The sequence below is a fragment of the Crocuta crocuta genome, unplaced genomic scaffold (assembly GCF_008692635.1).
Source record: "Crocuta crocuta isolate KB4526 unplaced genomic scaffold, BGI_CrCroc_1.0 scaffold698, whole genome shotgun sequence".
NCBI lineage: Eukaryota > Metazoa > Chordata > Mammalia > Carnivora > Hyaenidae > Crocuta > Crocuta crocuta.
The window spans coordinates 2,046,512-2,111,686 of NW_027530855.1; the positions used below are offsets into that span (position 1 = coordinate 2,046,512).

General features: G+C 43.1%; 2 long non-coding RNA genes across 2 annotated transcripts in view; both read left to right on the forward strand.

The window, feature by feature from the left end:
* LOC144235918 (uncharacterized) overlaps positions 1 to 8,474 on the forward strand; it is a 48,789-nt gene extending 40,315 nt beyond the window's left edge. The window contains exons 3-4 of the long non-coding RNA XR_013336352.1: positions 7,408 to 7,547; positions 7,950 to 8,474. This is a non-coding gene — a long non-coding RNA (uncharacterized LOC144235918). The remainder of the gene's footprint in view (positions 1 to 7,407; positions 7,548 to 7,949) is intronic.
* Positions 8,475 to 29,873: 21,399 nt separating this feature from the next.
* On the forward strand, positions 29,874 to 37,270 carry LOC144235930 (uncharacterized). Its single transcript, XR_013336363.1, has 3 exons — positions 29,874 to 30,039; positions 31,072 to 31,209; positions 36,711 to 37,270. It is a non-coding gene; the product is annotated as an uncharacterized LOC144235930 (long non-coding RNA).
* Positions 37,271 to 65,175: the final 27,905 nt, after the last annotated feature.

Consider the following 65,175-nt stretch of genomic DNA (forward strand, 5'->3'; position numbering starts at 1 on the left):
AGACGGGCCAGAATGGCACAAATGCTTTTCTTCTTTCTGGACTCACAGCAGGACCACAGTACCCAGCCTTCCCCCAAGGCAGGGAGAGTCCACATGACTGGGTTCTGGCCGGCAGAATGTGCCTGAGAATGTACACCTTTCCCTCCACTTCTGGCCCTCCTCCTTTATTTCACCAGTTATTGGCTGGCTGAATACAGAGGTCCCCTGGAGAACTTTGGGGCGCTTCTACAAGGTGGTGGAAACACAAATTGGAAGGCCCTCGATCCCCAAATAGCCACATTGAAAGCTTCCCACTGAACTCCTAATTGGACTGTAATGCAAACGAAAAATAAATTTAAATACTAAATTTAAGCCACTGAGATTTGCGAGTGGCTCTGATATCAGCAACTGTAGTTACTCTGAGTACACAAGAAGTATAGTGCAAGATGACCTATCTGCACGACGGTTGTAAAGTTCTAGCACAGAGTGTGGTAAAAAGCAGGTACTCAATGAACGTTAGCTCCTCCAATATAAGACTTAAGTCAGTGACAAAAATTGGACAAGAACTAGACACCAAAAGTTGGGGGGTATGTTTCAGGTATCTAATTAAACACCTTCAGTTGAAATTAGGGAGCTCAGGTCAGACAAGAAGACAAAGTAAACACCCATGCATGCCTTCTTCAGGCACATTATCTCACATTAATTGTACCCACAGCTTGATGAGGTCAGCAGAGAATTTCATCAATTGTCCACCATTATACAATCGGCAGTGATGAAACAGATCCAAACCTTGGCACGTTCATTCCAAAGCCGGCGAATTTCGTTACCATATATATATATATTTTTTAATGTTTTATTTATTTCTAGTAGAGAGAGAGAGAGACAGCGTGAGCAGGGAAGGGTCGGAGAGAGAGGGAGTCACAGACTGAAACAGGCTCCAGGCTCTGAGCTGGCAGTCAGCACAGAGCCTGACGCGGGGCTCGAACCCACGAACCGCGAGATCATGACCTAAGCGAAAGTCGGACCCAGGCGCCCCTTTCGTTACCATATTTTGTGTCACTAAGGATTCTAGCCTGGTTTGGCTTCTCGCGATATTTTTTTAGTCCCTGAAGACCAGATACATGCTCTTTCTCTGAGGGTTCCTCAATGACTAGTATAGTACTTGGTAGAGGCCTCAAAAATATTGACTTGCTGATTGCTTTATGGGAATTCTCTCCGATATGAATCCAAGAAAACTTGGAGAGGGGTGTCTTTTTACCACAAATGGGCAAATCACAAAAGAAGTGCATATGAGGTTGTCTCATAGTGAATAGGCAGTCATCCTTGTCCCTGAAGTACGTAGACCATCATTTGTAAGTGACCAACATGGGCATGGTGCCTCAGAGCCCTGAGAGCTGAACATTTTTGTGAAATGTCTTCCTAAAGAATGACTTGAAAAGCTGGTTCACTTTTACTAGAACCTGCTAAAGCCATGGTTTGAATTTCAAGTTTATGGTTCTAGATTTTTTTTTTTTATCAAAACCAAACTTCCTTAACCATTTGTTTTTTGGTATTAAAAAGCAATGTGGGGGGAGTTTTGAAAATAAAATACATTTCGTTGTAGAAAAGAGAAGGAAAAATATTGTCATAACTTCATCATATAGGATAATAATTATTAACCTTTTATGTTAATTCCTTGTAGCTATCCTGATATATGTATATATAATATGGTTATTCTTTTTTATTGTTATTTTTAGAGAGAGAGCACGAGCAGGAGAGTAGGGGCAGAGGGAGAGAGAGAGAGAATCTTAAGCAGGCTTCATGCTCAGTAAAGAGCCTGTCCTGGAGCTCAATATCACGACCTTGGGATCATGACCTGAGCTGAAATCACGTCAGATGCTCAACTGACTGAGTCACCCAGGCACCCAATGTGGTTATTCTTATATTGTGTATATTCAGATAAACAACATTCTCTTTTTCAAGCTACAATCTTTTTATTATTCCATGTCATTAAATATTCTTTTTTTTAGGTTTATTTATTTATTTTGAGAGAGCCAGAAAGGACAAATGGGGGAGGGGCAGACAGAGAGAGAGAGAGAGAGACAGACAGACAGACAGACAGAATATCCGGAGCAGGCTCTGTGCTGACAGCAGAGAGCCTGATGTAGGACTCAAACCCACAAACTGCGAGATCATGACCTGAACTGAAGTCAGACTCTTAACTGACTGAGTCTCCTGGGTGCTCTAAAGCTTTTTTAAAAATTTTTTTAAATGTTTATTTATTTTTGAGAGAGAGAGAGAAAAAAAAGAGAGAAAGAGTAGGGGAGGGGTAGAGAGATTCACATAGAATCTGAAACAGGCTCAAGGCTCTGAGCTGTCAGCACAGAGCCCAATGTGGGGCTTGAACTCATGAACCACAAGATCATGACCTGAGCCGAAGTTGGATGCTTAAATGACTGAGCCACCCGGTGTCCCACTTTTTTTTTTTTAATGTTTATTTATTTTGAGAGAGAGACAGAGAGAGCGAGCACACAAGCAGAGGAGGGGCAGAGAGAGAGGGAAAGAGAGAATCCCAAGCAGGCTCTGTGCTGTCATCATGGAGCTCAGTGCAGATCTGAATCTCATAACTCTGAGGTCATGACCTGAGCCGAAATAAAAAATTAGATGCTTAACCGACTGAGCCACCCAGGCACCCCTCATTAAATATTCTTGAAAAACATTATAACGGTGGAGTCATAATCCATCTCAAGAATATAACATAATTTGTTTAAACAGTTCCTCATTTGGAGAATTTAAGTAGCTAAATGTCAATAATGCTATGCTAATATAAGTAATGCCATGATGAACATCTTTGCATAGATATTATTGGCCTCTTACCTGAGTCCCTTAAGAGAGTTTCTTTTCTTTTAATGTTTATTTATTTATTTATTTTGAGAGAGAGAGAGAGAGGGAACAGGGGAGTGGCAAAGAGAGAAGGACAGAGAGAATCTCAAGCAGGCTCTGTGCTGTCATCACAAAGACCAATGTGGGGTTGAATCTCATGACCGTAAGATCATGACATGAACTGAAATCAAGAGTCAAACACTTACCTAACTAATTAATCCAAGGGCTCCTTAAAAGACTTTCTTAAAAATATTTACACCAAGAATAAGTTACAAACATTTTGACCTCTTTAATGTGTATCTTTAATACATATTACCAAATACTTTTGAAAATGTATAAACATATGAACACAAGCAGTGTGTAAAAANAGACAGAATATCCGGAGCAGGCTCTGTGCTGACAGCAGAGAGCCTGATGTAGGACTCAAACCCACAAACTGCGAGATCATGACCTGAACTGAAGTCAGACTCTTAACTGACTGAGTCTCCTGGGTGCTCTAAAGCTTTTTAAAAAATTTTTTTAAATGTTTATTTATTTTTGAGAGAGAGAGAGAAAAAAAAGAGAGAAAGAGTAGGGGAGGGGTAGAGAGATTCACATAGAATCTGAAACAGGCTCAAGGCTCTGAGCTGTCAGCACAGAGCCCAATGTGGGGCTTGAACTCATGAACCACAAGATCATGACCTGAGCCGAAGTTGGATGCTTAAATGACTGAGCCACCCGGTGTCCCACTTTTTTTTTTTTAATGTTTATTTATTTTGAGAGAGAGACAGAGAGAGCGAGCACACAAGCAGAGGAGGGGCAGAGAGAGAGGGAAAGAGAGAATCCCAAGCAGGCTCTGTGCTGTCATCATGGAGCTCAGTGCAGATCTGAATCTCATAACTCTGAGGTCATGACCTGAGCCGAAATAAAAAATTAGATGCTTAACCGACTGAGCCACCCAGGCACCCCTCATTAAATATTCTTGAAAAACATTATAACGGTGGAGTCATAATCCATCTCAAGAATATAACATAATTTGTTTAAACAGTTCCTCATTTGGAGAATTTAAGTAGCTAAATGTCAATAATGCTATGCTAATATAAGTAATGCCATGATGAACATCTTTGCATAGATATTATTGGCCTCTTACCTGAGTCCCTTAAGAGAGTTTCTTACCTTTTAATGTTTATTTATTTATTTATTTTGAGAGAGAGAGAGAGAGGGAACAGGGGAGTGGCAAAGAGAGAAGGACAGAGAGAATCTCAAGCAGGCTCTGTGCTGTCATCACAAAGACCAATGTGGGGTTGAATCTCATGACCGTAAGATCATGACATGAACTGAAATCAAGAGTCAAACACTTACCTAACTAATTAATCCAGGGGCTCCTTAAAAGACTTTCTTAAAAATATTTACACCAAGAATAAGTTACAAACATTTTGACCTCTTTAATGTGTATCTTTAATACATATTACCAAATACTTTTGAAAATGTATAAACATATGAACACAAGCAGTGTGTAAAATATCCATCCTACTGTACCCTTATTATTCATTCATTATCATGAAGTTATAGAACTTCTAAATCTAGGTTCTTATGGATCTTTGCATGGCATCCAGATGTCTGAGAAAATCCTAAAATTTTATGCTAAATTTGGTGTGTATGTACATTTTTATAAGGAGAGTGGTCCTGAGGACAGAATGTTTAAGAGTTGAATTATTCTTGTGTGTTTACTAAATTTTTAATGTCTTGGGTAATCAATGAGGGGGAGCACTTATTCATATATGTACTGGCCATGTGTCTTTCTGTTCTTGCTCCTGTTCCACTGGAGTATTTGTTTTCCTCTTTCTGATTTCTAAGAGGCTTTTCCATAGGAAGGATGTTAATGCTTTTTATACCCTATTTGTGTGATAATTTTCCAAGCTAGGTGGGTGTTCAGAGAGACATCTGAAATTATTAAGGAATCATCACTATTGAATGTTTCCTCGGCTACCTCAACCATCATGCCTACATTTAGGAAGGCCTTTCCCAACCAGAGATCGGTACAGCATAAGTCAACCGTTTCTTGTAGTGTATGAAGGTTTGTCAAGTATTTAGTCCATCTAGAACTTAATATATTATTCATTTACCTATTCCTTTCTTCTTCTAACAAATATTTATCGTGTCCTAATTATGTATCAGACACTTAATGTGAAATGGGAATTTAATTTTCTATTTTCCGTGGCCGACTTAATCATTTTTCTCCATTACCATTTGTTGTATTCTCTATTACTTCCTTTATTACCTTTTATTAATTTATATTAAACTGATTAAATATTAAAATGCAACTGCTAGTATTTTATACCATGAATATGTATACTTATATATTGTACATTTCAGTAAATATTAAATCAGTCTGTTAATTATCACACTAAATGGACATGTTTATGACATTTAATACTAAATAAATTTAGTAATTAAATAAATATGGTATTTTGGGTGCCATTTCTTTTATTTCACAAACCTTTCTTCGATTTTTTCTATTGATTCCACACTCTTTTGATGATTATAGCTCTGGGATTTATTTTAATATTTATAGTGCTTGCTTCTTCTCATCAGTCTTCTCCAAAGTTCTTAGCTATTTTAGGGGGTTTGTGTTTTCAGATGAACTTTAGAACCATTTTTTCAAGAAAATTGATATGATGACTAGCAATTTTACTTATGAAAAATCCTTTTTGTCCTTATTTATGTTGTAACCTCTTTTTCCACTGTAGGATAATATACATATGTGTGCAGCTCACATCAGCATTGGATTTCTAATAATCTCTGCTGGTATTTCTAGTGGATTTGTTTGTTGTGGCTGTTGCTTTAATTTGCATGGTTTGATGCTTTTTCATTTGAGAGACACAAATTCCTGACTGCTTACTAATTCATTATGCATAGTAAATTGTGTCTCTTGATCTCGCAGCTTCTGGACTGTTTTTTCCCCTGAAATCTGGAAACTCTCAGATCCAGAGTAACTGTTGTAGAGCAGGCAACTTCCCATCCCTTCAAGTTGCTGTGTGTATTTGGAACAGACCCTTTAGATCTGAAGGCGAGAGTCTTCTTTATGATCTCAAAGAACACACTGAGAGATGTAAAATTAAGTAGATTTTGTCACTCAAATAAACTCGAGACTCTTTTTCCTCCAACCGAGTAACTTTTCATTTATGTAATCGGAGCATTTCCTCATTCTGTTATCTAGTATGATACTCTTTGGGTTTGTGCTGTTTTTCTTTCATTTCTCTATGATAGTATCTCATTCTATTATCTAGTTTTGTGCTTTTGGGTCTGTGCTGCTTTGCAAATTTCATCGTTTGTGTTCTTTTGCTATATAAACATGTTTTTGTTACTTGAGTAATTTGGAAGCCTCTCACTGTGGAAGACAAAATCACTGACTGATACTGACTAGATTTGCTGTGGAGCTTGATTTCAGAAATGGAAAATGGAAGGTGTGCTTAAGAGAAACCAGATCATGGTGTTTACTTCCACTTCTCCCAAATTCCCTGGAACTCTCAATGGTACCTAGAATCAGAGGAAGGAGTCAATAACAAGATGTCTTAGCTGTAATCTGCTTTACAAGGGTCCTCACCTGCATAGCTGCTTGCACTTGATGGGGGAACTCATTCTGCAGAAAGCAGAACAGGAGGGATGGGTCATTCCTAACTCGCCCACCCCGAGAGCACTGGGGATGGGGCAAATCTGTTCAGTGAGAACCAAACAGTCCAGTTGAATGGGGGAACAGAGCATACACATGTAGTGTAATTCTTCAGAAGTTAATTTGGGGGGGTTTTCATAGGATACCCTTTAAAAGTTTTTTAAAAATGTTTTTTAATTATTTTGAGAGAGAAAGAAAGAGTATGAGCAGAGGAAGGGAAGAGACAGAGGGAGAGAAGAATCCAAGGTGGGCTCTGAGCTGTCAACAGAGCCCGACACGGGGCTCAAAGCCACAAACCATGAGATCATGACCTGAGCCGAAATCAAGAGTTGAACACTCAGTTGACTGAGCCACCCAGGCACCCCAGTAGGATAATCTTTAAGATAGATTACTGTAGAGAAGATTCTACTTTTGACTAAAAATTCTCTGCGCAAATAATACTACAAAATTGCCTACTTTCTCTTTATATAGCTCTCTGTGATTCTGTGGTTATGCAAGATTTCTGTGTGTAGGTTGCTTTTCTACATTCTGTACACTGATTGTTATTTTGTTAACAGTCTTGGATATTGGTTTTGTTTAGTGTCATCAAGTACACATTTAAACTTGTCAAGTACACAAATAAACTCATCAAAGTTAAAAATATCTTCTGACTTCTTCTAGGAAAATAGAAATGTAGGGCTCTATCTCCCTTGCCCCTTCCCACTGTCCTATGTTTGTTAATTTATTGTCAGTCAAATAAATCCACATCAATAACACTGTGTGTATATTTGACTAACATTTGAAACCAAATTCACAACAGCTATGTTTATACTATGTAATTAGTTTGAAGAATGACCTCCAAGTCTTTCTAGTCTATGACTTTTTCATCCTCTAATAGTTTTATTTATTTATTTATTTTTCATGTTTACCTGTAGATGTGGTTGATGGAATATACTTGGCTTTATGGAAGCTTTCATTTTCAGAGACAGATATACCCAGTGCTTAAGAGGAGAGACTCTGGAGATGCACAGTTTGGCTTTGAATCTTGAATCTACTGCTGACTATGTGATCTTGGGTAAGTTATTAAAAAAGAAAAATCTCTGTGCCTCAGTCTCCCAATTTATAAAATAGGGATAATAAAGAAACGGGGTCGACCTCAAAAGGTTTTATGCAGATTAACTGTACTATCATGTGTTAACCTCATAGAAGAAGTTGCAGCATGTGACAAATGCTACATGAACATTCATTATTGTTTTACCATATAAGCTGAAGATCCAGGCTCTAGTTGAGCTGTCACTTCATGATGTCTCCCAGGGTGGGGCAGTTTCCCAGAAAGTTATTTTTTCTCCTCTACCAGCTTCTCTGGCTGAACTGGAGGTTCAGATGCTATTTCTGGCTCTTTTTTAGTAAAGTGTCCAGAACAAATGTGACCCAGTGTCCATCTTCACCACAACTCTTTCCTTTCTGCTCCTTTTAGACTGCCCCTCAGGCAAGCAAAGCATTTTCTCCTGTTGCGTTGGGAACTGGAAGTTGTAGTCCAGGAAGGAAGAAGAACAAGAAGAGCTGTTAGGAAAGAAGAAGAGAGCATGGGCCTGCAGATGCAGTCCATGCAACTGGAGATGCTCCTTGCCATTCTCATTCGTGCAGTGCCTGCATTCTGAAACTGGCACACAGAGGTCAAGTCCATTTAAGCCCACATCTACCTTTTTAGGGAATGTGTTTCTTTCTTTTATGTTTATTTATTTGAGAGAGAGAGAGGAGAGAATGTGAGTGGGGAAGGGGCAGAGGGAGAAGGGGGGGTAGAGGATCTGAAGTGGGCAGGCTCTGCACTGACAGCAGAGAACATGATATGGGGCTTGAACTCCTGAACCGTGAGATCATGACTTGAGCCAAAGTCAAAAGTTGGACGCTTAAGCAGCTGAGCCACCTAGGCTTATCCCCTGGAATTGTGTTTCTAGCACTGGTTTAGAGTATGGGAAATAAACTTCTGTGACCAACCGTGTATTTCTCTGCCAGTCCATGTTTACACTGTAGCTGGTGGCACTTTTGCATGACCTTTGATGGATGGTCTTCTTTTACATTTAATTCATTGGGCTGATTGCAACTTTTTTCTTTTGTGTATCTTTCATCAGGGAAAGGCGGGGATATCTTATTCACTTTATATTCATTTATTGTACTTGCCTTGGTGTTAATCCTAAAGTCTCTCTCATAGCAATAGATATTATGCTATCTTCGTGTTCCTACTTTGTACCAGAAGCAAACTCATGCTGACTGGAAAGAACAGTGAGGCTTTTAAGTGCCATTTAAAAATGTCAGCCTAAAATTTGTGGTACACTCCTAAAAATGGGGTGCACCGCTGTCTGGGACAAACTTGTATACTCTGCTATGGCTTTGGGGCATTTTAGTGGTAAAATTTGGTCTCAAACTTCACTGGTCTCATGGTGATGATGGCAAGCCCCTCGAGGACTTTTAAGCAGAAGAGGAAGGAGACATACCCTAAAGCAGGGAGCCCGGGAGACCCTGCAATAGCCCAGGATAGGAGCTGGTCAACACCTGACGTACACTGATGGTACTGGAAGAAGAGAAGGGAGGGTGTTTCAGAAAGACTTCAGAAACAAAACTGGGAAAGGAATGAAGGAAGAAGACAGACACACAATGACCTCCAGACTTATAGCATGTGCAGTTGAGGAATGTTGGTGCCACTGGTCGTGGCCAAGGGTTTGGGAGGAGGAGAGGCTGTATATAGCAAGAGAGAGGCCACGAAGTCGGGACCTGATTCAGATTACTTGTTCAGTCATCCTTCTGTTAATATTTAATAAAGAAGATATAAGGAAGCATATTGCTCTTATTATAGTGATTGTCATGAGGATTACTGATTGCATGAAAACTTTGTCTCTGCGTAAACTTCCAACAACATTTCCTTGTTCTGAAAGCACAGAGTCCTTATCATATTTGCAAAAAGTGTCTCTTGCGTCATCAAGTAACCTTCCTATCCATACACAGAACTATAGTCTTTTGGATATGATATCTTATGATTCTTATCAGTCTCCTTGACCTTTATTTATTTATTTTTTAAAGTGTATTCATTTATTTTGAGGTGGGGGGAGAGAATTCCAAACAGGCTCTATGCTGTCAGTACATAGCCTGACATGGGGCTCAATCTCACCAACCATAAGGTCATGACCTCAGCCCAAATCAAGAGTCAGACGCTTAACCGACTGAGCCACCCAGGTGCCTCTCCATGTCTTTCACATAATGCATTGAGAAAGCAATGGGACAAAATGGGGACAATATGGTAGAAGCGTTTTTGACATTAGCAGAGTCAGGATTGCTGAAAAACAGGACATTAGGGAGTAGGGAGGAATCGGAAGAGGAGGACCATTCACTCCATAAAGGGGAAGCACTCTTCACCCCCTATCGCCTCTGGCATGGGGAGGTGAGTGGAAACAGGATTCCGAATACTCCTGTTTCATGAATTTGTTTCTAGTGAGACTCTTCAGCTCAGCCCATCGGTGGAAGGAACACTGGACTGGGAGTCAGAGACATGGACTCTTTCCACCCTATTTTAGTCATTTCCCTATTTTGGGTTTCAGTTTTCTCATCTGTCAAATGAGTGGGCTCTCCCAGTTCTACAGCTCAGAGGGGCCCTCGTTCTTCCACACGCCCTATGGTGAACCTAATGCAAACAATGAAGACAATACTGGTGACAAATAACAGCATTATTGTTATTCAAATGAGCCACAGGTAACTGATATCTTCGGAGCCCGAGCCAGCAAGAAGAGTTATTGGACTCAGTCTCAGCACAAACGTGCTGTGGTGTCCACTTGTCCAGCATCTGATCAGCTTGTTAGCACCCAGTGCTATCTGAGCACCGTGACGATCTCCATGTTTCCTGCCACAGAGAGGCCTTCCCTTGCCTGCTCCCCGGAAGACACATGGGCAGTCAGCCTCCTTCCTTGTTGGCACCCTGTCACTTTAACTCAAAGGGTCACCATCGCCAAAGATGTTCCTTCACCACCACCTGGGGATTGAAACGAGTTGAGGGGTCTCAGTTCAGCCTTGAGAGAATGGTGTCACCCACAGTCAGCCAAAGGTGGCTCCTGGAAAAATAATTTAGATTGAATGTCCCCTTCCGGGATTTTAGCTATAGCCCAACAGGAGAGCGGTGAGGGTAGCCTGATGACTGGAGACCCAGTAAACCATATTCTTCAGCCTGGCAAGGGAACAACTGTTCCTATTACTAAGACCAGAAAAGGAATTATACCCAGACCATCACACAGAAGATGCTATAACATTCTCAGCAACAGCCCTGTGATAGGCATGATGATGAAGGTAGTAGGGAATTTCCTCCTAAGACCCATCAAGGTGAGCTCATGGTGTCATCCCCAAGAACCATTCAGGTCAAGAGTTTTATTGATGTCGTCACAAAACGGACCAGAGAGGATGAGTTTGGCTGCTTTGTCTTGATCCAGGGGTAAATGAACTGTCTGCTTCCCTTACAGGCAGTAACTGGCATTAGATTCCCTATGAAAAGAATGAATTCCTTTTTTTTTTTTAATTTTTTTTTTTTAATTGAGGTGAACTCTCCCTGGCATCAGTTACCAATTCTGTGCTCTAGTGTATTAGTTAGGAATACTTTTGGCTTCTAGTAACCGGAATCCCATTTAACAGTGGCTTTATGACACAAACACATTTATTGTTTACTTAACAGGGAGTTCCAAAGACAGCTGCTTCATAGTTAATTCAGCAGTGTAAGTTTGTCATTAAAAAAAAGAGTCTAGGCTCTTTCCGTCTACTCTGCCATGCTGAGAATATGGCTTTTTGTTTCTGTGTTTGGTGCCTTATGGTTGCAAGATGGCTGCCGCCATCCAAGCATCCCAACCATATTCAAGATCAGGCAACAACAGGCTTTCTCCTGATAAGCTTCTATTTGTTTAAGAAAGCTCTGCTTTTCCTATAATGGCCCAGCAGACATCACCTTTCACAGCACTGGTCAGAACTGAGACATGAAGCTACCCCTGCTACAGGGGAGGCTGGATAAGGGCAAAGGAGCAAATTCTTGAGAATGTCTTCTGGGTAGCCAGATAATACTATCTTCCACACCCGGTGAAGTGCCTGAGACAGAAGAAGCCTTCACCTTGCTTGAAAGATTGTTTTCTAAGGCTACAAAGACCTTTACAGGAGGAGCAACAAACTATAGCTGCCTTGGACAAAAATCTATTCAAGCTTAAAATGCAAGAGCATTAGCTGCTCAGAGCCGTCACCGAGGAGAGATAAAATACGTCTGCTCTCTCAAGACCTGGGAGATGCTTGCAGTGTGATTATTTTTTTGGCTGGGAAAGCTGCTTAGCCGACAGAAAAAGGAACGTACCTGAACATTTATGAGTCGGCTTTTCAAAGACAGCGACTCATCTGCCTTTTCACCCCTCCCCCTCTTTCTTTCCCTGTAAGGGAACACTTAGCAAAACTAAATAAATTATCAGCCCGGCCCTGAAGAAGTGCTCTCTCTGGGTTATGCAGGGAAGGCTTGAAGCTGTAAAGGCAAACTCTGGAGCTCAGGTCCCCCACAGGGAGGAGGTGGGGGGGAGGGTGCTCTACAGGGTCCAGCTGAGAGACAGGGGAGCACTGAGCTGCCCTGTCACCTTGCTCTCCTAGACCTTGTCATCCTGGGGCTGGAACGGGGGTAAACTGGGACTGCTTTGCCTTGACCCAAAGGACAAGGTGGCCACATTTTTATCACTGGAGACCACTCAGGATCATGCGATTGTTGAGCTAAAACAAAGCACTGCGGTGCAGAGAGCCTCAAACATGGGCCCTGCTTTACCAGCTTCTTGCTGGCTGATCTCTGGCGAGTCAGTTCACCACTCTGAACTTTGCCTTATCTGGAAAATAGGGATAAAGGTAGGAGCTTAATCTCTGCTCTACACTGAATTGTGTCTCCCCGCTCCCCGCCCAATTCCTATGTTAGAGTGTGAGCCTCCAGTGTGACCGAATTTAGAAATAGAGCTTTTACGAGGTAATTAAGTTTAGGTGAGGTCATGAAGGTGGCAAAGGGGGGACCCTAATGTGATAAAGCTGGTGGATCTACAAGAAGAAGAAAAAGAGACCTTGTGCTTTCTCTGTGCATGCTCATTGGAAAGGCCGCGTGAGGACACAGAGAAAGGTGGTCGTCTACAAGCCAGGAAGGGAGCCCTCACCAGGAACTGGACTGGCCGGCACCTTGATCTTGGGCTTCTGGCTTCCAGAACTGGAGAAAGTGCACTTCTGTTGTTGAAGTTGGCTGGTTTGTGGTGTTTTGTGATGGCAGCCTAGCTGACTAATATTATCTCCCGGGGTGCTTGAAAGTAGCAAAGAGAGGGAAGGGGGGAGGCGGTGGGGGTGGGGGAGACACTTTGCAAGTTCCTGTGCTCTGTACAGATGTCAAATATCACATGTCTGAGGCCAACGGGTGTTCAGGGACTCTCCCAAAGTCAGCCAGCTCTGGGATCAGTTTTGGACCGTGTGCTGTTTCGGCCTGTGGTCACCCTGAGGAGCATGGACAGGCCTCCCCTGCCTCCCACCTCTGCTGTGCTAGAAACCAGGTTCGGCTTCCTTCCTTCTCTTCAAAAGCAGCAGGACTGGACACTCAGTGCTACTTTGCCAACGGTCTCCTCCTGAGATTTTTATGTCCAGACGTTTTAGGGAATTAAATCAAAACATGACTTGCTTATCACATGCATGATCTCAAATCTGATCTATGTGCTTAAAAAAGAAAAGGTTTCTGTAAGGGTAGAGTCTTTGGGAAAAGTTATTTCTATTTAATTGAAAAATTATGTTTAGGAGCGCCTGGGTGGCTCAGTCAGTTAAGTGTCTGACTCTAGATCTTAGCTCAGGTCTTGAGCTCAGGGTTGTGAGTTCAAGCCCAACATTGAGAGCTGGGATCCATGCTGGGCATGAAGCCTACTTTAAAAAAATTAGGGGCTCCTGGGTGGCTCAGTTGGTTGAGCATCTGACTCCTGGTTTCAGCTCAGGTCATGAGCTCACGGGTTTGAGCTCCACATTAGGCTTTGCGCTGACAGTGCAGAGCCTGCTTGGGATTCTCTCTCTCTCTCTCTCTCTCTCTCTCTCTTTCTCTCTGCCCCTCCCCAGCTTGGCTCTCTGTCTCTCTCTCAAAACAAATAAATAAACTGCTAAAAAAATGATGTTTATACTTTAGATATGCATATTCTGCCCCCTCTTTGGATTGGAAAACGAACTAACTAAAAATATTTTCTAACTCTCCAGTACCTACTTCCAAAAAGAACCGGGCCAGATGCTGACCTCTCAGGTTGCTTCCTGGTCCGGGCCAACCCAAGGGGACTGAAGTGTGATGGCCAGGACACCTGCTGTGGCTCTGGTGACCCTGTTCTGGTCAGTGGAAAAATGGGACCTTGGAAAGCACTCCTTCATGAATGGGAATGTGCTGGCAAATGGGAGTGGATGGGGGAGGGGCAAGTATCCTCAGGCTAGAGCCTATATTTGTTGAGGGTACGGCTTTGCCCTGGCTTGGGTGGGGTGAGTGGAATAGCTGTCGGCACAGGATATTTATACCAGGTTCTCCTTGTTACTTTTGATGTGGTATTTATTTTAACCTCAACATTTTCATTTCTTTTTGACTATCAGAAACGCCCACACCCACACGCAGACACACACAGGCACACACACACTCTAAATCTCCTTGTAAGGAGAAAACCTAGGTAGGTTATAGTTTCCCTCTGTAAAAAAAAGAAAAGAAAAAAAAAAAGAACGAACGAAAGAAAGAAAAAGCACCAGCAGCCCCTCACAGTATGATTTCATAGGCCATGCTAATTATTTTTTAGGGCGAGCATAATAAAACCCAGGTGATTTGCCTTCAGCAGTTTCTCCTTATCTTCACACAGCATTGGATCATTTACCCACATGGCAAGCAATTACCATGAGCCCCGCAGTTTTTACCAGACGTTCTTTGTGGGAACCCTGCTAGAGTACACAAAGGTTAATACGCTTTTGCACTACAAAATCTGGGCATTATCTTGTGTATTGTAAGACATGCCTGTGACACGTTGAATTCAGACGATTTACAAGATCAGCAAAACAGAAGAGGTTCCCGTTGGGAGTTTTTTCCGCTAACGATTTCCTCATCAGAACGTGGCTCAGCGAAGTGTGCTGTTTTGCCCAGGCTTTCTGCCTGTTGGGGGACAGGGCTTGGCTCTCCCCACCTCCTCACTGCTTCTCCAGGACAGCTGAGGGGTGCTCATGCGGGCAAGTGCAGATGCCCAGTGAGGTGCTTCCCCTGGGGAAAAAAACGTAGTTTTTGTTTCTTGTAATTATAACATCATGTATTTAAAGTAAGAGCCGAATGTGAAATGTGCTATTCATATACAGAGTCGACAGCACTGACCACGGAACTAAAGCAAGTATTTGGAATGACTTCCTAGAAAGGGAAATGGGGACCTAAATATCAACTAGATTGTTGGGTGTGTTCTCTGCTCACCACTGAGATCTCAGCTTGGATGTGGCTTCCTTCCCCAGGGCTCTTCCCTGATAGCCTGTGCTGCACTGTCCCACCTTCCCCCACCACCCTGTCACCACCACCCCCCTCCCTGGGCTTGTCCCCCAGCCATCTTCATTATCCTCTGTGATGCTTATATATGAATGTATTAAACTGATGCAGGAGCGATGGCTCCCGCTTTGATGTAACCCCACCATTACTGTCACCCTTTTGTCCCCAAAGCCAATTCAGTGCCTGGCCCAGAGTCGGCCCCAATAAGTATGTGTCGGAGTTTTCACATACGTTGTCTCACATATGTGTGAGACATTCAGTCCCTAGATGAGGGCCTAGGGTCAGGAGAGGTGAAATCATTTGCTCAAAGTCACATAATCAATCAGTGTCAAGGTCAAAGTCAAACCCCGGGTCTTTGGGTTCCCAGGCCAGTGCTTCCAGGCACAAGACTCTCCATGATCTAACTGGGGTGTCGCTGCACAGCCTCCAAGGGGTACCGGCTGTGGAGCACCCCCTGGAAGGCAGCGTCGCCCCCTCTGTTCACCTCCTTGCCCTGCAGCCTCCCAGCACTGCATTCCCTCTCAGCTTGTCCTACATAAGCCGTTGCCATTCACCCCTACCCTCCTGCTGGGGCCAGATGCCACTCCTGAAGCTTCAGCAAATGGTGCCATGGTCAGCGGCAAGGCTGTGCCCAGAAGCTCACACAGTCATCTTGGTTGTTTATGCTGTAGGAAGCCCCATACATTTAGGCTACAGGACCTGCCCCAGGCACACCCCCAACCCTCTCCACCATCTTGGCCCCGTTCCTTCCCCTGGCTGTGTCTCACACCGTCCCATGGTCATGCACAGGCTTCCTCCTTTGCCCAGACCACCCTTCCCTCGAAGAGCGCGACAGTCCATCCTTTGAGCACAGAATCAGTGTCACCTACCAGTACTTCTGCTCCCTCCGGTCTCATTTGCCTAATTTCTTACCACCGTGATGACTTAGGATCCCCATTCCTCACCTCGAATGTAGCCTTTCCAGCTGTTCTCCGTTATCTAACGTGTAACTCTCTTGTCCCCCAGCCAGATTACGAGCCCAGATCGTGGGGGTATCATCCTGGTCCCTAATAAGTGCCTATCAATTAACTGGCTGAAGCAGAACTTTTCCTCTGTTAATTTTTTAAGTAACAGATTACACCATATTAACATGCCCTCTGGCAGCCCAGGTGAGATAATTAGTTGTAGGTTAGCTTCTTGTTCTGTCATCCTCTGGCTTCTAATACTTCTTACTGTTAGATTTGGGAATGTAAATTCAGGCTTCTTCTCTGCACACCCCCTCCTCTAGTCTGTGTGAATTTCCATGAATGATTCATCAGCCACACCCACTTCTGGCCTGGACGTATGATGCCTTCTTTTAGCCTCTGCTCTTCCTGACAGGAAGTTGCTTCTAAATCCCCCCGCACCATGTTGATTACTATAGCAATGGTCCTTGATGTCACAAGCCCCGGATTATAATCTTGTCGCTGGACCTGGTCATTGGGAGAAACCACTCGGGCTGGTTGGACAGCAGCCTTAATGGTTTCTTCCAAACAAAACCAAACCTGCTCTGACATCAAAAGGGGTGCTGGGGAATATCAGTCTGAGAGGTTTCTGTTTTTATCAACAAGCTCTCCAAACTTCCTCTGCTTTCATGAGTCTGACAAGTCCTTTTAAAACACAGATCTGACCCTGTAGGGGCCCCGGGAAGACTGTTGAACATGAATGCCATAAAAGCAGGGGTTTTAACTTCACAAGAAGAACAGCTGTGAGACTTGAATGGAAAAGGCCTTGGAAATCCAGGAAAAGAACATGTTCATGACCCCGCACATACACCCTGCAAAATCTGTTTGGACCATGTCTGTCTCCATTTAATTAAAAATATACAAACCTGAAAAATTAAAAAAAGAAAAAGAAAGAAAGAAAAGTTTAAGCCTCTCGTGACCGAAAGAGAGAGAAGAGCCAGGGCTCTCTCTGTGTTCCTCAGGGCAGAGTATGTCTTCCTTCTTACCTGCACCCCAACTGCGCCCCTTATTCCTCCTTATTCCCACTTTGCCCCTGAACAAGTCATTTACAAGAGATGGCTGTCATGGAGCATAAAGAAATAATTAAAAAAATCTTCAAAAGGCTGGCAGCATAAAACTCCCTGGCTCTGTCGTTTCTCTGTTTCTGCAAGCAGCAAAAGATCCATAATTCTCACACTTAATGTAATTCCAAGGCATCTAAAGTGATTTACAGTCGGTTTACTCAATACTTTCAGCTTTATTTAATGTAACAGTTATGGCACATAAAAAGTTTATTGAAAATCCTTTGGGAGTGCGATTGAGTAAGAAAGAGTCGTTGCTAATACCATTACAGGAACAGGAGGAAAGGATCCCAGCCTGTTTTCTCTGTGACCTTTATGGTTCCACGAACAAGGGTTCGGGAGGGAAGGACTTCTCTCCCACCCTGGGCCATCACGCAGACTTCTCACCACCGGCTACGGGGCTGCCATCTTGCTATTTCTGGACAGCTCTTTTTCAAGCTTGGCTAGTAAGGTGAGTTGGATGATCGCCCTTGGTTTAGATTACCCTGGAGTCTCTGTTATTATGCAAAGTCCAGGTTCAGAAAGGCCTGCCGAAGGGGAAAAGAAAACATTATCATTTTTTCCCCTCTAATGCTGCCCTGTTCTCCAGTTTTTAATAAGGTCCACTTTCCAGTTGGCCCGCCTCCGCTGGAGTTCAGTCCAGCCTCCTGGAGTCCCCACAGCTGTGGAGGTGACGCGGGGCAAAGTGGGCGAACATCCCCCAGAACGTTTTACGGCAGTCAGCTTTGCTTATTGCCATGGAGGTGGAAGCTCTCATGTTCCAGGTGGTCCCCACGCTGTCCACATTAGAAAGGAGATAATCCATTAAGATAGTGCCTTTCACCATTTGCCTCCAGATACTTGACACGTGCCCACATAACTTCCCATTGGCTGTGAAAGAAAATTGCAATGTAGACGACGTCTAGGAAGGCAAACCCTAGGAGTCTGACTCCATGATCTGTGAAATCAACAAAAATGGCTTCTTATCTCTCAATGAATAATGTCATTTCCTGTGTCTGCTCTTCCTCTGTGACTGCTTACTATACTGGGGAATTCTAAGAAGAACCTCAAGGGCCATAGTGTGGACTTTGGTGCAGATGGATATCAGCATTTAGTCTTTCATTCACTTCTGTATGAAATGTGCACCTAAGTTCTAGCTGTAAGACATTTCTTCATTTCTTCAGTAAAAGTAGTACTCTGGGGTCTCTCTCTCTCTCTCTCTCTCTCTCTTTCTCACACTCACACACAAATTTTTTTGTTTCTTATTTTTCTTGGTGCTTTTCACTTTATTCTCCCTCCAACTTTCTAATATCTAGACCGAGTAAGACACCATGTAATCCCATTAAAAGCTTGATTTTGCAATACGTATTTTAGTTTTACAGAGGTATCTTTCTACCTGCTTCCCAATTCTTGTCTGTGCTCCTAATATGTGTTGTTATTGGTTAAGTACTCAGCATATATGTGATATATGTGAGGTAGCGTATATGTAGGTGTGGACATAGAAGCTTACACATGCATGAGAAAACTCAAGAGGTAGTTTAAAACTTAGTTTACAAAATTTCTCACAAAGATGGCGTATGAGGGTTACAATATCTCCTTAGTGTATTGACTCTGTCAGAGAGAGAGAATGCCGCTGTGACTTTGGTTTTTCCTCAGGAAGTCTCAGTAACAACTCTACCTCCAGACACCCAGTCCTTAGCACCTAATTTGATCACTGGCTTCACTTGTTTGAAATCTGTTATTGATTGAAAACATTCTCTCAATATGTCTCAATAATCTGATGATTCAGTTGTGTTCTAGAAATCTCTCCTGCAGTAAAAAGAGAAAAAGTGCAGTTGGTCTTCCATTTAGGGAATCACACGCTGAGGAAAGCGAGCCTCTCCGACATGAGCGCACCGGTCTCAGCCTCAGCTGACATACTTGCCGGAAGACTGTAGAACACCATACCAGTCCCCAAATTGCTCCCTTTTGCCTCCACACCATGAAGTAACTTTGTGAATAAACAAAGATATAGTAAGGCTAATTGTAAAGTTTGTATCTTTCTACTCATTTATCTTCATAACTGTCTGTTCTTCAGGTATTTTAGTCACTGCTGTAAAAAATCATTTTTTGGGGTGCCTGGGTGGCTCAGTCAGTTAAGCGTCTGACTTTGGCTCAGATCATGATCTCTCAGTTCGTGAGTTCAAGCCCCACATCAGGCTCTGTGCTGACAGTTCAGAGCCTGGGGCCTGCTTCAGATTCTGTGTCTCCTTCTCTCTCTGCCTTTCCCCTGCTCTGCTCATGCTCTGTCTCTCTGTCTCTTAAAATAAATAAACATTTAAAAAAATTTTTTTAAAGATAAATAAAATTAAAAAATCACTTTTTTTCCCCTCAGGGTGCCTGGGTTGCTCAGTCTGTTAAGCATCTGACTTTGGCTCAGTCATGATCTCACAGGCTTGTGAGTTCAAGCCCGTGTCTGGCTCTGTGCTGACAGCTCAGAGCCTGGAGGCTGCTTTGGATTCTGTGTCTCCCTCTCTCTCTGCCCCTCCCTCCACTTATGCTCTGTCTCTCTCTCAAAAATAAATAAACATTTTTTAAAAATCTTTTTTTTTCCTTACCGGAGGACCTCTCGTGAATCCAAGAGCCATTGGAATGACCGTTTGGGATCTGTAGTATTCAGTGAACCTGGAACCTTGTGGGGTGCATCAGAAAATGTCCTAAAATTGGTCTCTGGAAGAAACTAGCAATGCCACAATGCTTTGTGAAGTCCTTTGACATGTGTACCTAATTTAATCTCTTGCAAACAACTTGTTGGGTCAGCGTTAGCATATTCTGCAGATGCAGAAACGGATCTTAGATAAGTGATTCAGTCAATACTACATAGTCAGTGAACGGCAGGGTCTGGACTTGGGAGGCAAGATCCAGTGACTTCAAATGTCACACTCGTTCCATCCTGAAGAACTATGTTCCCATACCTTGCAAAGCAAGGAATGTCATCCAGTCTCCTTGGGCAGCTCTTGGCAATACTGAGATGGTGAATGTCTATATTTGATCCTTCCCTTGTATCTCACATTCTATTCCCTGAAAGACCTTGCTTTCAATGGCTACTACCGAAGGGTTATTTAATAATGGAAGATGTTGCCAAGAGTCCTAAGGGTATTTTATTTTACTCAGGAGCTTCTTAAAGACCACAAAGCCCTCCAGACTGAAGGAAGTGAAGACCTAGTGGCAGGCGGAGTAGAAGGAAAAAAAGTGTAAAATGACACTTTTTACTCAGTGCCAGTGACATTGCAGTGTCTTGCTAGTGCCAAGTTTCTTGTGAGAAGAGCTTGGCGCTCATCAACTTGCGAGACACGCAGGTCAACGGGGACCTGCGCTGGGCCATGTGGGTCGGGGTAGTTGAATCTGTGGCCACTAGAGGGCAGCAGAGGGCTGGACCCATTGGTTATCGTAGAAAGGAGGTGAATTTCTCAGGAAAGCGTGAAAGTATAGTCCGGAGAGACCCACAGAGCACCACGTGGAGTGAATACTGAGAAGCTTCTTGCGGGAAGTGCCCTCCCTCAGACCCAGTGCATCCGTTTGTCAGCTGCTGGAGCACCGGCTGCTGACAGCTCACAGCTGTGAGTGGATGGTCCCAGAGAATTACCCTGGGCAGTGGAGAACTGCTGTGCCCAAAGTCACACCTTCTCCAGGGGGGTAACTAGTGACTCACTAGTGCAGCAACAGAAAGGCCTGGTTTCTTTGCCTCAGTTTGGCACAGTCCTCAAGTGTCGTCCAAGATCCAGAGCTCCAGGACTGGTTGAGACCTCAACTCCATTTTTTCCTCTATCCAATCATGCCTCCTGGCTTCCTTGTCTCTAGAGATAGCCAGAGACCACAGCCTAATAAATACGTGCATCCCACAGTCACTTTCCACAGAGCCTGATCTAAAAAAACGCAACCACTCAGGATGGATAAGGCCAATAGTCAAACCAGAGAAGGAAGGGAGAGCAGTATTTAGCCGGGAGGAGTCATGACAAACAGACCAGGAGTCCAGGGTCAGGGATGGAGGCGAATATATAAAAAAGAACTGTCAGGCTAGGATTAGGTGGGAGCTGGGATGAAACTGGAGTCAAGTCCAATGTCCAGTAGGACTGGGGCCATGAATGCCAGAACTAAGAAAACCAGAGTAGGCTAAGGATGGAGGTAAAAATCGCTTCAGGAGTACTTAAGCAGAACTTGTTTGTGTGTGTGTGTGTATCTGTTTGTTTGCTGGAGCACACGCAAGTGTGGTGGGGTTTCAAAGTCTCTGCCACCCTCCTTCCCCCCACCCTCCTCACACTGGGCAACGGCATCACCCACTGCCCCAAGGCCCCACCTAAGCACCGTGTGTACGTGCAGTAACTGTGATTGCATTTACCTGTCCTGGGGCTCTCCCCTAGCTAGGAGCACGGCATGTTCAGACCTGCCCAGAAACCATTTCCCCGGGAAGACTTGGCCAGAGGCGATTGACAGAAAAATAGAGTTCCTTTTCCTTAAGGCTTACCCTCCAATTGCCCTGAAATTCTTTTTAACCCCAGGGCATGGAGGCCACTGCTGGTTTTTAAGTCCAAGGTAGGATTACTCCACGTAAATAAAGGAAGGGCCGTGCCTTTCCAGCTTCAGCAGAGGCCCCTCCACGAAGCCTCCCCTTGTTTGAGAAACGGACTCTTAACAATCACGGGCAGCAAATCCCGCGTTGTGCAGCGCATGTAGCAGCGTCTGGGACCTCCTCAGGGAGATGACTGAACGGCCTATGGATTAATGTACTATTATTACATTACTCTTTAAGCTTCAAAGGTCTGCCAGGAGGGCTAAGCTCGCTATCTATTCCATGACATTTTAAGAACAAATAATACATTAATATATTTAATTTGAGAATAAACACATATATTACAGGCAGGGGATTTTGTCTATGCTGATAAGGCGCCAAATGACCTTTCCAGAGCAATCCGAGCACGCAGAGCTGAAGAGGGACTTGTTCCAAAAAACCTTTTGTATCTATCGGCTGTAATATGTGGGCTTTAATGCAGGTTTGGCCTGCGTGGAGTTGGTGCTGCCACGCTCTTCAGAGATGGGAGCTTTCGCTATAATTACCCCTTCGACACTAATCTGCAGGAACACTAAATCTTGTTGCCTCAAATTAGTTAATCAATTAAGTGTCAAACCACAAAATGTTGGAGATTTGGGTTTGTATTTATTAACTTGGCAGGCACTTCCTCCCTCGGCCCCTTGGCTTCGCCTCCCTTCCCCTTTGCAGGGGAGCTGGCTTTTAAAAATGACCAGTCACTCACTGTTTATTTCTGGCCTATTAGCAAAACAGTTGAAGTTACATAAGCCTGGTGCCTGGGCCCTGGAGCGCCTGGAGATTGACAGCTTGGAGAGCATTCAGGCAAAGTTGTGTATTTGTAGAGTGCCTTTCCTGGGCTTAACTTAGAACAGCACAGAGCTGATGAGCCAGCATCTTCTGCCGCGTTCGCTAAGGTCAGCCATTTTGGAGCCTGCATTAATTGTTTGAAAGCCTTGTTTATTGTTACGTCACCCTCACGAGGTGAGCGAGGGACAGGCGGTGGTGTTTCTAGAAGTCTCTGGTCAGAGCCTCTGTTTCCTCCAGGGCCCTCAGCCTCACCACCCCCCCACCCCCCCAAGCTGTGTCTAGACGTTCTGCAGCTGTGGGCTCCGGGGTGACTAGGAAGTGGCTGAGCAAGCTTCCAGGGGGGGTGCCCAGAGCTCTGGATCTGGCTCCCCGAACGTCCCATTGGGTTCCACTGACGTGACCCCAAGAGCCCATCACTTACTTCCACCTCAGCTCACTCTTACCATCTGTCTCAGCTCAGCCATGGGATTGAGCTCACCCTCAGATCTCAGATAGGCACAGCCCAAGTAACAAGACTAATTCTACTTGGGGGAGGGAAAACCCAAGGTATGACAGGACCCGCTACTTACTGAATCCATAGTCTTATCGAAGGGACAGAAATTTACGCACAAGACAACAAAAAAAGGAACACAGGGTAATGCACACATAGACAATGACTGAGCTGTCTACTGCATAGACGGGGCTCATCGGTGGGTAGTGTGATCGCTACCACTCCCCTCTCTCCTCAGAGACAATATGTCTTTTTGAGTCTGGTAGGTGGATAGGCTGTTTCGGTTGTTCCACAGAGTGATCTGTGGTATTGGAGTCTGGGGGGTTAAAATGTCCTTTCCTTGTGACATCATGGTGAAAGCCTATGGTCATTTTTTTTTTTTTTTTTTTTTTTTTGGTTTTGATTTTATTATTGTTTTGTGTATGTGTCCTGACTTAGTTTTTGAAGGCAAAGCGTATCTCTTAACTATTTTTCTATTCCTCTNGAAAGTGAGGTGCAGAGGATTTTATCTGTTGCAGATTTTTATTTAAAATTTTTACTTCTCCAAAAAAACCCAAAAAAACCAAAAATGAATTCACAAATCTAAAGCCCCCAAATCAGTGTCTTCACCAACCTTATTACTCCTCTATTATAGCTGAGGAGACTGAAGAGGGAAGTCAGCACTCATTTGTCAAATGCCTGTTACAAACTCTGATCAGAAGTCCCCTTGGGTCCCGCGGAGCTGAGGACAGTTAGGACTTGGCTTCTAGCAGTGCCACCCTCTGGTCGGCACTGTGTATTGCAGGCTGCTGGCTGGCATGGAGAATCCAGGGAAAGCACTGAAAGAGTTACAGAAATTTCTCATCTAGAGGAGGCATTGTCAAGTCCAACTCCTCAGTTTTGGAGGTGGGGAAACTGAGGCTCAGAAAGGGGAGGGATTTCCCCAAGAATAATGGATGCCCCACCTCAGCTTGGGGTTCGACGTCTGGCATCCAATGCATTGCTCTCTCTGGTAGCCCTGCTGGGACCTAGATGCTGGGACCCTGGGGCTGCTCGCCTCAGGGACCCTGAAATTCCTGTGACCCAATCCTTTGATCACATGGAGGTGGTCCCCAATGAGCCCCTTTGAGGTCCTCCCTGGAGAGAGTCAGATGACCCCTGGAAACTCGGCTAGTATTAGGTACTGCAATACCTAATAGTGTGTGGAAAACACTGATGCAGAGCAGACATGAGGAGCGGAAATTCCCTTCCCTGACTTCCTTTAGCCCGTGCTATTCTTCATTAGGCTGAGGAACCAGGTGCAGGAGGAAGGGCCCAGTGAACACGGTGCCGGTCACAGTGATTACCTTGCAAGCTCCCTGACAGGGCTCACCAGCCACATTCCCCAGAAGCCCCAGAGCAGCCTGATAGTTGAAACGGTAGTGGGAGAACCGAGGCACTGCACACCTTGCTTGAATCTTCATTGACGATTGGGTCGTGTAATCCTTCTTATCTTACCTGTGTTTTACATTTTTTAAAGTTCATTTATTTATTTTGAGACAGACAGAGACAGCGCGAGTGGGAAAAGGGCAGAGAGAGAGGGAAAGAGAGAGAGTCCCAGGCAGGTTCCACACAGTCAGCATAGAGCCCTGCGGAAGGCTTGAACCCATGAACTACGAGATCACAACTTGAGCCGGAATCAAGAGTCCGACGCTTAACCGACTGAACGACCCAGGCACCCCCTCACCTGTGTTTTAATTAAGATTTGAGGAAGTCCTTTTTAGAGTGGAGTCAAAAACAGCCTCTGACTTCCTAAGCAGCTCCCCTGCCCCATGGGGCCCTCAAATTTGAGGATCACTCTTTCCATGCAGGCATGAACAGAATGGGCTGGCGCCCTGGGTGCTTAGGGTATGTCTACGAACCTAGAGGAAATTCAGTGGACCAGTCAAGTCAAGGCTCCTTGGTCAGCTGGGTCTGATACATCTGCCCATTTTAAACTCAGCTCTCTACCCTTTCCTTACCCCTTTAGATCCTTCCCTTTTAATTGTCCATTGACGCGTATAAAATAAGGCTAAGAAATTCCTGGAAACCAGTGTGCCTCTCCTCCAGTGAGGCTTGGGCGGTGACTCCCTCCACCTAGTCCCCTGCTTGCCTGGCTGCAAGATACACGGCTCAGGCAGGGCTTTTGTTTCCCCAGGTTATGATTTACGCGGGTGGACCCCGGGCAGGGAAGAGTCGAGTATCAATTTCGCTGGGTTACCGTGTTAAATGACCGATGCATGGATGGTTATTGCTGCCTCGGGAGCAAATGAAAGCCCTTCGCCTCCCTGACACCACCGTCCCCCCTCTGCTGATGATCAGTTAAAAATGTAAATAAAAAGACTGCACTTTGGAGAGAGTCAGGACAGGAAGGGGGGGGGGGGGGAAGGAATTTGCAAAAGCGAAGTTTATTGATCCCCTGGTCAAGATTGATGGCACAATAAGGGCAGGAGGCGAAGAGTGATTTTGCTTTTGAAAACGTTGATGAATAAGCACTCAGGGGCAACAAATAGCCAGGCTCCCCGAGTGATGGACGGTGGTGGGGGAACAAGATGCATTTTTATAAATGGGTGAAAGGAGAGGAGGACTTATTAAAAAAATGAATGACCACATGTGGCAGGGAGATGCCAGTAGGGAGAAGAAAGCCATTGATTTATGTGTACTACTGGCATTTGAAAATTCAATAATAACATTGACAAATGAGAGGCAAACCTGGCCACAGGACAGCGCCGAGCCGGGAACGGAGAAAGAAAATGCCAAGGTCAGAGAGAAGGAACAGAAAAACATGCTCATGTTGGAAAGCCTTTACATTAACTCATCTATAGAAAGGCATTAAGAAAAATCCCTCTGCTATCCCTGCCCCGCTCTCTCTGAGTTGGCAGGGTGAGCAGGTGGGTGAAGGGAGCCCAGGGAGAGGCGGACAGACGAAGGGGGGTGGGGAAGGGGGGAAGCCCGGGTTGCAGCACCCCTCCTGCAGCTTGAGGGGGAGAAGGCTTCTCTCCGGGGCCACTGGGGCGGCTGGGCTTCCTTGCACCTCCTTAGCCCTCATAACTGGGGGAGGTTTCCTGCTGACGCCTACATTCTGTCCCCAGCTGTTCCTTTACTGAGGTCCCCTTGCTAGTGTTTTATCTGTGCTGTGACCGCTGTTTTTGTTCGCCATGATTTGTATGCATGTTGTGCCTCTGCTGTGGGTCTGACGCTCCCTGAAGACAGGCCTGTGTTAGGTCTTGCAAGTCCCCCAGGGTCTTGCTAATCAGTAAGTGACTGTCATGTGCCATTTCAGCTCAGCTGACCCAGCTCCTCTGGCCCCTCCTACCTCCTCTTTTCTCCACTCCCTATTCAGCTGCCATCCTTTTTCTTTATTTACATTTTTTAAATATTTATTTTTTAAAATTTTGTTTATTTTTAAAAATTTTTTATGAGCCTAATTCCATTTATTTATTATTTATTTATTTTACAAATAGTTTATTGTCAAGTTGATTTCCATAATATTTATTTATTTTCGAGAGAGAGAGAGACAGAGTGTGAGCAAGGGGAGAGCAGAGAAAGAAGGAGACAGAGAATCCGAAGCAGGCTCCAGGCCCTGAACCATCAGCACAGAGCCCGTCACAGGGCTCAAACCCATGAACCCGGAGATCATGACCTGAGCCGAAGTCGGACGCTTAACCAACTGAGCCACCCAAGTACTCCTGCCCTCATACTTTTTACCAGAACATCTTTCATTCTGATCTCATGCATCCACCCACTCATTCATTCATTCATTCATTCATGCATTCATTCAAGTCCCTGCGTAGCACTAGCTCTGCACTGGGCGTTGTGCTGGGTGAGAAGTACAGATGTCATCCTTGACTCGAAGGATTTGGCAAGAGTCTTCTGCCGAGCAGCGCTTACCCTTAGAAGGTATGGGTACAGAGCTCTTTGCGCCCACTCCTCTGCGCACTCAGATGGCTCTCCAATGTCACCCTCGATGGCTGCTCTTCTGAGACATCTTTCTTGGGCAAAGGTGAGCTGCTCTGGGGGTTCTGTGTTTGCTCAGCTTCAAGCCATCTTGTAAACATTTGGTTCATTCCTCTTCCCCTTTTTGGCTCTCCCTAACTCACCACGAGCTGTCATTCAGCTTCGAAGGACCCTGGAAACCAGCAAACCTGGAAGAGTACCTTTTGACTGCATGGGCATACAGGACTGTGGACACCCACGTCCAGCGGCAACGTGTGTGCACACCACTTCCCCGTGGACCACGGCCCTCTGAAAGAGCTGACCTTTGACCTGGGACCTGCACCAGTCTCGTGATCCTGCCAGATGCTATACCTATGTCTCGGCCTGTACCTACCAGCTCTGGACAATGCTACAAGCTGATGATGTGATCCTGTGACTTTAACGCTACAGCCACTTAATCCCTTCCCTTTTCTTTTGTTCCTTGGCTCTGCCTTAAATGGCAGAGGAGCATGAGAGGAGGAAGCCCTCCTGGGAGAAGGCCAGTTGCCCATCAGCGAGCTCTTCTTTGTTCCTTCTCCACTTTTGCTGCTATTCCCTTGGGGCCCCGGGCTGGCTTCTATGACGTCTTTTCCAAATGCTACAAGGTGAGAGGGGCCTGAGCAGAAAGATAAATCCTTGCTGATACCCTCTTGGAAAAAGTCTGGAGCCACAGCCATTCCTGGGGGCTTCTCCATGGGCCTGATCCGAGCGGCTGAAGTGGTCGCAGGGCCCAGGTGTGTGTGTGTACGTGACATTTTCCCAGGGTTCTCTAAGTCTCCATAGGCCTCTAGCAGTTTGTTGAATTTCCAACTTTAAGCATTTTATTAGCTTTTACAATACAACCATGTCTTCTTTATGTCTTCTTTTCTCTTCTATGCTTTCCCTTTTTTTTTTTTTTGGCCTTGGTTTCTTTCTTTCTTTCTTTTTTTTTAATGTCTTATTTATTTCTAGGAGAGAGACAGTGTGAGCAGGGGAGGNCCCGACGCGGGGCCCGAACCCACGAACTGCAAGATCATGACCTAAGCGAAAGTCGGACACTTAACAGACTAAGCCACCCAGGCGCCCCTGGCCTTGGTTTCTAACAGCAGATACATGTAGTAGAGAGAGAGCATGGAGCTGAGGACTGGCATAAGGCAGCAGACAGATTGGGAGAGTCCACCCAAGATTCTGTCAGCCTGTCTTTGTGGATTCTCGGCACACAGTCTGAGGAAGCCTCTTGGACCTCCACTCTTGTCCATCTAGAGATTTAAGCATAGCTACAGAGTCACCTGTTACACATTCTTAGAGAAACCTCATATGAAGCACCTTGGATAAGCCCCTTGGGGCACTGAATGATTTAAGGATCCTGATCCCCCAAATTCTCTGGGTGTAGAGAAGGACACACAACACAGAACCTGGGACAGGGTTGGCACCTGGTAGTCACTGGACAAATATTTGTTGAATGATGAATGAATACAAGGCATTAAGTGCTGCCTTGGGAAAATGGAAGTACGCACTGGGGATATGGAAATTTCCTTCTGCTTCTGAGAATTAAGAAAGTCTTCACGGGGAAGATGGCATTTGAATTTTGCCTTAAAGCATGAATAGGAATTCAGGGGATGGAGCAAGATCCCTCTGGTGGAAGGAAAAGGATGGAGTGGAAGGCTACCTTTGGCATCAGAGGCCAGTTTATGGAGCACTGAGGAGTTCTGGTGAGAGAATGAGCCATTCAACTCCATGAAAGTACTAATCATGGACATTCTGTGAGCACTTGCTATGTGTTAGATGTTTTCACACAGACTACGCTGTACTTTTAGCAATAATGTCACAACATTATTTTTATAGACACTACAGCTCGGAAAGAGTTGAGCCACTTCCTGCGGTTACACCGATAATGAGCCAGAGCTGGTGCCCAGGTCAGTCTGACCCGAAGCCCAGACTGTGGGGAGTTTCCACACCACCTGATGCCCGGGAGGGAGCTAACTCATTAGCTGGCGCAAGGCTCGGCACATAGTAGTTGTTTAGTAAATATTTGCCAAATGGGTAAATAGTCATTAATTATATGGCCGGGAGACTGAAAGGCTTGACTCTGTTGTTCTCCCTGAAGGACACTCCCAGGAAGGAGGTAAAAGGGAAGTTTGGAGAGCTCTTATTGGCCATTAGAATGAATCCTAGATGAGTCGACCTTTAATCACAGAAAATGATTGTGTCACAAGATACAGGTTCTGGAAAGTACCTCAGATAATCTCCTCAGTGGTTTTCAAAAGTTGTTTCAGTTTTACCAAAAAAATCCCTTTCTCCAAATGCAAGCTGCGGCTTACCCAGTGTGATGAACAGAGGTAAGTAGGGCTGTCTGTTCGGACTGAGTGGGAGGTTTGGAGCCCACCCCTCAGCCTCCTCACAAGCCATGGTGGATGTTGTTAGGCCTCAATAGAATCTTAGGGCAACAGGGAACATAACCAGAAACACTTGATGGAGGTCTGGCCCTGAGGAGAAACTGAGGGCTGGGAGGGGAGGTGGCCTGTGGACAGCACACAGCTGGCTAATGCAGTGCCTGAATTCTGGCACAGTAGTCTGGTCTGATGGATCACCATCATTGTAGGCAAATTAAATAAGGCCCCAGGAGAAGGCACTCTCAGGTGGTTTGCAGGGGTTGGGCGCCATGTTGGCTCAGGGAATATTGGTGAGAAGGGCCTTGTGAAGAATCTGGTTTGTTTCTCTGCACTCTTTCCGGCTCCAGCTTTCACAAGGAGGCATGGGGTAGGCGTCTGCTCAAGACGGAGGTACAGTAACTCTCTCCTGGAAGGTGTCGAGGAACACTGAGTAGGACTCTGTCAGGGCAAGAGGAGCATCTCGTTCATCTTTCCATTCCCTCCAGCCTTAGTACATTGCTAGGAGCTAAAGCTTGTGTTTGTTGACTGAATAATAGAAGTCTGTTTCCTTTAAGACATTGCTTGTCATGAGGCTCCCATCTGTTTTGTTCAGATGAATTCTCCAATTTTAGGCAATTTCTTCCTTGAACTTTTTTTTTTTTTGGTCACGAGACCACCCTTTGTTCACACAAGTATCGACTGGACTGGCCAAGCCACTATCCTTTGACACCACCATTCCATGAAAGGTGAGGCAGTGAGCCCAATCCCGGTCTGCTCTGTGCAGGACCCACTTCAAGGTAAGGAAAATTACCATTTCCTTAATGAAGAATCTTAACAATCGGTGTCTCCCACTCATCTTACTTCTTCTAAAGGAGCAATGTAAGCCAGTGGCCCTCAGCAGCTTCCGGCTGTGGGCATTACCATACGGTGTGCCTCAGGTGGGTCCCGCCAGCCCATGCAGAAGGTAGGAGAGCCATGTTCCAGCTTCCTGAGAACATTAAAGCCGGGTGTGGGGTGGGGGTGGGAGGCCGAGTCTCTTACCCGTCTCCTTGGCCATTTACCGGGTCAGGGAGACGGATGTGACATGATTGCTACCACGCAAACTGTGTTTCGGCAAATTTGCTTTTTCTCCCGTGGAGTCATGGGAATTCTCTTCATCTGGAGGCAAATCATCCAGCCCTGCAGGGCAGCTCTGTGACCTCAGTGCCGTGCGGCCTCAGGACCTCCTGAGCCTGGGGTTTCTTGTTTGAAAAGTGGGGGGATCACAACACTCACCTCATGAAAGTGTCTTAGGGATTATCCCTCATTAATGACGGCAGTGTTGTGTAAGCCTTGACATGCCATGTAAATGAAAAATTATTTACTAAAGTGGTTGGGGTGAAGAAGAGGTGTTCCCCTCCTTGTCTCTGGGTGTGGAATACGGGGAAGTTCACATCCAGTGGCATCCCATCGCTGCAGCCGCCATGTCTTGCTTTCCTCACTCCTACGTTGACAAAGTTGACGATTGGGCTACCCGGCACAGGGACTTGGGATCCGGCACAGGAGACAGAGGTGGTGGGCAGGAGAGGTTGAGGAGGAGGAGGCCTCTACTTGCTTAGCGTGTGTTTTTCATCTGTTGTCTGTGGGTGGGTGGCTGGGGTCTCTCGTTCCACAGTGTGTGAGTCATCAAGCGGGAAATGTGCACAGTCCCCGTCTTCCTTTCTACAAAGCCTTTGCCTCCTTCCTGAGGGGCAGGGTCATGGTTAGATGTGGTAGGTGGAACTAGTCTGGTTTAACTTAGGCAATTTCTGGTCTAATCACTTTTTCTTTTTTTTTTTTTCTTTTGGCAGAGGGTCTGTTGTTTGTCATTTTCAGTCTTCCCACTCAGCGTTGCTGTAATCCCTGGACTCCATCAGAGTTGAGGAAGTGGTGTAAGACAGACAGACAGACAGACAGATAAACAGAGAGATCAAGGTTGCAAAAGTCTGGTAAGTGAGTCTGGGAAAAATAGGTCTTCCTTCCCTGGTTGGGGAGGTCACTGGGACAATGAGGTCACACATGTATAGTGAATACGAAAATGAAGTCATATTGACATGTGCATTTCACTGCCGGGATTTCTCAAGACGATGGCAAGAGGATCATAGACTCCTGCTGTCCCCTCTCCTTCTGCGAGGCTGAGAACATGGAGGCAGAGCCAGTAACGCCGGGAAGATCACAGCCATGGCCAAAGTTGTTGGATGCCCCGTTTGCCAGTATTTTTTTCTCTACTACTTGACATCCTCTTGATGCCAACAGTAGATTCGGATATAGAGCTTGAGTGCTGGGTAGATAAGCATTGCCCATTTTCCTATACATACCATAACATCCCAACCTCAGACAGCAAGCGAAATAAAGAGAAAGAAAACTCTATAAGAGCCTAGATCACATGATATAAAATGCTTATACCTGGGATAGAAATGGCATTTTCCCATTGGAAATTCCCTGATCTATAGGATAACAGAAACCTCGCATGGAGTTCCGTTTGATAAAGACATATGTTTTCTTCTCAAAGGCTGAATAAAATACCTCAGAGACTTGATAGGGGTGGGAGAGGACAGAGAAAAAACAGAAAATAGAAGATATTTTCCTTCAGGCTTTGTTCCCGACTTCAGCTCATAGCATCTGAAATCCTGCTTCCAGTACTTAGGCCTCATGTGCCTCAGGGCAAAGGACATAGTTTCTGTCTTCCTTCGTTTCCTCATCTGTAAAACAGAGATCAAGTAAAAACCATTCTCTTGTTGTTACAAAGATTAAGTGGGTTAATAGATGTAAATTACACAGAACACGCTTTGCTCATAGTAAACGTTCAACCCAATGGGAACTATGGCTATTAGTCCATTGGAAAGTACCAGCTGACTGTGAGCGCTGTGAAGGCAGAGGCATGGCTGCCTGGCTCACCACCCTATTCTCAACGTTATAGCACAGTGCTTGGTGCCTAATGGACCCCAGTAATTGTTTGTTGACTGAACAATGGGTCCCACGGAGGTTGTCTACATTGTTGAGTTCATAAAACATTGTTAAGGCAGAATTTGGGATTGTGAGGATAAAGTCAGTCCCTCTTAGGTCTACAGCAGCTTCCATATCTCAGCAATGACCGAGAACACACAGAGGAGTTCCCGGTGTTGTTAGTCCGAGGCTCAGACCAAGCAGGCCAATAATCCGTTTTTCAGCATGGCAGTGTCTAAAAGCTGATGGAGAATCGTCTGTCGCCCATTGGGAAGTCAAGGAGTTCAGACCAATGCTAACATTGGCATTGAGGCTCCACGATGCATAACCATGAGAACCAGCTACTCCCCCCAAACTCCAGCTCGCAGTATTTCTAGTTCTGTTGTTTTGGTGAGGGCCAGCGGTCAGGGGGACGGGGGGCTGCCGTAGGATTGTCGGGTGATGGGAAATGAAGTGTCTCTTTCTCTGAGGCAGCTGGGCTTATTTTAATGGGCAAGGTCAGCAATGAAATGACCAGGAAGAGAAATTGCTGCCATTATGCATCAGTTGCAATCTTATATCAATTATTCCCTGTACCATTCCCTTTGCCACGGGCTGAAGCAAACATGGCCCTAATCAGTTTTACATCTCCGTTTAATTTTATTGGAAAGAAGAGCTGGCAATGCATCACAGAGGCCAGTGTGACATGAAAGGTGACCCCCCGCCAACTTAATGGCACAATACATAACCCTTAATGAAGTCGCTATCTTGTCCCTCTTTTCCTGTCTCAGCCCTGTGATTTACGACGGCATCATTTTGCTTTGCTCTCTTTTCATTTCAGCTTTGACAAAGTGGATGAAACAATTATCTTCGTTATCGGCCAGAGCAGTAGGAATGTGATAGTTAGGAGATCTCTGCAGGTGGAAGGCCTTGGCTGGGGATCAAAACCAATGGGGAAATGTACTTGGGAATTGTTTTTCCTCCTCTCCCCTTTTTCCTGTGACTATGGGCTTCTGAAAGATGGATTGTGTATCCCAGTGAGCAGTGTGAACCCTATATCATTGTGGCAAGAAGTAATTTCAGGAGAAGGGGAATCTGCAGATAGAAGAGAGCTTGGAATTTTGCAGTTTGTTCTCTCTGAGCTCCTGATATTTGTTTTTCCACGCACGCCCCGGCCAAGTTCTCTCTATCGTACCGCACATCTTACCTGCATGAACGGAACACAGGTTTTTCTATATTACAAGTGAAGCCTTGTATTTACTTAGTCTAAATTATTTATTCATCCATCAGTCGTTCACCATTTACTGGGCACCTTCTAGATAAACAAAATTAGGTGCTGTGGAGAGAGAGAGAGACAGAGAGAAGGAATACAGATCTTTATCCTCAAGAAATGGTATATTCTACAGACGGAAGTAAGACATGAATATGTAACATAAGATAGAAAGATAGATTCATGTATCATAGGCTGTAGGCAGAGGGTACTGTGGTTGTTCAGAGGAAGGAGAAGTTATTTCCTAAACAGGACAGCCGGACCTCAGAATGGGAGCAGGATTTGAGCAAATAAAAATGAAATGCATTTATATCTCTCATCTTGCAGATCGTGCAGATACATAGATGGGTATCTGGGTAGGTAGAGTGACTGATTTCATGTTATTCAGCCAAAATGACTGAGGGAATGAGGAAAAATATGCTCTGCTTTGGGCCAGGACAGTGATGAGTCAGGGTTCCAGTCTATGCCTCTGTGCAGGCTGAGCTGCATCTTCGGTGTGGCTTGGCTTGGTGTTCTTCCTACCCTCCTCCCCGTTCATAGGCTAAAGGCTGCCATAGTGGGGGCTGACACCTGTGACGTTATTTGCTGCTGGTAACTTACAGATGTGGATACATCCGCCCCCACTGTCACTGACTAGGTCACTTTGTCTCTGGGCTCCATATTTTTCAACTACATAAGCTTGCAAAAGCCAACTCCAAGTATCTTTCTTTCCATTGTATTGGCTCCAGGAGAAGTGCAATCAGTTTTCACCTACTTATGGGTCCTATGAAGTCCAAAGATAATTGGTTGGAGGGCCTTCAATCAATGAGACTCTCTTCGCCAATGCCACCCAAATGAGGCCTGGGTTATTAATGGCGTTGTTAAAATGGTGAGAGTTTTTCCACAGCATTTTTCTCAGGTGGATGGAAAGCTCTAATGCTGACATGGTTAATTGGGGTCTTAAGTAGATCCTTCATATAAATCCATGTGTATGTAAATTTTAAAATAAATACATCATATAAATTGACATATGTGTATACAGAGAAACCATCTCTGGAAATGTCAATATACAATTCATTTCGCCTCAGTCCCCCTCTCCCCGTGTTCAGTGGATAGAGAGTGAGGGGAGCCGGGAGGGAGGCAGTTCTGCATCCTAAGTCTATTTTCTCAAAGTACCGCCTATTCAATACTAGACTTTAAGGTAGTCGGCTGACATGCTGGTTGTTTAAGTCCATAGTTACATTATTAGAGGAAGCAGCGTGGGAGGAAGGGTCACGCCGTACAACATGCAGCCGAAATATCAGTGGGCAGACTATGACGCACACCGGAGGGACCTCAAGAAGTGTCGTCATAGTTACCTCTCTCATACCCCCTCCGCCCCCCTGTCTGGTCCCGGAGCCCACCCCGGAGCATGCCTGCCCGCCTGCCCGCAGAGGCATAGCCATCGCGCTGCCTTTGATGTTCAGACCTGCCCCGATTTTTTTCCCCGATGGGTGCTGTGCAGAATGAAGAGGTGAAAACGACACCAGCCTCAACAACTAAACACGCAGAGCCGTTTCTCGTGCATTCCCTTGGGGTCAGTTTCCACGAGGCGGAGGCGTCCATTTTCACCTGCTCTGCCCTTTCTTCCCGTCACGTGGGAGTGGAAGGGCCTCGGTGACCCAGAATACAGCTTGTCCGTCATGTGGAGCGCCATGTGCCTGGGGAGCGTCCAGAGACTCCCCCTGAGCAGGCCGTGGAGGGTGATGGGATAATCTTTGGGAAAGAAAACAAGACGTTTTTTGGCTGGGGTTGGGGAAAAGAGGAGGCGGGAGAGGGGAACCCTGCAGTCACTTCCTTCGATCTCAGTAAATTGGAAAGGTCTTTCCCCTGATTCCTGCTGATATTTCCTGATGGAAATTTCTTCCATTGACAGAGATACAGATGGAGTTTACCGACATGGGACTGTAGACACACTCTGGGATAATGAAAAAATGCCCAAGGTAGCCATATGCTCAGTGGCAGTTTGTTAGAAGGAACTCCAGTTGGGTGAATACATAATAGCATTTTTGGCAGCATTGACTAAGGGAGATCCTCTGTATTTCTATGTCTTTTTGCATTTTTTGGTCTAATTTGTGTGAATTTTGAAATTAGAGTTCTGTTTATTAACATTCTTTATGAGGCGCTCCGTCCTCCAATCCTGCGGTTGATTTCCGAGAGATTAAAATGAACGGAAGCAAGTCCAAGCTCTGAGAAGAGATCCTGTTTTCTATGCCATTTCCTTACGGTCTCAATTGCGACCCTCCTTTTCTCTCATTTGAAAGCGTGTCATAGCTAACAGTGATGCTGTTAATGATGATAGTGATAATTAACATTATCATCCCAACAGCAACCATTTATTTAGCCTTATAGCTTAATTGTAGACATTGCTATCCTTGTTTCACAATTGTGGAGACGGAAGGTCTTCGAGGTTTTTGCCCAAGGGAACACAATTATAATGATCACATCTGGGATTAGAATCCAGGCCAGCCTTGTCCAAAGCTTCCGGAATTCCGTGCTTTCCAGAGCACCTCGTGTCTATCTAACTTGGGGACAGGAATGGATGACAAGACAAAGTGTTTGGTTGTAAAACATACCTCTCAGAGGCAATCGCACTTCCAGTTTACATTCCTGATTCATTTTATAACCTAAGGCTGCAAGGTTGCCGGGATAGTTTTCTTGAAATACCTGTCTTTATTATCATGTTCTTTTCTGGAAAAAGAGGTTTAAGTGTGTGTGTGTGTGTGTGTGTGTGTGTGTGTGTGTGTGTGTATGCACTCAGTATTCTAGGCTTAGGACTTATCCAAATGTTGTTACTTCTATTATTTATTTAGTCCTGGGATATGGGCGCTAACCTGGCAAAGGAGACCACGTGAAGTCTGTGGGGGATATGAACCCAACACACACTTTTGTCCATCCGGTGGCCTGACTCCTTTTCTCTGAGACACGTGATAGAAATAGCACCTTTTAGAGTGGGAATTTGTAGGAGAGAAAGTTCAATTAATTAAAAAAATTTTTTTAACGTTTATTTTTATTTTTGAGAAAGAGAGAGAGACAGAGGGAGAGCAGGGCAGGGGCAGAGAGGGAGGGAGACACAGGAACAGAAACAGGCTCCAGGCTCTGAGCTGTCAGCACAGAGCCTGCGATGGGGCTCGAACTCACAAACCACAATATCATGACCTGGGCCAAAGTCGATGCTTCACTGACCGAGCCACCCAGGCGCCCCTCAATTAATTTTTTTAAATGTTTATTTTTCAGAGGAAGAAAGAGAGAGAGAGAGAGCGCGCGCAGGAGAGGGAGACACAGAATCCAAAGAAGGCTCCAGGCTCCAAGCTGTCAGCACAGGGCCCGAAGTGGGGCTCAAGCCCACAAACCACAAGATCGTGAGCTGAGCTGAAGTCAGACGCTCAACCAACTGAGCCACCCAGGCGTCCTGAGAAAGTTCAATTACAGGGAAAATGTTGTGATCCAGAATTGAGCCGGGAATTTTTAGAACCAAGGTTTCGAACCCAGAGTGTTCAGTGAATAGTTTGCCTCAGGCTTTCTGACGTAGATGTGAACTGACTGCATGCGAGCCATAAAAAATGTGCTCTGGGTGGAGGCAGGAGGAGCAGAGGTGGGTCATTTTTCTTCCTTCCTAGCACAGCAGTCAATACCTTGTGTGTATCACGCAGGCCGTGCTGTGGGCCAAGGTGCGCTGGGTGGACCACACGGTCAAGGTAACAAGTACAACCTGTTAGGTTGAAGGTTAAGAGGCGGATTCTGTAGATGAATTTGCTTCCTTCCTTTGGAGACACTAATAAAAAACATACACCTCTGGGTGGATTTCATCCCCTCATTTACGCCCCCCCCCCGCCCCGAGTTCTTGCTCATTTTCCCCAGGTCCAGCTCCTTTCTAGCCCCACGCTCTGAAATAAGTTAGTCTAGCTCATTCCTGAGTAGTGGAGAAACATATTGATGAACCCACATTGTCTGGTCAGGCTCTTGATTTCCTAAAGCTTCATCTGTCTTCCTCCAAGGTCTGTTTGGCTTTCCCCCCCGAGTCGTTGATGCACGTGAGGGGTGGCGCTGGGAGACGTGGTGAGGAGGAAAGACAGGTGTACCTGGCGGCGGGTGGGTGGGACTAAAGGACCCTCAAACCCCACCTTTTCAGGGGGCCGCTTCTCTCTGCTATGGGGACAGCTGCTGAGGAGTTCCAGGCATCCGTGAGAGAGCCCCACAGCTACACCCCTTTCCTCCTGGTCATCATCTTGGGGCTCCACAAGGGGAAACCCGGCCCCCTTCGTAGCAGGTGGCATGGGTGTGCGAAAGGGACACACACTGTTCGCCCTGGTTTTTCCTGGCTTCCTCCAGCAACGCTCTTCCATGCCCAGATGCCTAGTTCATTTTGTGGCTTAAGTGTACCAGGGACATTTTGTCACCAATTCTTCCTATGCTTCTACTTTTACTAGAACATGATTCTATTCATTTGTTTCCTTCCGGGGCAGAGATTAAGGAGAATATAGAGGCTTCACATTGACCCATCCCTCCATAGCTCATAACCAGGTTGTTTTGCTTTAATTGCTTAACCCTGCTTCTCAGGCTCTGATTTAGAGCCAGCCACCCCCTCCATTTTTTAAATTTTTTCCTTCAAGAACCCATGCCAGGGCTTACCTGTGATAAAGGATTTGTCCTCAGAGCAGGCAGCAAATCTGTTCCCTTGGCAGAGGGTGGAAACCATACCTTGTGACATTCTCCTGATAACCCAGCCAGGCCACAGGGCGGCCGGTAATTCCGCAGGGGGTGGGCATCACATATGTAAACAGAAATTGCTCCCCTGTAGGAAGTAGTTTCCACTGACATTGTTTGTCACCTCCGAGAAGTGCAAGCATTGTGACACTGTGTAGTTTTGGGAGAGCCGGAGAAGGACTTAGGCAGTGCTGGTTTTCTGCCTTTTATAGGAGGGGAAGCCGAGGCACAGAGAGGCCCAAGGACTGTGATCAGAGACCTCTGGAATGCCTGAGTGGGGCCGCTAGGACTCGGGTCCTCAGGGTCCCTCTCTTCCTCCCCTGGCACCTGAGGTCTTCCCACTGGACAGGTATACCTGTCCTTCCTCAGGAAATCCCCCCAAATCCGAGCTACAGATTGAAGAACTCCGACATCTTCTAATTAGAGAAACACAATGTTGGCAAAAACAACACATCAGTGCCAGGCTCCGTGAGCCGCGGGAGCGAATGGGGAGCCCTTCTTCCCTGGGGAGCCCTGGGTGCTGTGGTTGGTTCCTACACCAGTCCGGCAGGCTGCCTTCCTCTTTCAGGAGCCCTCAGGGGTTTTCCAGACCATTCCTTTTCCAGCTGAGGAGGTTCGTTCAGGTGACCAAAGACAGCCCTTGTTGATTCTTCTTTGGGCAATGATATTTTGCCTTTGTGACTTCAGGGCCGATTGGGGATGGGCAGTGTCCTGTGCCTGGAGGGCTGGGAGACAGCACAGACTCTATCAGAGTGCTGACTTTCTTGCGGGGAGGAGCATGGGCAAAGCCATGTTATTTTTCAGCTTACCCCCTCACCCTAGCACGGAGCCCTTCAGACCAGCCTCCAGGGGCTAGTTGCTCAGAGATGCGATCGAGAAACTACAAGTTGGTTGCCTTCCCTTCCCCGTTCCAGCGTGGGAATCTGCGGACCCTGAGTGCCCCACATTCTGGGTTCCATACCATCTGTCTGTGCCCGCCACCTTCTCAGGGGCACCTCCGGCACCCCTGAAGAGGGTGTGAGGGCAGGCAAAGACAGCTGTGCTGGGGCCTCACAACTTACAAGGTAGATGGACCTAGAATAAGACAAGCGTGAGCCTGAAGGCCAGCTTTAGTTCTTTGACACCCCGTAATTTGGGTAAATTACTCGATTTGAACTTAAGATTACTTACTTATTATTTTTTTAAGTTTATTTATTTTGAGAGAGAGACAGAGACAGAGAGAGCAAGGGGGAAGGGCAGAGAGAGAAAGAGAGAGAGAGAGAGGGAATCCCAAGCAGACTCCACATTGTCAGCACAGAGCCCAATGTGGGGCTGGAACTCATGACCTGATCCAAACACAAGAGTCAGACGCTTAACTGATTGAGCCACCCAGGAACCCCCAGATTACTGATTTATAAGAAGGGGATAGCAGTATCTCTGCAAGTTGTCCCGCCCGTTTTAGGTACCCACACATTTCTCCTTGTCCCCTCCCTCTCGCACCAATGTCCTCTCTCAGCTTCAGGTGCTAGCTTCCCAAAGGTGAGACCTGGGCCTGATTAGAAGGGGCACTAACATGGACAGTGATCGTAAAAAGACAAACAACAATGGCAATGAAGTCTCTGAGAATACGCTCAGCATCATATGTCATCGGGAAACTGCAAATTAAAAATGACAGTGTGATCTCACTGCACACCTCTTAGAACAGCTAAAATCCAAAGCAGTGATAACACCAAATGCTGGCAAGGATGTGGAACAACAGGAACTCTCATTCATTGCTGGTGGGAGTGCAAGCGAACACCACTTTGGGAGATAGTTTGTTGGTTTCTTACAAAACTGAACATATTCTTACCACATGACCCAGAAATTGTGCTGCTTGGTATTATGTACTATATTCTAATGGTCAGTCGCTATATTTGTCAAAACCCATAGAGTGTACAAAAGCGTGAAGCCTAATGTAAACTACCCACCTTGCTTAATAATAATGTATCAGTATTGGCTCATTAATTGTAACAGATGCACCAAACGAATACACGATGTTAATAATAGGGGAACAGGGGGGCTCCTGGGTGGCTCAGTTGGTTAAGTGTCTGACTTCGGCTCAGGTCACGATCTCACAGTTCGTGGGTTCGAGCCCCATGTCAGCGTTTGTGCTGACAGCTCAGAGCCTGGAGCCTGTTTCAGATTCTGTGTCTCCCCGTCTCTCTGCCCCTCCCCCACTCATGCTCTGTCTCTCTCCGACTCAAAAATAAATAAACTATAAAAATTAAAAAAAAAATAATAGGAGAACAGGGGTGGGGAGGAGGAAGGAGGTAAATGGGAATTCTCTATAGGTTCTGCTCAAATTTTCTGCAAGTCTAAAACTGCTCTTAAAAAAAAAAAGCCTATTAAACCCAAACAACAAAACAAACAAACAAAAAACACAGGCCAGCAATGTAAAAATCAAACATGTCTAGACTCTCAGGCCCTGAAGTGGTATGGAGCCCTAGCTGGCTCTTCCGTGCTGGGCTCCTCAGACCCCAGGGCTGTGAGCTGAAGGGGCTGGAAAAAACCGTGAGGTCAGAAAAAAGGTTTTTGCAAGGGGACACAGGCTTCAGGTGAATCTGGGAAATACGGCCAGGTCATTCAAGTTTTGCGGATCAGATGAACACCTTCCTTTTCGAAGGCCACACGAGTCTTAACTCTGAACTGGTGCACATGTTCATAAGCACAACTAAGCAGAAGGTGAAGAAAACTGGCGTTAGGACAAGTATTTCCCCAGTGGACTTCCTGTAGCCCAGATACCGAGTAATGTGTGAAAGGGGGTCTTCGCAGCCTTTGTGGTTGACCTAATCTCCCCAGTAATTATTACTGCTTAAGATTATTTCTCCTTAATTATTTATCAGTATAATGCTTCTTCCCATCCATATCATACCACTACCAAACCTGAAGTCTGGACGAGATTTGAAACACCATCTGCTACCCTGTCCTCAGATGTTTGAGTGTCCGGCTCATACTACACTTTGCATATGGCTGCCCTCTGCTTGAATTCTGGTAACAAGGAATCTTTTCTTTTTCCAGAAAGCCTAGCCTATCTTTGGACAGCTCTCAAGTGAAAAATAATTTCTTCATGAAATGTTATGACTCTTTAACCTAGAGTTTTCATGCTCTCATAAAGCTGGAAAGTTGAAAAACGTCTTCTTACCTTGAGCTAATACACTTCAGAAGGTAAACTTTTGCATTCAGAATTCTTTGCTAGAATTGTGTTTTCCTTCTTTCTGTCCATTGGAGCTCTGCCTCCCTCACCCATTATCCAAGGAGGAAACATTGAGAGCCAGTGTTATGGTAGTAACTGTCAGCACTTGGCACTGGCAGATGAAAGCAATCAAAGGTGTAGAAAGACAGGACGTGGCCTGTGACACTGAGCCCTGGCCTGCGTGCCCATACTGAACTTGAATCTCTAAAACTGCCCTTCTATTAAAAGGCACCTTAACCGAAACCTCAGAAGATAGAAACCTAGACCGTTGCTACTGGACGCAGTTCGTTTTTTAATAGGTGACCACAGAAAATTCTTTCTAATTGGGCTTATTTTAGAAGACCTTCATTTTAGGGGTTTCATCCAGGAGTATGTTGACAGAAGTGGAAAGCAGCCGTCACTCAAAGCTGAGCCAAATAACATAAAAATAGAAATAAATACTTAAAAGTGAGATTCAGCCAAAAATGGGAAAAATTAGGGGGGATGCAAGCAAGAAAGAAAGGGAGCTCACATTATCAACCAATAAACCCAATAATCCATTAGTGACCAAGGTTGCTGAATAATATAGTACTTTCTCAGTGCCGTAATTTATACTGCAGACCAGAGAATAGACACGGTTATTAGAGTGAGGGCTACTGGATGACACATGATGCATGACCGAGCGGCATTGATCTTCACACAACAGGAAGGTGTCTAGACCGGGAGATGTATGGCTCTGCGATTCAGAGCAGGGCATATTTCATGAGAGGCCTAATGGAGTGGTGGGGCCGGTGATGGATGGGTGTGCCCAGTTCCAGCAGTAGTGCAGTTATAGCAGTGCTAATGTCTGACCTCTTCTGAGCCTCGTGTCCTTCATTCCGTCAGGGTGACCTCATTTAAAGGGACAGAAAATGAGATGGGGAGATGGGAGAGGGAGGGGAGCCGAGGGGCCTGAGCTCCGGCTGAGGGGTGGCAGGGACTAGGCAGCTTGAGGCCGGCAGGGGGCGCTGTGGGGCGGGATTTAACCAGGAGGTTGAAAGAAAGGGGCGGCCCGAAGGACAGGACGCGAAAGCCAAGCCTGACATCCAGGTCCCAAATAATTTGCTGGTAAAAGAAGTGCTAAAAAGGCCCTTCAGTCCTTCTCTGCCTCCCCTCGACCCTAAGTCTGAAGCGCCCAGGAGAACGATGCGGTTGTCCTGGGAAGCCTGGGGCTCCCTATCTGCTCTGAGAATAGGTCTCCATCCCCAGAGGAAGGAGCTGAGTGAGGAAGGAGGTGAAGCCCTGAATGGGAGAGACAGGTCCGGCGCTAATGGGCTGAGGCTCTTCGGTGAGCAAGTTGGAGTCATCTGCATCGATTATGCAATAGCAGAGAGAGCCTGCCCTCCCCCTGCACTCCCCATGCCCTGTTAGATGATGCTTAATGCATCCTAATGACACTCTTGATCATTCCTCGGGAAAACGAATGACTCATGCTACAGCCAATCCAAGCCCAAGGAGCTCTGTTGGTGGTGTTTTGCCTTTCTCTCTCGCTCTTTATTCATCAATTTCTTTCTCTGTTTTAGTGTTGAGGGATAGGCAAGAGTCCAATCCAGCTTCTTAGCTGATATTTAACGAAGAAAGAATTGTTTATCATCCCCCATGTTCTCCTTCATTTCTAAGTTGCTCCTTATTTGGAAGTGACTGCTTTCCATGCAGTAGCAAGGGCTCAGACACTCCTGTAATCCGGCCTCTGTGGCATGAAGGGAGGTGTTAACCCATTTATAGATCTTTGATACTTTTCCACTGCCGCCCAGATGCAATACACACACAACTGTCTCCCTGAAAGACATGGCTACTACACTCCGTCCCGTGAAGAGCTTAGCCAAGGTCATTTGACGTGCTACTCTGTTCAGTTCTAGAATCGGAAAGGGATCCCAGGGGACAGATGGTATTTGGGCAGTTCAGATACCACGAATGGTGCATGTGAGGTGGTAGCTGGCAGGGCTTAGGGCATTTTCTGTGTCAGGGACTTTGGAAGTTTCTTTACAACTTTGGCCCCTTGCTTATTCCTCCAGAAACTGTGCATAAAATGACGTCAGTCCTACATCTACAGCTGTTCTCAGTAATCATTAATTAACAAGGCATCCATTAGCTGGCACAGATGAGTGCTAGGGGGTGGGAGGAGGAGGTACTCATCCAGCAAGTCAACAAATATTTATAGAGAGACTTGCAGTGGGCTGGGCTCTTTGTTCTGGAGATGGATCAGAAAACAAAACAAAATGGATCTCACAGTATATTAAGAAGACAAACATTAAACAAATTATCATATAATAAATAAGTCACAGAAAATAATGCACGTTGTTAGGAGGAGAACAGAAAAGGAAGCAATGCTTCTGAGCTCCTGCTTAATAGCATGCACTGTGCTCAGGGAATGACAGATACCACTTTATTTAAGTGAGAACACCATGAGATGAATGTTACTATTATGCCCTTTCTACAAGCAGGAACACAGAGGCTCAGAGAGTGGAAACACATTTCCCAGGGTCACACGGTAGGTAAACTAGAGGCAGAACTAGAATGTTATCCAGTTCCATTTAACCCCAGCTCACAAAGTTAGAAATCTACTTCTATCAGGGGCATGTGGGTGGCTCAGTCGGTTTCTCATCTGACTCTTGCTTTTGGCTCATGTCGTGATCTCACAGTCGTGAGATCGAGCCCTGCTTCGGGCTCCGCACTGAGCATGGAGCCTGCTTACGAATCTCTCCCTTCCTCTCTCTCCGTCCCTTCCCTGCTTGCTCGCTTGAGCAATACTCTCTCTCTCTCTCTGAAAAGAAAAGAAAAAGAAAAGAAAAGAAAAAAATCTACTTCACACCAAACATAGAAATTCCGGGTGGAATAAGTGAGATAAACGAAATGCCTTGGATGGAAATCTATTTCTTAGTCAAAAAGCACACATGAGTAAGCAAAATCTTAGTAAATGTGCTTATATCAAAAGTCAGGTTGTGGAGTAACAAGGACTAGGGTTATTCTCACCCTTGAAGCCACTGAGAAATTGGCTAGAATGGATGCCGAAGAAGGCCTCAGGGCACTGAGCATCAGGAAAGGAAGGAGGGTGATCCTGAGACTGGGAGTGACTAAGGGGCCTCCAATCCATCATTACCCCGGGAGACCATGTGCAGACTGTTCAGCAAGGAGGCAGAGCCCAGACAGACAGAGCTTGGTGTTCTCCTGAGTTGAAGACACAGAGCTGGGTCCAGAGAGGCAAAGGCAGCTGAGCGTGCCGGGCACAGACAGAGAGGATAGAGGTGCCCAGAGACCAGTGCAGTGCAGGGGCTCCTTAAATACTCACCTGAGGGCCAGTCGGGGCATGTGGGTGGGGAAACACCCCCAAAAAAGAACCAGCACCAGAAAAAGAATCACCTGAAGTCATATCTCTTTAAATGCATTTTTAACTGTTTTTCCCCCCAGAACATTAAAGTAGTTGAGATACTGAAAAATTAAAAGTAGATGCTTTAAAACTAACCAACTTATTTTTTGTTTAAACATTTTATTTATACCCAAATGGGAATTTATTATAATTTCAGTTTTCTGGCTTTATGTCAGCCAACTAATCAATAATAGTTTCAAAATCAACTTCTTTGCTTATCTCTGCTTATCTCTTTTTTAATTGCGAAAATTGGAATTTTAACATTTTTTTCCTTTTTTTTAAGTTTATTTATTTATTTTGAGAGAGAGAGAACAGGTAGGGGAGGGGTAGAGTGGGGGTACAGAAGATCTGAAGCAAGTCCTGTGCTGACAGCAGAGAGCTTGATGTGGGGCTCGAACTCATGAGCTGTGAGATCATGACCTGAGCTGAAGTCAGATGCTTAATGGGTTGAACCACCCAGGTGCCCCAACATTTTTTTCTTCACCAAGGAATGATCAATGTTCAATTGACTTTAGCCACACATTGTTAATAGACATTCTTTATTGTATTGTGGAAATTTCCTTCAATTTCTTCTTTCCTTACAGGCTTTTAACATAAATGGGTGTTGAATTTTGTCATATGGTTTTCCTGTATTTATCAAGACAATCTTATGATTTTTCATCTCTCTTAATGTGATGAATCACACAGAATTCTGAACATTGAAAAAACTCTGTATTCCTGGTATGAAGCAACTGTGTTATCTTGTGTTATATTTCTCCATATTGCTGGATTAGGTTTACTAATATTTTGTTTGAAAACTTTGTGTCTATAGTCATGAAGAAAATTATTTATATCAAGAATGGCCTGTAGTATTATTTTCTTATTTTATTGTTCCTGATTTTATTTTCAGGGTAATGCTGATCTCACAGCATTGGGAAGTGTTACTTCCCATTTTCTGGGAGATATTATATATTGAATGATATTCTATCACTTATTCCCTAGAATGTACTTGGTAGAATTCACTGATGAAATAATCTGAGGGGTTTTTTTTTTTAGATGATTTTTAATTATTTGGTCAATTTCATTATTAGACATACTGCTATTTCAAATTCCTATTTCTTCTTGTATCCGTTCTGGTAATTTGTAAATTTCAAGTAATTTTTTCCACTTATTGCACTCTAGACTGACATGCTTTCATAAACTTCTTGGTTTATTCCCTTACTGTCTCTTAAGAGGATAGTATCTTTCATTGTTAACTTTGGAATTTATGTTTTGTTTTATTTATTGATTAGTATATAATTTTATTGCTCTTTTAAGGAAACATGTTTTGGTCTCATTGATTTTTCTCTAATATTTCCTATTCTAGCCTTTATTATTTCTTTTTTTCTTCTACATACTGTATATTTAATGGGCTCTTTTTTTCAAGCTACATTGATTTTAATTTAAAAATATGGGCATTTAGGGACACCTGGATGGCTCAGTTGGTTGAGTGTCCGACTTTGGCTCAGGTCACGATCTCACAGTTCTTGAGTTAAAGCCCGCATCAGGCTCTGGGCAGATAGCTCAGAGCCTGAAGTCTGTTTCGGATTCTGTGTTTCCTCCTCTCTCTCTGCCCCTCCCCCACTCACACTCTGTCTCTATCTCTCTCACTCAAAAATGAATAAATGTTAAAAAATTAAATATGGGCATTTTAAAGCTACATATTTTCCTCTAAACACTGCTATAGACGCATAGTGCGTGTTTTTATAACTTATTTTTTAGATGAATCTTTACATTTTAGAACAGCTTGAGACTTGCAGAAAAAATTGTGAAGATGATATAGAGATTTCTCCATCTTTCCCATACCCAGTTTCCTTTACTTTTAACATCTCACATTAGTATGATACGTTTGTTAAAATTAATGAACTAAGTCCATACTTTATTCAGAGTTCTTAATTTTTTCCTAATGTCTTTTCTGTTTCTTCCAGGACACCATCTTAGATACCATGTTATATTTAGTTATTGTGTCTCCTTAAGACTCCTCTTGTCTGTGACAGTTTCTCAGACTTTCCTTGTTTTTGATGACCCTGAGAGTTTTGAGGAAAACCAGTCAAGTATTTTGTTGAACTTCTCTCAACTTGGATTTGTCTGATGTTTTCCCCATGATTGGACAAGAATTACATATTAGTGGGAGGAAGACCACAGAGGTAAAGTGCCATCCTCAGCACATTACACTGAGGGTACATACCATCAGCATGGCTACCACTGCTGATACTGACCTTGATCAGCTGGCTGAGGTAGGGCTTGCCAGGTTTATCCGCTGTGACGTCACTCTTTCCCTGCTTTCATTCTGTGCACAGCCCACACTTAAGGACAGGAAACTATGTCCCACCTCCTTGAAGACAGACTGTCTACATAAATATTTGGAATTCTTCTGCAGGGAACTTTCTCTCCCCACCCCATTTATTTATTTATTCAATCATTTATTTATATCAATATGGACTCAGGGATATTTATTTATACCTTGCATTATAATCCAATAATTATTTATTTTGTTGGTCAGATTGTTCCATCGCTGACCATTGGGAGCTACTTCAGTTGGAACTTGTGTCCCTTTCTTTCCATCAGTGTGTTGGCTATCATTTTGTTTCTAGATTTTTGAGTACTTCTTTAATTTCTGGCACTGCAAGATTCCTTAGGCTCATCTTATATATATTTTTTGTCCTCATCCTAGAATGAGCCATTCCTGTAGGAGTTCTGGTTCTTTTTATTGGGGAACAGTATTAGAAACCAAGATCTAGGTATTAGTGTGTTTGTTGCTGTTAGGATGCAGTTTCTTCTAGCCACACACACCGTACCCTGTGCTGACAGAGCAAGGATATATATGTATATATACTGACACATATACACACTGTATTCATTTCCAAGGGTTGTCATAACAAAATACCACACAATGTGTGGCTTAAAACAACATAAATATATTCTCTCATAGGCCTGGAAGCTTGAAGTCCAAACTCAAGGTGTGAACGGGGCCATCCTGCCCTTGAAGGCTGTAGGGTAGAATACTTCCTGGTCTCTTCGAGCTTCTGGTGTCTCTGTTTATCCTATGGCTTGTGGGAGCACAGGAGCACAATTTCAATCTCTGCCTCTGTCTTCACATTGCCTTCATCTCTTGTTTCTCTGTGCCCTCTCTCCTTATAAAAACATCAGCCATTTGTAGGTTCGTTCCCTGCATTGGGCTCTGTGCTGACAAACAGCTCAGAGCCTGGAGCCTGCTTCGGATTCTCTGTCTCCCTCTCTCTCTGCCCCTCCCCTGTTCATGCTCTGCCTCTCTCTGTCTCTCAAAAATAAATAAATGTTAAAAAATTAAAAAAAAAAAAACAGCCACCAGATTTAGGACTCATCCTAAATCCAGGATGATATCATCATGAGATGCTTAACTAATTATATCTGCAAAGACCCTATTTCCAAATAAGGTCACATTCTCAGGATTAGGGGAGATACTCATCAAGCCATTACATACACACATAAATATAAATATTTCCCTATGTAACCATCTGTATCTATATTAAGCTAAACATGAGTTCATCCTGATGGCTCCAACTCTAATCCATTCTGACATGGGTTGATCTAGCCTCCTTTCCTTGCTTATCTGAAAGCTCCAACAACAGCAATGAGAAGTCTAAATCCCTCCATCTGCCACCCACTTACTTAATTGTCCAGTTTCACTCTACATGGATAAGCAATATCAGAATTTCAATCCATGGGAAAATATAATTCTCCATGGAGAATTTTAACTCCGAGGGAAAACTTTATCAACTAGAGTAAACACTTATGTACAGCTCCTTTTGCCTTTGGTTTTACAAACTTCACACATTTCCAAAGTTACTTATGCCAGTGCCTTTCCCACTATCCCTTCAATCAAGACTGTTTCACATATTTGTAATATAGTCATGTTGTTTTGTCACAGTCTACATTCCATCCTGGGATCCTCTGACTTCCTAATTTATTTTTATTATTTTTTCAATTTACAAGGTTCCCTCTTTGTGCTATGATGTTTTCTGGGTTTTGAAAATTGCATAGTGCCATGTATCCGTGATTTTTAAAGTATCATGTAGAATCGTGTTGTTACCCTGAAAACTGCCTTGTGCTTCACCTACCCAACACTCCCCTCTCCAGAAACCCTAGCGACAACTCTCATTTTTATTATTGTTATAGGTTTGGCTTTTCTAGAATGTCACAGAATTGAACCATGCAGTTTGTAGCTTTTTCAGACCAATACTTTCACTTAGCAAAATGCATTTAAGACTACTCTACGTCTTTTCATGGTTTGATAGCTCTTTCCTTTTTATCACTAAATAACATTCCCTTTGCAAACTGTCCCAGTTTGTTATGCATTATGAACTTCTGCGTGTCGATTTTGTATGGACACAAGTTTTCAAATCACTTGAGTAAACACCTAGGAGCATGATTACTAGATCATAGAGTAAGAGTATGTTTAGTTAAGTTTTTTGGTAAGTTTATTTTTATTTATTTTGAGAGAGATCGAGAGCAGGCAGGGGAGGGACACAGAGAGAGCGAGGCAGAATCCTAAGCAGGCTCTGCACCATCAGTGCAGAGCCCAGTGCAGGGCTCAAACTCATGAAAAGTGAGATCATGACCCGAGCTGAAATCAAGAGTCAGATGCTTAACCGACTTGAGCCACCCAGGTGCCTCGAGTACTTTTAGTTTTGTAAGAAATTTCCAAACAGTCTTCCAAAGTGGCTGGTGGCTGTCCCATTTTGCATTCCCACCAGCAGTTAATGAGGTCCATATTATTCCTCAATATCATCAGCATTTGGTATCTATCAGTTTTATTTGATCCATTTTAGCCTTTCCAATTGGTAGGCAGAGGTATCACATTATTGTTTTCATTGGCAATCCTTTGATGACAAATGATGTTGAACATCTTTTTATGTGCTTAATTTCCATATTTGTATTTCTTTGGTGAGTCGTCTGTTCAGATCTTTTGCCCATTTTTAATTTTTTTCCTTATAGCTCAGTTTTATGTGTTTTTGCCTACATTGAAGAAAAGTCCATTATGTGATAAGTGTTTTGCAAATGGTTTTTCTCATTCTATGGCTTGTCTATGATCTTCTTAACTGTGTATTTTCTTAACTGAGTAATTTGACCCATATATTTCACAGAGAAATTTTAAAACTTTTTAAAATGTTTATTTATTTACTTTTGAGGACGGGGTAGGCAGAGAGAAAGAGAGAGAGAGAGAGACAGAGAAAGAGAGAGAGAGAGAGAGAGAGAATTCCCAACAGGGTCCATGCTCAGCACAGACCTCAACACTGGGCTTGATACTATGACCGTGAGATCATGCCTTGAGCCAAAATCAAGAGTCGGACGCTTAACTGGAACCAGGAATCCTGAGAAATGTTAAATTCTTAATAAAATTAAGTTAAACTTTAATTAATTAATTTATAGAGCGTGAGCAGCAGTGAGGGACAGAGAGAGAGAGAGAATCCCAAGAAGGCTCCGTACTCAGCATGGAGAATGATGTGGGGGCTTGATCTCATGATCTGAGATCATGACCTGAGCCAAAATCAAGAGGCAAATACTTAAGTGACTGAGCCACCCAGGTGCCCCTTTCATTCTATATTTAAATCTATAATTCATTCAAGTTTATTTTTGTGAAGATTTAGGTGTCTGTACAGGTTCCTTTATTATTTATTTATTTATTTAACTATCTAGCTTCATTCATTCATTTACTCATTCATTCATTTATTCATTTTGCACATGGATGTCCAGTTGTTGAAATACCACTTGTCCAACATCCAGAAACCATGATGCTGGCATCCTAATCTTAGCCTTCCAGCCTCCAGAACTGTGAGCAATATATTTCTGTTGTCTATAAGGCACCCAGTCTGTGGTATTTTGGTACAGCCTGAATGGACTATGTACATCCAAGTTTCTGACCTATATCATTTTCCTCCTCCCTGAAGAACTTCTTTTACTATTCTTACAGGGCACATCTGCTTGTGATGAATTTCCTCAGTTTTTAAAAAATTAATTAATTTATTTTGAGAGACAGAAATTGTGTGCGTAAGTGGGGAAGGGGCAAAGAGAAAGAGAGAGAGAGAGTCCTAAGCAGGCTTCCAGATGTCATCTCAGAGCCCAATGAGGGGCTTGATCCCATGAACCAGAAGATCATGACCTGAGCTGAGACCTGGTAAGTCAGACACTTAACCAACTGAGCCACCGAGGTGCCCCCTCATTTTTTATTTGTCTGAGAAAGTTTGTATCTGCTCCATTTTTAAAGTATATTTCTATTGGACAAAGAATTCTAGAGTTTTCTTCCCAAACATTTTAAATACTTCACTCTACTGTCTTCATGCTTGCCTGCTTTCTGAAGAGAAGTCTACTGAAATTTGTACTTTATCCCTCTATTCATAAGATGTTTGCTGCCATCTGACATCTTTCAAGATTTCTCTCTTTGTCTTTGGTTCTCTGGAATTTGAATACAATCTGCCTGGGTGGGGTTTTGTTTTGTTTGTTTGCTTATGTACTCTGCTTTGTGTTCTCTGTGCTTTTTTAAATCATTGCTTTGGTGTCTGTGTTTAATCTTGGAAAGTTCCCAGACATTATTACTTCAAATATTCTACTCTGTTTCACTTCCTCTCATGTTCCAATTATGCATATATTATACCTTTTGAAATTGTCCCACTGTTTCTGGATTTCTGTTTTCCCCCCTCTTTGTTTTCTCTTTGCATTTCGGTTTGTGAGGTTATCATTGACCTTTCTTCAAGCTCACTGATACGTGCCTTGGCCACGTCTTGTCAATAAACCCCTCCAAGGGATTTTTCCATATCTGCCACAATGTTTTTGATTTCTAGCATTTCCTTCGGATTTTCCTTTGGAGTTTCCATTTCTATGCTTACATTGCCCATCTGTTCTCACATGTCGTCTACTTTTTTTTGTCATTCACCCTTAACATATTAATCATAGTTCTTTTCAATTACTTGTTGATAATCCTAACTCAATTATAGCTGAGTGTGGTTCTGATATGTACTCTGTTTCTTCAGACTGTGTTTTTTCTTGCTGTTAGCATACTTTGAATTTTTGGTTGAAAATGGAAAATGATGGGGCACCTGGGTGGCTCAGTCAGTTAAGCACCCGACTCTTGATTTCTGCTCAGGTCACGATCTCACCGTTTTGTGGTTTAGAACCCCACATGGGGCTCTGGGCTGACAGTGTGGAGCCTGCCTGGGATTCTCTCTCCCTCTCTGTCTGCCCCTCTCCCACTCATGCTATCTCTGTCTCTCTCAAAATAAATAAAAGAACTTAAAAACCATTAAGAAAACAGAACACGCAGTATCAGGTAATAGGGACTGAGGTAGATAGGCATTTAGTGTGAGGTTGTATGTTAATCAGGCTGTATTTAATGTCTGCTCTAGCTATAGGTGCCAGGGACTTCAAATTCCTTGAATGTCTTTGTTTCGGTTCCCCTACTGTCTTGGGGCTTCTACTGTTCCTCAGACAGAGTCTGGTCTTGCAACTCTTTCAGCTGTAATGCACTGTTATTACACTGGAACTCTATGGTGCTGTGGTAAGGTGTTGAGGAAGCATTCTATACTCTCATGGTTAAGATTCTGTTTTTCAGTGGGCCCGTGTCCTTGAGCTGTGATCCTCATTGGTTTGTCTTAACTTTCCTGCCCTCTCCTTCTCTCCCTAGGTGAGACAGGAAGGATAGAGGACAGATGCTAGAGTATAACAAGCATCCTTCCTCCAGGTGGGATAAGCTTTGGCAAGGTCTTTCCACCTGTGGCATAGTCTGTGTTATGGATTCCTCCCTGGACAATTTCACAGTGATTATTGGTCATCTTTTCCAAGCAGAGCCACCTGACTATGAGAACCTGGAGGAATTCATGGAGCTAAAAAGCCACAAAAATGTGGGGGCCTCAGACCATAGCCCCTAGGAATTGGTATTTATACTAGTCTACACTCAGTCTCTAGCAATTTGTCAAAATTACTGTTAAAGTGTTTCTACTAGTTAATGGCTCCAGTGGCTTCTGCTCAAGGTACATAGATCTCAGTTGTGATTCTCTGAATTCTCCTGTCACTGTAAATTTGGGGGTGGCAGTTTGCCCTGCAAACTCAGTTCTCTGATGGGTCCAAGAAAAGTCATTCATTTGTAGGTTTTCCAGTTCTTTCTTGTTATAAGGAAGGGAATGATGACTTACAAACTCTTTGTAAGAACCGGGCATTCTCTGTTATTAATATCAATACCTGCACCGTGAGAATGCATTTTCATTGAATTAAATTAAATTAAATTAAAATATTTCCAATAGTCCTTGCAATTTTTTATTTCATCTACTTTTTAATGTGTGCCATTTGACTTTCAAGTATTTGTGGATTTCCGATTATACTTGTTATTGATTTTTAATTATCGGCCTTATGGTCAGAAAACATGCTTCATAGGATTTCAAAACTTTTACATTTCCTGAGATGTTTGTGTGGCCTACCAAAGGGTCTACCTGGATGAAATTTTCTTGTGCTCTTGAAAAGAATATTTATTCTTATTTAGGTGGAATGTTCTAGAAAGTTGATTGATAGTATAGTTTAAGTCTTTTAGCTCTTCTGTCTACTAGTTCTTTTGGTTAGTGATAGAGAATTATTGATGATCCATATATAATTATGGATTTGTCTATTTTTCTTTGCAGTATTATGGTTTTTTTTTTTATATTTTGAAGCTCCGTCATTGGGGCATACAAATTTAGGGTTATTATTACATCACCTTCATGAAATTACTCTTTTAGCATTGTGAAATTCCCCTCTTGATCTCTGGGAATATTCTTTTTCCCTGAAGACTACTTTTATACTAATATAAACATTTCAGTATTACTGTGATCAGTGTTTGAACATTCTTTTCCATCATTTTTCTTTTAGCTCATCCAACCCTTTATTTGTAAATTATGGTTCTTTTAGACAATATCTAGTTAACTCTTGCATCTTTTTATGCATTCCAACAGTCTTTACCTTTTAATTGCAATGTTTAGAACTTTTTCATTTAATGTATTTATCAAGATGACTTCATTATTTTATTTTATTTATTAAAAGTGTTTTAATTTTTTTTTTAGTTTTGAGAGAGAAAGAGAGACAGAGTGCAAGTATGGGAGGGGCAGAGAGAGAGAGAGACACACAGAATTGGAAGTAGGCTCCAGGTGCTGAGCTGTCAGCACAGAGCCCAACACAGGACTCGAACCCATGAACCATGAGATCATGACCTGAGCTGAAGTCGGACACATAACAGACCTAGCCACCTAGGCACTCATTAAAGTTGAATTTACACTTAAAGTTGTTGAAGTCTGCCATCTTCCTTTTTTCTTCTGTTTCTTGATTATTTATGCTTTTTATGCTTTCTTTTGAGCTAATTGATTGTGTTTGATGGTTTTTTTACTGGCTTATTAGCTATTCAGCTTCGTTTTATGTTTACTCTATAGTTTGCAATGTGCACCTTTAACTTATCCCATTTTATTTTCAAATAATACCATACCATTTCATGTAATAATGCCAAGATACCAAAAAAGCATACCTCCAAAAGAACCCTTACTACCAATAAAAAGATAAGTAATTCAGTTAAAAAATGAGCAAATTATATGAATAGACACTCCTTAAAATTTAAAAATGAGTGAATGGGGCACCTGAGTGGCTCAGTCAGTTGAGCGTCCAACTTCACCTTAGGTCATGACCTCACAGTTTGTGGGTCTGAGCCCCATGTCAGTCTCTGTGCTGACGGCTCAGAGCCTGGAGCCTCCTTCCAATTCTGTGTCTCCCTCTCTCTGCCTCTCCTTACTCACACTGTGTGTCTCTCTCTGTCTCTCAAAAATAAATAAATATTTAAAAATTTTTAAAAATGACTGATAAGTATGTTAAAAGTTGTTCAACATCATTAGCCATCAGAGAAATTCAAATCAAAACGACATTAGGACACCACTTCACACCTATCAGGATAGCTAAAATCAAGAAGACAGACAATAACAAGATTTCATGAGGTTTGGAGTCTTTGGAACTCTCATATGTTCCTGGCAGGAAAGTAAAATGGTACAATTACTTTGGAAAATAGTCTGGCAGTTCCCCAAAAGGTCAAACATAGAATTAGCATATGTTGTGTCAGTGCTTATAGAGCCAAAAGAATTGAAAACATATGTTTGCATAAAACATTATACGAAATGTTCTTAGCAGCATTATTAATAATAGTCTAAAAGTGAAAGGAAGCCAAATTCCCATGAACTGATGAATGGATAAGTGAAATGTGGTCTATCTAAACAATGGAATATTATTGGGTGATAAAATAAATGAAGTACTGATACATGCTACATCATGAATGAATCTTAAAAACATTGTGCTAAGGAAAAGAAGCTGCTCACAAAAAGCAACATGCTATCTGAATTCACTCATGTGAAAGTCCACAATAGGGAAATCCACGGGGGCACAAAGTAGATTAGTGTTTCCTTAGAGCTGGATTAGGGGAGGAGGAAAACTACAAATTATGTTTCTTTTTGAGGTGATGAAAACTTTAAAAAACTGTGGTGCAGTTTGCAGAATTGTATGTATTGAATTGTACACTTCAAATGGGTGAATTGTATGTTATGTAAATTATACCTCAAAAAAGCTGTTAGCAAAAACAGTATATTCCCATATTACCCATTCTTTGTGTTATTTTTGTCAGATATTTGACCTCTCTGTATGTTACAAATACCCCTCTCTGTATGTTACAAATACCCCACTGTTGTTATTTTTATAATTTTTAACAATTATCTTTGAAAAATAGGTAATGAGAAATGGCTTTCATATTCACCCCCACACTTAACCATTTCTAGAAGATTGTATTCTTTTGTGTCAATGTGAATTTCTTCCTGGAATTATTTTTGTTCAATATACAGAATTACCTTTAATATTTTTTGTAGTGTAATTCTTCTGTTAAGGAATTTGTTTTTGTTAGTTTCTAATTTTTGCCTTCATTTTTAAAGCATATTTTCATTGAACAGAGATTTGTAGATTGACAAGTTTTGTTCATTCATTTGTTCATTCATTTTGTTTTTGATGTTGTTTGTCCTTATCAAATATCATTCTGGCTTGCATTGATTCTTATTATTAATCTGTTGATATTCTCATCTTTGCTTCCTTCTTAGTTCTTTGGTTATTTTAAAGAATTTTCAACACTTTCCAGCATTTTTAATGGTATACTGTAGGATAGCTTTCTTTGTATTTATTCTTTTGGGATTTCTTGAGAAACGTTGATCTGTTAGCTTTCCTTTTTCATAAAATATAGAAATCATTTAGTTATTTCTATAAATATTTTTTTTTTGCTTCCTTTTCCCATCTCTTCTGGAAATTCAATCACACATATAGAGGCCACTTGATATCTTTTCAAAGACAATGAAATTCCAATAACATTTTGTGAGTTTTTTTTTTCCCCTAAATGCTTCAGTTTTGATGGTCTTTATTTCTATGTCCTTAGGTGTATTTATCTTTTATTCTTCACCTAATCATATTAAGTTCCAGTGAATTCTAAATTTCAGATATAGTACTTTTGATATTGGAATATCCATTGGGATCGTTTACAGTCTCCATTTTGTTCCTCATTATGTCCATGTTTTCCTTTAAATCCTTAAACACACTTTTAATAGTTATTTTCAAACAATTGTCTCTTAATTTCATCCTCTCTATATTTCTAGGTATGCTTCTGTTGATTTGTAACATTCTGTGAGTTAATTTTTCTCATAATGGGCCACTTTTCTTTCTTCTTTGTTAACAATTTTGATCAGGTGCTGGACACTGTGATTACTGCATTGTTTAATGCCTGTATGTGTTTTCTTTTAATGAATTCTGAGTTTTGTTTTAACAGGCAGTTAATTTTACTTGTAGATCATTTTGTTCCTTTTGAGACTTTCTTATTTTATCTATATCCATATCTATATCTATATCTACATCTACATCTATATCCGTATCTATATCTATATCATCTGTATCTATGTGTATATCTTGTATATCTATATCTACATCTATATCCGCATCTATATCTATATCTTTTATATCTTTTACGGTATGTCTAAAGCAGTCTTTATACTAGGGCTAATGTAATCCTACCTGTAAGCAATGGCTTTCTGACATCTTTGCCGAATCATTTGGGCTTTCAAGGAAGCTTCTTTTATTCTGGTTGTTTCTAACTCAAAAGTCTCCTGACCCTTTGTGACCTTCACTATTTGTTCAGGTTTCATTTTGCAAGTAGTTGTTCTTTGCCTTGACTTTGATAATAAGTACATCACATGTGTGCAAATTGGAATGAGCCAAAGACTCCTTAGTTCCCGTATGTTGATGTCTCTGTAATTTCTTGGAACTCCTCCTCGTAAACGCAAGCTGCCTCAGCCTCTCTGAACTCCAGTCCTGGTCTCCTCAGCCCAGCGTTCTGCTTGTTCTGTTTACTTTGCTCGGTGAGGGTCTGTTAAGTGCCTCACTGAAAACTGCCAGTGTGTCTCATCTCAAATACTTCTCTTCCTTTAGGATTCGCAGTCCGACACTACCTGTCTTATTTTGTCTGATGATAGTTATTTCACTTACTCGTCAAGTTTTCTAGTATTTAATGGTGATAGGATCAATTTCATACCAAAAACCCAATTGTGGGCCTAAGGAGAAGCTCTCTCATCCTTTTCTCATTCCTTTCCATTTGGATCAAAATTACTGTGTTATGGATATGAGGATGGGGTTTTTGTCAAAAATAAAGTAAATATAGAGTACACTGAAAACAACAGCAACAATAACAAAACTTGTTGTTGTCAATTTGAACATAATGTTGCTGCTGGCTGGGGTTTTTCTCTATCACATTGCTGCCAATCAGATCTGCTGTTTACTTTCTTGTTGTGTCCTTCGCAAATTACAGACTCAGTTGCTATAGAATTTGTATAGTGTCACAGTATTTCTCTGGCTTCTGAGACTGTAAGAATCACCTGTGGTACTTGTTTAAAAATGTAGTTTGCTTTCTAGACCTCTCTCCTAGACATTCTGATTTTCAGGGTATTAGATAAAGCCTTAAAAGTTTAATCTTCAAAGATACCTTAGAAAAATATTTTTTTCAGGGCACCTGGGTGGCTCAGTCGGTTAAGTGTCCGACTTTGGCTCAGGTCAAGATCTCACAGTTCGTGGGTTCGAGCCCCGTGTTGGGCTCTATGCTGACAGCTAGCTCAGAGCCTGGAGCCTGTTTCAGATTCTGTGTCTCCCTCTCTCTCTGACCCTCCCCTGTTCATACTCTCTCTCTCTCAGAAATAAATAAAACATTAAAAAAAAAAAGAAAAATATTTTTTTCATCATGCAAAATTGGGGAACTAGCATATTTGTTTGGAATACAGATACTGAGGCCAGAATGTATGGGTGCAAATATTGATGCACTCCCTGGGAACCCTGTTACCTTGCGTAGGTTTTATCTCCAACTTCCTCAAGGTCGTTACAGATAGATGATTGTGTGTTTTGTGCCTTACACAGTGTGTTTTAATTGGTCTGCCCAAAGATGTCTTTCTCATGTTCACAGAATTGCCATGTAAGACTTGAAGTGGCTCTGATTTCCTTATCCTTGAAATAAGAAAAATAACAACACAGCTGGCTTCATAATTCATGAGGCCCCTGTGCAAAACGAAAATGCAAGACAGGCCCTTTTTTGAAAAAAAAATCACAAGAATAAAGCCTCCCTCCTTTTTTCCCCTCCTTTGTCTATCAACCTGTTATGGTGTTTTTCATTAGACAGTTAATGCTGTTGTTCCTCAGACAACAGAGATTCTCCTGGGGCAATGTAGACCCTCAAATGTGCTCAGCGCCCTGCCCCATGATGTGGCATGCAGGGTTCAGGAACCTGACCCCAACCTTGCTTGTTCTCAGATTCCACCCAGGGTCAGAGGCTTGCAGAATTCGCTAGGTAAGTGAGGGGAGCAGGTGGCTGAGACTCCCATCCTGTAGAGGTGTGGGGGGGCAGAAGGAGGCATGACCATGCACGAGCTAAGGCTCCAACAGCCACCAGTACATGCTGCATTGCCTCATCAGGCTTAACTTACAAGACATGGATTTTGAGGTGTTGGCCACAGAGCATTGCAAACATGGAGTCCCCTACTGAGCCTGGTGTCCCGTGCAACTGCACTGGTCACACACCCACAAAGCCGGCACTGAATAACAACACCTATGTTTGGTGCCTGAAAAGTAGAAAGTACTTAAAAATGTCAGTTACAATTATTATTTACAAAGCTCAGTTCTGTCCAGTCCTTGGTGATAAGACAGACTCACAAACAGTGAGACCGGAACTCACATAGTAGCTCTGACCCTGTTCACACTTCTGTGGAACATGGATTTCATGAAAGGCACTACCCTAGGCGCTGAGCAAGTCACCAAATCTTTGGGGACAGACTAATTAGAAAAAGAGGCAATCCCAAGATATACAAACCAAAGCAACAAGGGCCAAGTTGGAATACTGAGGGAGCTAGAAACTTCATTTCAGGCCCAGGGTGGGAAGCAGTATTTAAGTGGCGTCTTAAAGGATAAGTTGAATCCAAGTAAATAAACATGGAGGGTGGGGAATATGTTATGAGCTTTGTGAATAGAAGGTACAAAAACCCTGACACAAGAGAAGAAAGTCAATGGCTTCACCATGGAACGTGAACTGATCAGTCTACGAGGAGGGGCAAGAAAGTGGGAGGGAGGGGCCAGCAAGATGCAGAACTTGAAGAGTTTTATTGGTCATTTTCAGGAGTTTGTGCTTTATCCCCAGGACGATAGTGGAAGGGATGGAGACTGGGGAGTGGAAATGGAATATTTAGAAATATATGTATTTAGACAAAGAGGTATTATGCGATTTGCATTTTAGAAAGATTTATCTGGGAACTTCTGGGTAAAATGGAGTTGTACTGCTCCAGGTCTAGTTTCTGCTTCCTAGAATCCTGTGAAAATGATCACTACAATTAAAAAAAAAAAGGTAAGTAAAACACACAGCTGTGCCTGGTACTCTCAAGGGTGTTGTCCACGATCCAGCATGTAAGTTCAACAAAATTTGAGTAAATAATGACATTGGATCTAATGAAACATGTCATATCTCCTAACATATACAGAATCACGTACCCTTTAAATAGAAATATGTCTTCTTCTGAAACATCCATGCTCTGTTTATGAGAATTAATCGTACTCCTGGCTACAAAGGAATCTTCAGTAAATTCCAAAGACTAGAAATCTAACAGGCCCCACTGTCTAATCATGATGCAAAAATAAAAAATTCAAATAAAAGTATATACACAATGAATCACCTGGACATTAGAAGAAAAAAGAAAAACAACTTTTGTTTAGAATTAAATGAAAAACAGATAGTATCTACAAATACAGACCACTTAGAAAATAACCAATAAGTATGGATACATTTGCAAAACTAATAAAAGAATTATCTCCCCAAAATATTTTATGAAAAAATACCCAAGGAGGAAATACTTCTTATGCTATTTAAGTCCATTTCAGAGCACAGGATAAGATGGAAATCTTCTCAATGGACCGGTTGTCATAGTGTTGAACTCAACGTGACAGTTAATACATTAGATATAAAAGCCACAGGTCAACCTTATTTTGGAGTAGAAGTGCAAAAATCCTTCAAGTATTAGCAAATTGTAACAAACAGAATGCTGAAGGATGATTATGGATGGCCAAAAAAGGATTATTTAAGAGATACAAAGATCCTTTGGCATTAATCTATTAAATTTTTTTTAATGTTTATTTATTTTTGAGACAGAGAGAGAGAGAGAGAGAGAGAGACAGAGACAGAGCATGAGCAGGAGAGGGGCAGTGAGAGAGGCAGACACAGAATTCGAAGCAGGCTCCAGGCTCTGAGCTGTCAGCACAAAGCCTGATGTGGGGCTCAAACTCACAAATTACGGATCATGACCTGAGCTGTAGTCAGACACCCAACCAACTGAGCCACCCAGGCATCCAGGCAGTAATCTATTTTAAATATTTAGGATGCCCTAAAAGATTTTATAATTTAATTTAATTTAATTTTCATTCCTGATTAATTACAAACATAATTCTTGCTAAACTTGATGTATGAAGTACTTTAACATGAGGAATGACAGGTATACTAAATAAAGAGCCATGATTATATTTAAATAATAAAACATTATAGACAGTCTCATATAAGTCTAGGCCAATGAGACATACTGGCTTCCAGCATTATCATTTAATAGTATTCTGAGAGTCGCCAAAATAGGACAAGAAAATCTGAGGCTTATATGTTGGAAACGAGAGGGAAAATTATGTAATACATAGATTATATATTTGATAACCTGGAAAATATATAAGAAGGATTTGGAAAACTGTTAGCTTTAGAGTATTTAATTAGATGGCTTGTTACAAAATAAATATACTAGCATTCATAGGTTTACTCTACACTAATGACTTACTAGAAAATATTTTAAGAAAAATCCCATTCATATAGCATCAGGAGTATATTCAATTTCAGGGAAATAAACAGAAAATTTACATGAAGAAAATATCATAGTGTTACTGAAAGACATGAAAGGTGACTTTAATTAGTATGGATGCATGCCGTGTCCCTCAACTGATAGAAAGTATCAATTTATAACCCTAATGTAATTACAATAAAAATTCCAATAGAAATTTGGGGAGCATGAAAGAGTAGAAGTAAAGCATTAAAGCAAGGGAAAAACTATAAGAGAAAAGGTTGCCAGATATCATGACATTAAATTTAGAAATATTCTAAAATGTAGTTTGTAAAATTAAAAGGAAGTTTATAATTCCTGGAAAATGTTTGAGACACATAACATCCATATCAAGTTTTATGCAAAGTGAATCAATAGTAAATAAACATCGGAAGCAGAATGTCTAAGTGCTATGAATCAATCAGTAAGGAAAGTATATTCAAATAACTAATACACATATGAAATTATTTTTAACTTGTCACCAAGGAAATGCACATTAAAATAGTGATATTTTATGTTACCTAAGAAATTGGGAAAGGAAAAAATACTTAATATGCAAAATTTTTATGGTAAATTATTTAATGGAGAATAGTAGTATCTAAATTTGTGTAATATATGAACTCAATTTTATTTTAAACTGTGAAACACACACACATACGTACAGGCACATGCACATATATTGTGAAATGTTAACAGTGATTACCTCTAGAAAGTTTAATTATGAGCCATTTTAGTTTTTATCTCACTATCTTTCTGTGGTTTTAACATTTTCTGCAATAGGTATGTATGACTTTTGTAATCAGAAAAATATTTTAAAAATCAACATGGGCATATGTGGAGAACGGATTTTAAAAGTATAAGCCAGAAGTGCCTGACTGTCTTAGTCAGTAGAGACATGTGACTCTTGATCTCACGGTCATGAGTTTGAGCCCCATGCTGGGTGTGGAGCCCACTTAAAACATAAATAAATAAATAAATAAATTAAATAAATAAAAGTATAAACCAAAAGACAAAAGTAGACAAAGTCCGTTGTAGTCATAAAGGCTAGGGAGATAAAATAGGCAAAAGCAGTGGAGATTGAAAGGAAACCATTTATTTCAGAAATACTAAAGTCACCAATGGTGGGTGCCAGGGGAAGGGGAGAAAAGGGAAGATAAGGAGCCAAAGAGACAGTCCCAGCTCTGTTTGGGCCACTGGGTGGAATGGTGGTGTTGCTCACGGAGGTAGAATCGGAAGGACTAGGCTTGGGTTGTTGGTGGGATGCAGAGTTTGAAGTACCTATTGCCCTCCTATCAGGAAAGAGGTTACAATTTGGAAGGAAGATCTGAGGGAAACCTCCTCTTTCACCTCTGTCTGTCTGTCTGTCTCTCTCCCTTCTCTCTCTCTTTAGAAGACATCAATGTATAATGACTCCTAGAGCCAGGATGGGGTCACCCAGGGAGGTTTTACAGATGAGAAGGCTGATCCCAGAACATGGAGAACATTTACATTAAGGGATGCTGAAGGCAGGCTGAGGAAGAGGAAATACTATGAACAAGTCTGAGAGGTAAGAAGAAAATCAAGAGAGTGTAGTCATGAAATCCAGGGGAGGAGAAACATTCAAGATCTAATGGGGAGAGATGGGAGGGGGTAAGAGCAGTGAACTCTCTTAAAAATTCCACCCTTGGCCACGGAGGAAAGGAGGCCAGGTTGGGGGCAGGGTGTGCATGTCAGGAAAGACGGCAGGGTTGGTCATTCCAAAGCTGTCAAGAAGACAAGAAGGTGAAGGTGGTCAGGCTTTGGGCAGGAGCTAGTTAGCTGGAGTGGGAGGGGAAGCCTGACCCAGGTAGATGGAGGGGTGAGACAGAGGTGAGGAGGTGCAGACAACAACGAGATAACTTTTTTGAGAACACTGGCTGTGAATAGGGTGCAGGTAGAGAGGGCGGAAGCCACAGGGACAAGGAGCTATATTTATGTCTGTGCTGCATCCAACTTGACCTTGTTTAATGCTGATGAGAGAAAGGGCCTATGGGGAGAGGTTTTGGGGATGACAGTGGGGAGCCCAGAGGTGAACTTCCTTAGGGAAAGAGCAGAAGTGAGGAAATTCTATGCCCGGGTGGGATGTGCTTTATGTCAGACATGATGGAGGGAGGCTGTGTGTGTGTGTGTATGTGTGTGTGTGTTTGTGTTGGGGGTGGGGGGACTGGGCAGTGGTCTTATCTTGGAAAGAGGGGCAGAGAAGTTGCTCCTACAGCACAATCTCCATATGTGGTTGGTACCTTTTAAAAGGTAAAGCAGAAAGATGCTTCATGAAAGCTAGGGTCAACCATTGATAAGGCTACCAGACCAAGAGATTCTTTTTTTTTTTTAATATTTATTTATTTTGGAGAGAGAGAGAAGGGGAGGGACCGAGAGACATGGAGACACAGAATCAGAAGCAGGCTCCAGGTTCTGAACTGTCAGCACAGAGTCCGTCATGGGGCTCGAACTCACGGACCATGAGATAGTGACCTGAGCTGAAGTTGGCCGTTTAACCAACTGAGCCACCCAGGCACCCCCAAGAGATTCCTAAAGACAAAGAGTGGCAGCATTTGGTGTGCCCACCGTCCCCCCACCCCCACCCCGGCGGTTCCCATCCTGAGCATGAACCACAACCTGGCTGCCCATCTTTAACAACCAACTGTGGTACCCTTTAGGGTTCCCTCTCTCCTACTCCATGTTACATCATGACTATGTTGACTTCTATTTTCATTGTGAAGTAGGAGTTGAACTAGTTTACTGAAATGGAAGACTGGGGTGTGCTATAGAATTTGAGAAGATTTAAAAAACTAAATACCAATTTTACTATCTGGGGGAAGAGCCTTTGTGGCAAAGGCTCTAAGAGAGGGATTTGCTGGCCTGTAGGAAGATGGCAAGGAGCTCAGGGTGGCCACAGGGTGGTAAGAGGGGTGTAAAGTGGGGTGACAGATCCCATGGGTTCAGATCCTATGGATGGGGGTGACAAAGGTCCAAGAAAGACATGTCTAGGGCAATGAAGGGGGGTGGCAAGTCAGATGCCTATGACTTGTAGATGGAACCATGTGAGGTCTCAGATGAGGCCAGGATGGTACAGAAGATTCCAGAATGAGTAGCTAGTTGGATGGTGGGGCCATTACTGAGACAGGAAAAGGTTAAGAAAGTAGATGAACCTTTAGTAAGACTGAACAAGAAAAATAGAGAAGATGTAAATACCCACAATACAAAGTTAAATGAAGAGATAAAGTAAAATAGATATTTTAAGTGTTAGAAGAAAATTTTAAGCAACTATCAGTTAATATATTAGTAAACTAAGGTAAAGTTAAAAATGTTTGGAAAAAACTATCAAATTGATAAAATGTAAATTAAAATATGACAAAAAAAGAAGTGGCTTCTTTATTTTTTTATTTATTTTTTAAAAAATTTTTAATGTTTTATTTATTTCTGAGAGAGAGAGAGAGACAGAGAAAGCAGGGGAGGGTCAGAGGGAGATACAGAATCTGAAACAGGCTCCAGGCTCTGAGCTGGCTGTCAGCACAGAACCTGAGGTGGGGTTCAAACCCACAAACTGTGAGATCATGACCTGAGCCAAAGTCGGACGCTTAACCGACTGAGCCACCCAGGCGCCCCAGAAGTAGCTACTTTAATTAGAATTGACATAATTTCCATTATTTCCTCACATATATATGTATGTTTAGACATACATATATTTTATGTATGCACCTACCATTGGTGACTTTAGTATATCTGAAATGAATGGTTTCCTTTCAATCTCCACTGCTTTTGCCTCTGTTTTATCTCTCTAGCCTTTATGACTGCAATGGCCTTTGTCTACTTTAGGGTTTTGGTCTATACTTTTATTTTATTTATAAAAATATGTCTAAACATACATATATATGTATATATAATAGATATGTAATTAAATCTATTTATAGGTCTGGA